The sequence below is a fragment of the Protomyctophum bolini genome (genome assembly GCF_963924005.1).
Source record: "Protomyctophum bolini genome assembly, chromosome: 1".
NCBI lineage: Eukaryota > Metazoa > Chordata > Actinopteri > Myctophiformes > Myctophidae > Protomyctophum > Protomyctophum bolini.
Genome location: NC_137862.1, coordinates 20,548,399 through 20,620,487, shown reverse-complemented (window position 1 = coordinate 20,620,487; position 72,089 = coordinate 20,548,399). Strand labels below are relative to the sequence as shown.

The window sequence follows — 72,089 nt, the reverse complement described above, 5'->3', positions numbered from 1 at the left end:
GCCAAACAGTGCAACACATCCAATTCAACTCAATTGTACAATATTTTCATTAATCACTGTTAGTGTCAAAGGGCTTTACAGACCCACATTAAATTGAAAAATTAAGCAACATACCTAATCTTCGACAATCAATCAGGCAAGGAGAAACTCCCAAGAACAAACTCTTGGTGTGGAAATAAAAAATAAAAGGAATATACATTGAGAAGGATCACAAAAGAGGGGCACCCACTTCCAAGGAAGCAAAGGAAGGGAAGCAATAGGTGCCAAGTGAAGTGGACAATAATCCAAATGCAAGAGAGACAAAAGAATAAAGGTACTACTGTACAGTGATGGGCCTCATCGACGGCGATGAGATGGTCTACAGCAGTGATACTCAACCTCAGGCCCGCGGGCCACATCAGGCCCGCGGGACCATTATGACTGGCCCACCAATGAAAATCTAAAAAAAAAGAAGAAAAAAAAATCTGGAAAATGAAATAAAAATAAATAAATCTGAATGAAGTTATCTTTAATTACATTATTATAAGTAATACTATTAGAGTTGTACTATTACTCGAACGAAAATAAAAGCTTGGGGGGGGGGGGGGGGGGAGATGCAATGCAAATGAAAGACATATACTGTGTATCCCTATTCCCTGACATAATTTTATAGCTAAACGGACAGAATTCTATTTTATTTGAATGATGAAACCCAGCTGCCATTAATAGTTGGAAATGGAAATGGAAATTGCGGAAATGGAAATTGCGGAAATTGCGGAAATTATGGAAATGGAAATTGCGGAAATGGAAATTGCGGAAATGGTAATTGCGGAAATGGTGGAAATGGAAATTGCGGGAAATGGAAATTGAGGAAATTGCGGAAATTGCGGAAATGGAAATTGCGGAAATGGTAATTGCGGAAATTGCGGAAATTGCTCTTCACTTATAGCTATCTATTTTCAGGTAGATTGTTTTATTTTACTCAGTCAGCCATATCACTACTCATTTTTTTTCATGAAAAAGGTCATAGCTGGGTAATCTATTTTCAGGCAAATTGTGTTTATTGTATTTTATTTTACTCAGCCATAACAATTTATTTTCTGTTAACCAACTTGCTGGCTGGCAGGCAGGCAGACAGCTACTCATAGGCAGGCAGACAGACAGACAGACAGCTACTCATGGAGAATTGGACAGGCAGGCAGTCAGACAGCTACTCATAGACAGGCAGACAGACAGCTACTCATGGAGAATTGGACAGGCAGGCAGACAGCTACTCATGGACAATTGGACAGGCAGGAAGGCAGACAGCTATACTCATAGACAGACAGACAGCTACTCATGGACAATTGGACAGGCAGGAAGGCAGACAGCTACTCATAGACAGACAGACAGCTACTCATAGACAATTGGGCAGGCAGGCAGACAGCTACTCATAGACAGACAGACAGCTACTCATGGACAATTGGACAGGCAGGAAGGCAGCTACTCATAGACAGGCAGACAGACAGCTACTCATGGACAATTAGGCAGGCAGGCAGACAGCTACTCAGACAGGCAGACAGACAGCTACTTATGGACAATTGGACAGGCAGGCAGGCAGACAGACAGCTACTCATAGACAGGCAGGCAGACAGCTACTCATAGACAGGCAGACAGTAAGACAGCTACTCATTGACAGACAGACAAATAACTACTCATGGACAGACAGACAGACAGGCAGGCAGGCAGGCAGGCAGGCAGGCAGGCAGGCAAAGAGCTACTCATGTTATGTTATTATGTTATTATAACAGCTACTCATGTTATGTGCAATAATTTGTGCAGTTATGGAAACGGCTCTTTGTGTTTATGCAAGAAAATGCATAAACACAAATACATATTGTGTGCATGCACATTGTACTTTGATACATTTTGCGAAAATAAAGTTATCAAGTATCATTAATGTCGTAATTTTATCTACTGGCCCCTGGCCCCTTGCCATTTTTGTAATGTGGCTCACAGGTAAATCTATTTGAGTATCCCTGGTCTACAGAGCTGGTTGGCACACTAACACAGTGGTGTCAGGAAAACAACCTCTCAACATCAGTAAGACCAAAGAGCTGATCTATCTACAGCGTTACAGTGGAACAGGTCTCCGACTGCAAATTCCTGGGGATAAAAAAGGCCCAACAAAGACTCTATTGCCTCTGCCGCCGGCCCGCCTGAAGAAGTTCAGAGTGAGCCCCCGCATCCTCAGAGCACTGCAGAGAGTGATGCGAAGTCTGCGAACAGTGCAGCGCATCGTGGGAGCGGAGATCCAGGAAATACTGTATGAGAGACGTTTGCGTGGCTATAAGGCGAAAAGTATCATCAGGGACATTCACCACCCCAGCCACAGCCTGTTCAAGCCACTGCCGCACCCACGGCCAGGCAAGCGTTACAGGAGCAGTGCCTACTACCAGACTTATCTGCAATTAGACTGCTGAAAAAGAGCTAAGTAGTCTGATGCACAGACTAAACTGAATCATTACATGTTTTAGTATAGGGACTTCTTTTTTATACTCTTTTTTATACTATTCATTCATGCCCTTTATTTATTATGCACACACAATTGTCATATTATGCTCTCTTCTCTCTCTTCCCTGGCATTGGTACATATCTTCATTACATCACTCTCAAATCATGCAGCCACGGCATACTCATAAAACAACCCAAGTAACCACAGTATACTACTCATCAACTTACAAATTACATATACTGTACATATATACAACTGTATGTATGTCAATTGTACTGTTTATATGAAGATATGTACCAATGCCAGGGTATAACTGGCTCTCGATGGTGACGTAATAAAGGTAGGTTTCAGATTACATACATGTATACATATAGGCATTACCTTTAATCCACCCGACACTGAAACATATCTTTATTACGTCACCATCAAGAGCCAGTTATACCCTGGCATTGGTACACGTCTTCATTACGTCACTCTCAAATCATACGGCATACGCATAAAACAACCCAAGTTACCACAGTATACTACTTATCAACTTACAAATTACATATACATATATACATAAGGTATGTATTAAAGGTAATGCCTGGAATTAAATACTAAATACTTTAGTATTTGATTCCAATGTTTTACAGAGAGGCTGAGATTTGAAAGTCTGAAGCAGCAATTAAGAGCGTGCAAGAATTGTGGTCTTGTTGGGACGTATATGCACGTGAGCTTGGGAGTATACTGGACCTTGATACCAACCAAGCATAAAAAAGCCAGTCCACCACATTATAGTAGTCTACTTTCAACTTACATACATGTATAGAATACATACGTTACCTAGCTGTTACCCAAACAATATTGTCACCATTGACAGCCAGTTGACAGTAGACAGTACTTGGCGCTCTGCTTGTGCACTATAGTAGCACATTTATGGCCTACTTGTGTGCAACGCAAAGGCACTCGACAGAGTACAGTTAGTTGTCACACTTTTTTATTATTCTTCTTCCGGAGTAACCTCAAGGACTGTCCTTGAGTAACCTACGGCTACCTACCTAACTTCTGCTGTGATTGGCCGAGCTTTGCATTTGTAGTAGCTAATTGGCTGTTGTTGGTTACGTAACCGATCTATGTTTTACAATCATTTATAAAGACATAAATCGTTTATAAAGACATATATGTGACTGCGGTAACCACAGTTTTCTAGTTATTATTATTATTATTATACTTGCCTACATATAAGAGGGTGCATTTTAATCGCAATCAAGGAATCAACATACCGTTTATCTGCAGGTGGAATAAAGAGAAGGGTCTCTTAAAGTTTAAGTTATATTATTATTTTAATAAAATAATAACAGTGATATAAGGTGATTGATTGGCCTATTATATTATAGATCTACCGTTGTATATGTATGCCTATAGGTAAGGCAGGCATTGCATGCGGTCAATAGCGTGAGAATCAGTAGGCTAGATACCGGTAGTTGTCAGGACCAGCTGAGCAGTTGTTCTTGTTATCTTTCAGCAACACGCAACTCCCCCCATTGACCAATGACCCGCCTCGCTCGTTCATCCCTTCAAGAGGCCGGGATGGAGAGAATGCGACACTCGCCATGGGAGAGTGCATGGCTTTGCAAACATTCTAACAAGCTACACACGCAGTCACTGTCACTCTCAATATATGAATTAATATGTCATGTTTAAACCATTACGGTGTTTAATGGCCTATACGGGTCGTGATGATGATGTACTTATAAATAGCTTTCGGACACGCATTGCAAACAAAAACAAACAAATAACACACAATGTGGAAAGACATGCAGGAGCCAGGAGGGGTGGTTCGAGGGATGGAGGCTCGGGGGCCAATTGTATCACCATCCTCTCATGACCAAGCCATGCGTGAATGCCAGATTAGTAATTGAGCTAACGTCCTACTCCCCGCCCGCCCCCAACACACACACACACACACACACACACACACACAGGCGCAGTCACGTACACAGAGCTAGACACGCAAACGCATTGCCCTCTCTGCATGCAATAACAATAGTTGCGTGCGGAAATACCCCGGCCCGGCCATATCCATCTTTCTGTCACCTCACCTCTCTTTCTCTCTCTCTCTCTGGGGTATGGAGGCTTGTGTGTCATATCATGGGACAGAAGCATGTTTGATTCCCACTGTGAGCAAGCAGGAGGGAGAGTCGGGATATATGTGAAGCGCGTGTTTAAGATAAGTTGAAATATGGAGAGACGGATAAGGTTGACACGCAAAACAAGGCATGCGTGAAACAAATTAACCTCGCCGCCCCCTCTTCCACTCGCTTTCATTCTCCAGTGTCAGTCAGTGTGTAAGCTACAGGCAGGCATGCCGTGGACAGGACACAGCCCATCTACGGGTTAATAATCATTGTGCCGCGGCCCCAGCGTTGCGTGCAGACTGTGTTTGCTCAGGCCTGTGCCAAGGGTCGGTAGCTTGTGTACAGAAGAGAGCCGAGGGAGGTATCGGTCACCCATTTTTATCAAAACAATCACTGCCCCCCTTTTTTAGGAAGCACGCTACGTTGTGTCAATACATTGCATTTTAAAGTATTTTATTGAATTTATACAAGTTTTTCAATCAGTTCACATTACAATACAATAAAACAGATTCAAGGCTTGGCATTATATCAGATAAAGGCTACATGTCATCAAAATGAATACATTCAGTTTACAAAACAAATTTTGGCACCGATTGCCCATATAGAAAAGACATTTCAAGTAGCCCCCTAGCATGGGCATGGTTTTCTGGTTCCACAGAATAGTTGACCAGTCATTTTCCCCAAAAAAATATTTATATCAATTATAGAATCAAGCCATCCAGGATAGATCATATATTATCTATCTATCATATATGGACTCTGATGAGTTTGGCACTGGAAATTTGGGGCACGAGCCCACTCTGCACACTTTCTATAATAAAAGATAAAATGCCATACAGTATAATAGATTATGTATGTACCAACATGTCACATATTTAATCAGTCAGTGTTAATAGTTAGTAGCCATAGTTTCTGAGTTAGAAACAGGTCCATGTTCTTTTGTAGAAGCCGCAGTGATCCACCAAATTGTGGGTCAACCATCAACAACATTCTGCAAGCAACACTAATGAGCTATTCTGTCAGGGAAAGTGAAGTTCCTCAACAGCCACTATTGACATGCCCTTGAGCAAGGCAATTAACTGCCAGGTTTCTGCAGCTACACAGTGACTAGCAGTTAAAGTCTGTGTGAACAAATGAATGTATCTGTTTTGTTTTGTTTATTTGTGCAATTAAGGACCCCCTCAAAAATGAGATGATGCATCTCAAGGGGTTTATCCTTCTAATAAAGGTACTATTAAAAAGATGCAGGAGGGGTTGCTGTATATACCTCACCTAAAACTCAAATGTTTTGCGATGTGAGACTGGGTGGTGTTGAAAAGGACGGAGCATGCATCTGCATAAATTAAGCTCAGTATTATGGGATAATAATTATGCTTTGACAGTTGTCAGTACATTGTGTTCCTCATCCGTCGTAGTGGCTCTGGAATCGCTCAACTCTGTAGTATGACGAAGAATAAGCCATGCTTCATGGGTTCCCTATAGAGTTTATATTGGCAGAGATAGAATTGGCAAAATAATCTATACCCAGTGGTTTTCAACTCCTGAGACCCCGACTATACAGAACAACCGAAATGTTGTGTTTCCATGCTTTCACTATGGAAATAATGCTTTGACTGCAACTTTACTTATTCTATCTTTCCATCCTGACTGCATGGGACTAATTCAGACCTGGCGCACGCAGCCGTGCAGGTGAATGAAGTCAACTGTTAGAATGGAAAGTTCAGAAGCAATGGACTATATTTTCTTGAGTAGTAGAAGAAAGTGGTGCACCGTGCATTTCCCCCATCATGCGTTAGTGGTGTGATTGCGATTTACTGCTTTCCTGTTATGGCCTATAAAATTTCACAAAGCCCTGCGTGCCTGGTTTGATATATACAGTACCTTGAACCTGATCCAAAACCTTTTCCCATAAACACTGTAGTTTATGGTCCAGTGCTTCCGCACTTTAGCTGAGCTACGAGTGAACAAAAACAAAAGCAGAGTTTAAAACTTTGACAGACACCGTTTGTAAACTTCTGTCTATTCAACACATAGGCCTACCCCTTTCCAATTTGTTTTTCCTTTCACCAACCCTAGTTTATGCGAGACAGGTAAGGGTGCGAGAGAATTCAAACAGAATGAAAGGCACACAAACATAAATAATTCCCTCGCGTGAGGAGGCAGTGTTGCTGCAGGTACACGTGTAGCACCGGGGCCATTGTGTACCAAGCTTTATCTCCTTAATCAGGTCTCTTTGCCACTGGTTAATCATTTCTGCATGCCAGGGCTCAGACACATTGGATGCATTACACGCAGACAGAGAAGACGCAGGCACTGGGTGACAACATGACAGGCGATAATGCTGCTGACTTAGCCACTGCACACAGTGGTGTTGGTTACACAGCATGCCCTCCCGTTTCCACACACATGCCCTCCCGTCTCCACACACACACGCACACGCACACACACACACACACACACACACACACACACACACACACACACACACACACACACACACACACACACACACACACACACACACACACACACACACACACACACACACACACACACACATCCCTATCTTATCTTCCATAGGGATTGGGTTTGTTCGTGTACATACTACACAGTGAAGTGCCTCAACTGATCTGATATGTGATACGTCCACGTTCTTTTCAAGCTGCCTTTATGCAACACATGCAGAGAGAGCGACACGCAGGCAAACAAAGAAGATAAAAGAAGAGTGAATAGAAAAAGATGTGTGTGTGTGTGAAGGATGGTCATAGATTGCTGAGTGCCGTGCTGGTATATGTGATAAGAGACACAGTAATCCAATGGCCTGTGAGCCTGCAAGGGCCCTGCACACACACACACACACACACCAGGAGATTAAAGATATGAGTCGTGATAAAGAGCTACTGAGGCAAAGATGGGAGCCCAGCACGAGGCGTATGGATGTCTGTGGACTCAGTATGGCTGCCTGCCGTGCCTATGCGTAACACAGTGACATCCAGTCTCTAGTCTAGATGTTGCTGCTTACGTGTCGCAAATGCCTTTCGACCCTTGTGTGCGAGTGTGTTTTTGTGTGGCACTGTGCCGTTGTGTGCAAGAGGCATGGATTTGTGTGAGAGAGAGTGATGAGCGTGTGTGTGTGTGTGTGTGTGTGCGCGTGTGTGTGTGTGTGTGTGTGTGTGCTTGTTGTGAGAGAGAGAGACTTGTGGCATGAGAATGGAGAGGCTTCGTTGTTAGATGTTAGTTGCCCATTGGGTGTAACCTGCCCTGCATAAATGTTGTTCCTCGCAGTGCAGTCCTGTTTCCCCCTCCATCCACTTCCTGCTGCAGAGAGCTCAAACAACACCTGCTCATCCTCAACCTCCTGCTCCAGCTCCCCTTAAATATTAAAGAGCCAATATTCATCATTTATTGCCATGTAAACGTTGCTAGGAATTTGACCTACAATGACAGGGCAGTAAAATCTTCTGCTAGTTTATCCATTCATAACTCCAATTCTACAAATGGACCCATTTGTACACTCTTAGCCCCATTCTGGACCCTTGGTTTACGAAAGGGGCTAGTACACTCTCTGTACATAACCCACACAACAAAGTATATATAGAGTCCTGTATAGTGCATGTTGCAACAAACACAAATCAAAAGCTTGTACATTCCATGCTGCAACCTCCCCCGCCCATCGTCGCTGTTTACAGAAACACAAGGAGGAAATGTTTGATTCTATAAACATTTGATTCATCCTGCTCGCTCCTCCTGTTCTGGCTCCGGCCCACATCTCCGACAGCCGGCAGGCCTCCTGCACCCATATCAAAGCACGCTATGCTCCTCACCGGCAGACAGAGAAGAGTGGCAGCCTACCAAGCAGGCCTACCAAATGACTGCTTTGAAAAGTGTTCGGGCGAGCCCTCCTGCGTCCGAAGCGGTCGAGAAATGATCGAGTTATGCATGGTGTTGCAGCTTTCCGTGCTCAGACACACATCCGTGCTGGGACGCGTACAGGGACGCGTACACATACATAGGGACACACATAGCTGTGTAATGGAGCGGCGGCACCGCTCAAAAATATTATGAGGATCCTTATGCTCATAAGGACATATTCATTGCTGCCGTAATTCCACAATGACAAAGGATCACACATGACACAAACGCACGCACACACGCACACGTGCTCTCTCTCTCTCACACACACGCACACACACACACGCACACACGCACACACGCACACAGCACATCAAAGCCAGTTACAAATAAATGTGCCAGCAGATAATTTAGCCTGGGTGTCAACAACTCATTCTCACTTGATCTCAAGCCAGTTCTCATCATCTAACTATCAATTAACATAAAGCCATAATTATAGCAAATGATCAAGTCGCTACCGTTAAGCCTCAGGTTATTTATGATGTTTTTGTTCCCTTATTTTCAGTATTTGTCTTTGATAGGCATTATGCACAATATTAGTAGAATTCCATTCAGATTATTCCAGTATTCTGATGAGATGAGCTCAATTCCAAATGATAGTGTTAAATGTTAGTGAAACAAACTGTCAATTTTTGTAGCATATGTGTTTTCTAGTTCTACAATCTCTATGTGCTGCAGCTGAGGCATTAAATGCCAATTGTATGATTAACCACATGGAAACTAACTCGCTATTCCTGATATGTCATAAGTGAACATTTTGATCTTGTAGATTCACTATTTTCAGGTCAGAGATTTGGTTTAAATGGCTAAACAGCTCATCATGTTGTAGAAAGGTACCCTGTTTGTGTACAGCACTTCATTCCTCAGGTGGAGGTTGACTAGTAATAATAGTCTAAACAACCATCAAAGCATTGTGCCGCTTAGTGAAAACCTTTCTCATGGATACTGGAATGAAGTTTGGCCAAATTAACTTGTTTGCTCCAGTACATTTAGGGCCAATTTTCACACACGCACGCACGCACACACAAACAGGCACGCACACGCACACGCACACGCACACACGCACACACACACACACACACACACACACACACACACACACACACACACACACACACACACACACACACACACACACACACACACACACAGGTACAATTCCTGGACGGGGTGCGTCTGGCTTGGCCAGACACCCCAACAAACACAGTTTACAAGACAATTAGAATGTTGCAAATGACAATATCACCCGCTAAATCGGTTTTCAGCAGTGATGAGGGCCAAGGCAGGCAGCCAAAGAAGACAGTGTGTAAGGTGTCTGGTAGACATCCAAGGACTGTGTTTTCTCTGTGGGTGAGTAAATGTACAGGTATGCTATTGCATACTACATACCTAGTCTATATGAGTCATATGTGCATTTCAACAATTACAATTAATGCCTAGTTCAGACTTGTAGATAACACTTTAAGTGTATAGTCTCACAACTAAACTGGACTCAATTAGCAAATCACACCCAATTATGTCTCACATTCACTGGGTTTGGAGGAAAATAGCTCGTATGGTTCAATCCCCATTGGTCAGCTGGCATCTGGCAAAATCCCAAACTTTGCCCTTCCTCTGGGACCCATGGTATCAACGGGGTGTAAAGATTTTGGGAAATCTATACCAAGAAAACAAATTACCACATAATTACTTCTGGCAGTACTTACAACTGAGACACCTATTGGTAAAAAACCTTTGGTTCTCTCACATCACCCCCCCCCCCCCCCCCCCATCCAAGTTACCATGGGAAAGGGATTTAGGACTTACAATATCAGATGGTGATTGGGTTAGAATTCTTAGGAATGGAAGGAAAATGTCAATTGAACTACGTACAAGGTTGATTCAATTCAAAATTATAAATATAATATATTGGACACCATCAAGATTGTTTAGGGTCGGCTTGACTGACGGTCCTGAATGCTGGAGGTGTCAGGATAGATGTACGGTACACTTTTACACATGCTTTGGGGCCGTCCCAAAATTCAGGAATATTGGACTGATATACATGAAAGACTGGAGAGAATAACAGGCCTACACATTCCTTTCTCACCCAGTCTGTTCATTCTGGGGGATCCTGCCACATTGAGGCATGTTGCTCCTCCTTTAGCTGAATGGATACAAACGGCCATTATGTCAGGTAGGAGGCTGTTGGTCAAGGACTGGAAGGCTCCATCTGCACCTGCACCGTCCCTCTGGGATGCCTTGATGGGACTATTGGTCGCTTACGAGCGACTGTCATACAGGCTGCTTAATAGGACGGACGACTATGACTTAAAATGGGGCTTTTACCATATGCACGTATCAGGACTCTGCTTACTTTCTGGCTCTGAGTGAGCTCTGAACGGGTTGCAACTTTAGAAAATACACTGAAGGAATATGTCTGGAATTGGGGTGGACTACGGGATATTTTTGTGCAACTCTGTTATATTGTTTTGTTATGCATTTCTTTGGTTGTGTTTTGTTTATGTCAATGTCTTATATACAAAAGAAAATTAATAAAGTACAAATGCACTATGCATCTATGTAAAGCGCCTTGGATAAAGGCGCTATATAAATGCACCATTTACCATTTACATTTACAAATCATAATTATTTTTATTACTGAATTAGCTGGGGAGCCACAGGCCCAAAAGCTCAACGGTTAAGGATTAACCTGTGATGTCATGCCGTACATTTGATTCGTGTTTTCTCTATTCACTTGGTTAAGGTCCACAGAATGAGAGGCCTGCTCTGCCGAAAACAGTTATGGCCACTTTTGTATAAGACACCATAGACAACCAATATAAGGCAAAGTCAAACTAGGGGGTTGTCGTGATTCCGAATCCATTCCAAGCATTTGTTTTGCACGAAAAACACTCCTTGGCTTAAAAACGTCCATAGCCGTCATCACAAATGTGATGAGGTCAGCACATTTGGGCAAGTGGCTATGGCTGTTTTTCGTGCAAAACTAATGCTTGGAATGGATTCAGAATCATGAAAACCCCCTAGTTTGACATGTCACAATTGTCACATGCTACTTAAAGGAGCATTCAGTGATTTGGGTGATTTGGAAAAACCCAGTCCAGTCCGGTAACAAAATGTGCACATGCACACGCTCTCCAGGGGGGGGACATGCAACAGGCCAACAGCATGTGCACCAAGGCCCGCCCCCACTCGATCATGATTGGAGGAAGGCCCCTCTCATCCTGCACACATCCTCCCCTCTCATCCAAAACTGAAACTAGGGTTTTTTGACCCCAGGGGCTCACTGGGGACAGGGAGGAACTCCTTATATGCTCAGAACACTCTATAGTAGGGAGGATTATCCAAATAAATAAGAAAAAAGTGATATTTGAATGAAGTGAAATCACTGAATATACCTTTAAAGCATGATGACATTTGGGAAATGTTGCCTTATATTGGATGGTGGTGTGGTATACAAAAATGCCCATAACTTTTTTTCGCAATGTTTTTGGCAGAGCAGGCCTCTCATTTTGTGGACCTTAATGACCAAGTGAATAGAGAAAACACAACTAAAAAGTCCTGTCCAATGTTGGGCATGTGGCTCCCCGGCTAAATAGGTTAATGATAGGAGTGACAGACAGTGATACAAACACAACCGCGTGTCTCTGGCAATGCCAATTTGGTTAGCAGAGATGTGAGAGATAGCAGGCAGTCAGCGCTTTGTGTGAGATAACATCTGCCTCGGATTTGAATGGAACAGCAGTGCGTGCAGTTATCTTGATTGTTTGGAAACACTCACGGGATGTGAGGATTGTTAAGTTATCTGTTGGTTTTATTGAATGATAACATATTCATTTTATCCAGATATTCATCTAACCAGATCCCATTGGTATTGTGCAGTGCAGTTCAAGAGAGACATGTACAAAGTGTTGGCAGTGCACCAAGAACAACAAGATAGATGTACAGCAAATTAAAGTGATTAAAAACAAACAATGCAGAATTGTCTGGTAAAATAAGGAATCAGTAATTTATCAATGCGGGCATTCTAGGATCATACTATAGTATACGATCATATGACATTAATACATAAATATCATTATCATAATTTTGCGACCATCTGGCACATCTTTTCAAATGGTGGATTGTGGCCAAATACATTTCAATGTGGCAGTCATGCCCCTTGACATGAAAATGTCAAACTGACAAACTGCTTTAGGCTTCCCAGCCCCAAATATATAGTATTACATCAACATCTATTATTGTCTCCACCAGGCCGAAGGCATGGGGAGAGAGTATGTTTTGCACTCCGTCCGTCCGTCCGTGTGTCCGTCCGTCCGTCCGTCCGTCTGTGAACAGCTAATCTCCTGCACCGTTAACCCGGTCAATGCCAAATTTTGCACACACACTCCCTGGATGCCAACGATGCCCCACATTTCCAGAACAGCCATGTTATAGCGCCACCAGGAGGCAGACTTTTGAAAAAGTCTGCCTCCTCCAGATTCTGTCCAAAAATCCCGCAAATCGTTACACACTATCTATATAGTCATGTGTTGAAGATGGATCTGTCCGATATTTCATATTCCATCCTGATTGGCTAACATTGGCTTTCAAAGTTTGCAGGATTGGCCCTTTTGAAACAAAAAGCCTCAAATCATGAACGCAGAGTGCAATTTACGTGAAATCTTTCCCAGACTTTCCTACTAGGCTGAGGAATATATCCCACCCTTTTCACATTGGCCTGTAGCTCCACCAACAGATGGATCTTTGCAAAACATTTTTTTTAAACAAAATGCCTCAAATCATCCAATTGCCATCAATGGTGTAAGAACAAATGGCACCCTTTTCACATTGGCCTGTTATAGCGCCACCAGGAGGCCACAACCTGACCTGGCCTGGTGGAGACCTGTGCCCCGAGGGGCACTTTTTCTAGTTATTACTACATCCTTACTGCTTTATCCTGTATTATTACTACAATAATATATTATTACTATATCATCATGTAAATGTACTGCTGTATCATGTATTATTACTACAACAATATATAATTACTGCACCATCTTATAGTTTTACTACATCATCATGCAACACCACTACAACAATGAAGGTTTCCTATTCCTTCCTGTGCATTTGTCTTGTGAATCAGCAATAACAACAACTATAGCTGTAGGCTACTTTTCTTAACAAGGTTAAAAGGGTGCTGTGATATCACATTACTGTGCAATTGAGTGGAGTTGTTGAGTGCACGTCTTACTTTACTATGAGGCCCTATACACACTGTGTGACATGTACTTTACAAGTAGCACAAAAACAGCCTCCTATGACACTCCCACACACACATGAATGAAAGGTTTTTGTGAATGACAACAGTTGCTAGACAAAGACATATCTCTCTCTCTCTCTCTCTCTCTCTCTCTCTCTCCTCTCTCTCTCTCTCTCTCTCTCTCATTCCCTCTAAAGACCCGGTTCAGTGAGGTGAAGCTGGGTGAAGAAGATGAGCTATCTGTGGCAGCAGCAGTCAGGTTAAAGTCATGTAGTGAGAAGGGACGTGAAGGTGCAGATGAGAGTTGTGGTAAATCACACATTTCATTGTGTTTGATGGTATTGCCATATTGTTTGTCTATATATTATTGTGCGCCGTGAGCTTGTTGTTCGGCTATTTTCAGCAAAAGCTTTCCCTGCAATAACAGAAAATAGTAAAGACACTATTGTACAGCCCTCAGGGACTAATAAATAGGGTCCGTGTTTTGCTGTATCACATTATCAATGTTTCCTGTGTCCAAAGCAAATTCTTTAAAAACAAAACAAAACAAAGGATAACATGTTGAATCTCAGGGTGCTTAGTTTAGGTTCAGGTGAGTCATCAAAACAGAGATACAACGATTGAAGAACACAGAGAGACAAATGATCTGTATGTGCAGATGAAAATGAAAATCCTGGGAGACTTGAAACAAACCGCCATCTCTTCATATTGAAAATCTGTGAGAGGTTGTGGCCAGTAGCTACAGTATGACAGAAAGACCGGATGCTCCACAGACCGAATCAAAATAAATGTCTATCTATTAAAAAAAAAAATAATGTGACCTTAAAACACCTGTCTTTCTCATGTGCTGTATATACGATCACACATCACACACGTGCATGTACACACGTTTGCACAACATTACCTGCTTTAGCTTGCCTCCAGTACACAAACCAGCTGTCATGAACAAGAATCCTAGAGAATCCTGGAGCAGCTTCTCACGCCAACCAGAGTTCCTGTCTATCACACACATAAACCTCAAAGGGTTGGAGAGCGCACGCAACAGAGGGAGAGACACATAGAATGCAGAGAGGGGGGGTGGGCTGAGAGAAAGAGTGATAGGGAAAGCGATGGGTTTACAGAGAATCAAAGAGAAGAAAAATAAGAAACTTTGTGTTGTGTACAGTGTGTGTATATATATGTGTGTGTGTGTGTGTGTGTGTGTGTGTGTGTGTGTGTGTGTGTCTCATTTGTGGGCATGCACCGGTGCACGTCCTATATATTATGCGTTTGACATTACCTCACGATCTTGTACTCTGCTGCAGTGTGTGGAGTTGGTCTCGCTGAAATGTGTGTGAGGAGCTGAGGACACACAATAAAACATCATGATGTTGACTGAGTGTGCATCACGACTTCACACGGCATGATCTCTGAAGCACTCGTTGCATGACAGTGGGGGCTTTTCATCGAGTCAGTGTCACACAAAATGAAACTTTTCAGTCTTTGTAGTATTTGAAATGAGAAGTGGTCATGATCTATAGGCATTGCCGCATTACTGAAGTACACACAGACTCTCGCACACACACACGAACACACACACACACACACACACACACACACACACACACACACACACACACACAATGTATGCGCCACAGAAGTAATGTTTGACTTGTGGGAAGTGTTGTGGTTTCGCTGGCCCTAAAATGTGTTGACCTAGATCGTCTGTGATGTTTGCAAGTACTTGCAAAAGTCACAGTCAATTGAATTCCAGGTGAGTGTGTGTGTGTGTGTGTGTGTGTCTGCATGCGTGCGTGCGTAAGTGAGAATATGCATGTGTGTTTCTATTCAATTGTGTGTTTGCTGCTGCATGTAAGTAGTGTGTGTGCGTGTGTGTAGTGTGTGATTGAGGGGGGTGTTTGCATGTCTGACTCATACTTATGCAACAGGGAAATGTGCACACAGAGGAATGTAGCCTATATGAACTGAGAGACGATGACAACAGTGTAAAAAGGACATTAGAGAGTGATAGATTTCATTCCAAGCCCTTTGTATCAACAAAGGTGTTTTACCATGTTTATATGAACACCCATCCTTTCATGAGCAGGGCAGGTGTTTGCATCAACTCCCATCCTTTCATGAGCAGGACAGGTGTTTGTATCAACACACATCCTTTCATGAGCAGGGCAGGTGTTTGTATCAACACACATCCTTTCATGAGCAGGGCAGGTGTTTTCATCAACTCCCATCCTTTCATGAGCAGGGCAGGTGTTTGCATCAACTCCCATCCTTTCATGAGCAGGGCAGGTGTTTGTATCAACATATCCTTTTATGAGCAGGGCAGGTGTTTGTTGTCACTTTTGCCACAGTATCGGAGTGGTAGCTGTATACTCCTTCTGCATGGCTGTCACATATATGTGTGTGCAACTGTGCATACTGTACATGAGACAGAGAAAGTGAATTAAAGAGTATATTTGTATTTGCATGTCTTGTTTTAAGACCCATTCCTTATGGTATTATAAGACACAAAAACCTAATTGCAACCGTAGGTCCAAACACATTCCCTGTGTTTGTACATGTGTGCCTGTGTGTATGTGTGTGTGCATGCTTGTGTGTCACACCTTGTCGTACAACAAATACCGAAAATAGACGATATACAAGCCCACAGCACGTCGCACCGTGGTACGTTGTGATCTGAAAGATCTCCTATTTTTGTTATTTTCCAAAAATAGGGGGGGAAAAAGATATCACGGTGCAACATCTTGAAACAACATTTCTTCTGTTGTTGCAAAACCATTAAGAAGTGAGAACACAGTGGCAGTTTGATTATGATGAGTGTATATTTACTCAGCAATTTGTTGTCCCGGAAGTTTGGAGGATCAAAATATACAGAGGAAGTGTCCCTGTGGCCCCCGGGGCGCAACGTAATCAAAGGCAGGCATGATGCAACACCACCACAGGGCCTTTCATGCTGCCAGATTTCCATGATGGATTATAAATCAAAACTCCTTTTAACTGTCTTGAAAATATTTTTATAATGGGAAAGCCGGCCCAACCTCCGGCAAGCCTCTACTGCCTCCAGCATGTCCACCTGGCCCCACAGAACACAAACACGCGCACGCACGCACGCACGCGCACACACACGCTATTGCGTGCTGAAGCATGAATTATACTTCAGTTATTGCTTCCTCTGGTCTACTGCCGCTATAATGTTTATATTATATTTATGTATAAAAGTGTATTTTTTCACTTCTGTATCAGGGATAGGAAGGTATTGACACAAGGAAATTACTGTGCTTTATAAGCTCACAATGCTTGTAGATCGGCAATTCTCAGCAAGACGCTCTGTTGTACAACAAAGTTGTAGTATGCATAGACTGTAACAAATATGGATGAAGGGAATCCATTGGTTTCTAAAGATCTGATTTGAAGCAACTTTTTCAGAAAATTCAAATCCACCATCTTGGAAGGATTCCAAAAAGCAACCGGAAAATACCTAGAAACATACCCTTCTTCATGATCATCAAATTTCTAATTAATGGGACCATAATTTACAAAAAACGCATATCATGGTAATTGAAAGAAGACTATAGCAACTCAAAGCATAAAGTAGTTATGACAACGATTACTAAACTATAGGTAATTAAAATGTGGTGTAATTGTTCTGTAGTCAGCAGGGGCGAAATAGCGGCACCTGCTGGGCCATTAATGAGAAGTTGGCACTGACACATGGACATCTGTCAGTGCTAGTCTGGCTGTACTCATGTATTGTATGAAGTGAAGTTGTCAGTACATTATGTACTGTAACAATGTGGTCATCATCCATTTATTTCTTCATCATGTGATTCATCATCGGTGTGATCCTGTTGTTTCCGATTATCCATGGAATGATGCTTAATGTTGGCAGCTCAGTGCGTCTCAAGCAGGCTGTTCTCCCCACAACAAGCCCATGGTTTACCTGGTGGTGGTGGTTCTCAAACATGCTCGGTTGCTCATGTTGTCATCCAGTTGTGGTTTGGCCCTGGAATATCAACAGTCCTTCAGTTTCACTCGACAGGTAATTGGACAGCAGGTATGAGATTTTGACTTGTCACTTTGATGCCTGCTGCACAAAGTGTGAACACATATTGACAGGACACGTTACAACGTGTGTTTGTTTTGAAGAATGTCAAGACTGCAAGAGCTCATGCACGCATCACAAAAGCCCTTTTTATATCGTGGAACTATTCAAGAGTATAAATGTTCCTATTGTTGTGGCTGGCAGGAAAGGAACTGAAGTGGCTGTCATTGTGCAATTGAATACTTTGCACAAGAAAGGTGCTGTAGGCCTACTCTTATAAAAAAAAAAAGCTCTATCCTGATAGTTTTCATGGCAGGGGTTTCCAAACAACAACATTCTTGGGTCACACAACCATTTTCATGGGTCACGAGTAAATTTCCTATATTCAAAATATACCATATATTATATCAAACGATTAGAATGTTCTTTTTATTTCTCCAGGAATTAGAAAATAATTCAAACATGTTTGAAATGTTCTAAAAAGTGGGGGGGAAATCCATGAATGAAAAAACCTTTAAGAAATGGTGAGAATAACGAATCTACACGCTAACATGTTGCATTGAAACACGTTGTGAGCTTGTAGATCGGCTATTTTCACAGTCTTTGTAAAAGGTCTTCAAGTTGAGGTCCCCAGGAGACACCAAATGTCCCTTTTGCGTCTCGAGCTGAAAGGTTAGTTCAGTAACAGGGGAGTCTCCGTCTATCCACACCTTACTAAACACCAATTTCATCCAGTCAGAAGAGAGAACCAATTTATCAGCCTTCAATGTTTTTGTTCCAATTTTGGCTGTTCTTTTCATTTTATTCACTTCCAATTTCACTTCCTATTATCCTGTGTACTGTATGGGTTTTATCAGCAGTGTTTAGGTGCAGGCAGAAGTCTGCATGCTAATCAGCTAGAGCAGTGGGCACATTTTAGGGTCTCAGTGGTTCTCAAACATCTTCATGTCAAGGACCACAAAAACAATATTGATTATCGGCTATTTTTGAATAGCTGAAAAATAAAATAGATAAAGGTGAAACTACTTCAAAAATCACACCCGTGTGAAGTGAGGGGCACTAATATATAAAAGTCTAACTCATGTTGATTAGGTGATGTAATGGTGATGTGAAACAAACGGTTCCAACACAAACATTAAACGCAATTAAAGAGACAATATGACGTAAACGACACATGACGTAAAATTTCCCTTCATTGTCAATGCGTTTACTAAACAAACTTTTAACTAAAGAAAATATTAAACCTGTGTATAGGAGGGGCTAGCGCCCCTCAAAAATAATGGGCCTAGCTATCATATACTGCATAGAAACTGTATATAGATATATCTTATCATCTTGTCTTACAGCAGTTTTACCGCAGAGCAGTAGAGGAGCTGGTGAGATGGTGTGAGAGTTACAACTTCTAAACATCTCTAAAACCAAAGAGAAAAATATATCGAGTCCCCTCCCTCCCCTCTTCATCAATGGGGAAGAGGTAGAAAGAGTTTCCTCCTTCCGGTTCCTCGGGACCACCATTCATGAATCCTTATCATGGGATCTTAACACCATTCTCATAATAGGTAAATCACACCAGCGTCTCTATTTCTTGTGGCAGCTTAAGAAGTTTAAAGTCAGCCAAGCAGCCATGACTCACTTCTACAGGGCCACTATTGAAAGTGTTCTAACCTTCTCCATGCTTGTCTGGTTTGGTCACACAACCTCTCAAGACAAATCAAAGCTGGAAAGAGTAGTACGTCGCGCATCAAAGAACATAGGATGTAGCCTCCCTACACTTTCCTCACTCTATACCAGAATAATTAGGCAAATAAAATCATTGCAGACAACTCCCATCCTGCACATCACCTCTTCAATCTCCTCCCATCAGGCAGGAGATATAGAAGTATCCAGAGCTCAACATGTCGCTTCAGAGATAGCACTTACCCCGTAGCCATTAGACATCTGAAGTCATACGGTAGATACAGTATATGCATATAGCACTTTAAAAAAAAAACTGAATGTAATTGCCTATGCTGCTGGTTTTTGTATTGTATTGTCCATCTATGGTTGTCTGTATATGTTGAGTACGAACCAAGACAAATTCCTATCAACTTGTTGACATGGCAAGATAAATTATTATCTCAGAAACTCACGTAATGTTCCATTCATAAAGTTACTCTTTGCTTGTGACCCAGTGGTTGCGATGCTGTGGGAGTGGATTGTATGTGGACATGCATTTATTTATTGCTTAGATTCTAAGCAGGATTATAGTGGCCCACGGTAGGCCAGATGACATGGGGCTGCTGGTGCCTGGGTAGTTAAGGAGGGTTTAGGGATTATATGGGGCTTTTTGACTCCTACTGTGGCCATCCGTGCAATAAACACATGCACTCATGTTATATAGAGTATGAAAGGTTTTGGATGAAAGCGACCTCCCCGACGGTAGGTTTACGTTTTTACCTGTCACGGGGCGTTTGCATTAGCGGAGAAGAAGAAAAAAGGTAAAGAAAAGAAAAAAGCAAGTCATAAAGACGCCGCTGCCAGAGGCCAAGTCAGGAGGTCAGCAAGAGTGAAAAGATGAAGCATTTGTCCTCACGCAAGGCAACACGAGAGAGAGAGAGAGAGAGAGAGAATAGACAGACCGATATTTCGGTTTGGCCGATATCTCGGTTCTACAAAATTGTACAAGTTTAACATGTACATTCATCAAATTTAATCTAATAAATGTTTCATATTGATTATTGGCATCGGACCCAAAAACCCTGGCATCGGTCGGGCTCTAAGTGAGAGAGAGACGGCGACCTGCCTGTCCGGTTTTTCACACTCTTGGCTCCGCCGTGCATGCGAACAACTTGTAAATGACAGAGGAAGCCGAGGTGTGGAGACAAAGTGCCCCGGGCCTGGGTAGTTTACACAGAGCCGCAGCATTAATCCACCATCAACCCTGCCATGCCAATAAAGCACAACCGCCCTGTGAAAATAGGTAATGGTGCTTTGGCAGCAAAGTAGGTCTACATTTTGGATGACAGGATAAAGATGTAGGCTACTGTATTGCAACAATGTTGTGCCTGCCAGCAAGAGCTTATGTTGCGGGAAAGACTAAGACACTAATACTGTAGTGTAATGCATAATTTCGTCATTAAAACAAAAAAATTATGCTTTTAACCACATTAACACCTGTGTCCCTATTTTGGGCATGTCCCACTCCATCTCTATTGCAAAAACCAAAACCAAAATGTAAACTTTGCAAACTGCTTACATGCGCTTGCCTTGTAGGCTACCACCAATGGGTTAGAAATGTTATGGAAGAATTTTGTTCAAAAATTAGCCATCCAATCCATCAGGGCCAAGGCAGATACCACGCTTCTCGGCTACTCTTGCTACAACGACTGTAGCGGACCCAGCTGGCCATGAAAGGTTGAAGACTGAACTGATGATTTATTCGTAATCAACGTAGAACTGACAAGAAACACAGGCATGAGAATGCATCCTAAATCAGATACAATACACATCCATTATCCAACATCTCAATATCAGCTGCATAACAAACAAGTTCCAATAAACCATAATTACATATCCCATACCAGCTCAGTGGCCTTGTGGTTAGAATGTCTGCCCTGAGGTCGGGGTTCAATCCCCGGCCGGGTCATACAAAAGACTCTAAAAATGGGACCCAATGCCTCCCTGCTTGACACTCAGCAATCAGCATCAAGGGTTGGATTGGGGGTAAGTCCCTGCGACATACTAGCGTCATGTCCAGGGGGTGTACTTGTACATCAAGCTGAATCACGCTACAGAAACAGGAGATAGGCTCTCCTATGGGCCTCATGGCTCAGCAAGGCTTACTTACATATCCCATACAATCCATACAATACATTGCTTAAAACTACCATATCAAAATGCAATATGAACACCAAAACAATAAACCTCAGACATTAAATCACAAGAATAAGACCCTCAGACCAAATAATTTTAAAAAGAGATTCACCTTGGCTTGTCCCCTTTCCAGCTGGGTGCTAAAGTGGCATGTGCTTCACATGGCGTCCATTTGTTCCATAAAGTTTGGCTTTTGACCGTCAGTCCTTTCCATTTGCCTATCTTTCCATAAGCCTTGACCAAACTTTCTATATTAAGCACAATTTGTGTACTGGTCCCATAGTGATGCCCTTCTCACTCCTCTACCACTGAGGCTGTTTTATACTGCTATCTGCAGCACCATGCTGGGCGTCAGCAGCAACACAGGTGAACTTGATCAACCATCAGTGCCACTGCCCATTGATGTGCTTCTGAAGTTTGGACAGGAAACTAGTCAAATACCCAACATGGCAGGAAGCCCTTCACAATAAAAGTTTCACCATCCCGGGGTCCGTTACAACGACTCTTTTACAACCCCTACCCCATAAGGTTATTCATTCACACTGACAGACCAGCCCAGAACACCATGTCCATGCGGTTTTGTGTAAGTTCACAAAGAAGATACAACTTTTAGACCATAAGATACACACTTTTAGACCATATCCGTGGTAATCATATGGCCATACCTAACAACGATTCCAAAGAAATTGGCAAATTCTCATTTCTGTGTGTTTTTATATCAAAAGTCCATTAAAAATATTTTTTTAATTACTTCCTGAAAATGAAAACGTGCTGCTGAATGACGTGTAGAGATACACATCGAAAAGCCAATAAAAATGAAGCTCACCAGTTTCATTCCCATGCTTCTTGATTCCTCGACCTCCACAGCTGGTTTTGATTAAAGAACTACTCCGTTTTGAATCCAATTCAAGATGACATCCAGACAGTGTATTACTTGTTTTAAACTTAATCATCTGGATAAAATATGTATATATTAGAAATAGAAATAATCCGCTGACTTGTCCTATGTCTCTCTGACACTTTGTTTACAAACTAAATTCACATGCAGGAAGTCAGACTTTGACACCCCATAGCCTGGAGGGATGCGACGCTCTGTTCAGAAACTTCAGAGCCAGCATTTCCGTTGCCCTGGCCTACACCTTTAACCAGATTAACCATGGCATCCCTAGTAGCCTATGTTTGGCAAAGTTGCAGGTTTCAATGCACAAAGAAATCCCCCCCCAAAATGAGTGAAAATAGAAACTCACAACTTGTCACAATGATGAAACGCAATATGTGTTAAGTGTTTGTAAATTATCGCTAGTTGCATGACAAAGTATAGGGCTTAAGCTGTTAAAATATTAAACCAATATTAAGACATCCCCAATGTAAGGGATCAGCAGCATCTGTGGAGCCATGCACATCTTGTAATCTGGCGAGGTTGCTGCTGCTACCCAGACACCTGCAGGAGAACATATAATAATGGTACCAGGGATCGGTGGCATGCTTTTGACACAGCTAATAAGGCCATTACTCACCAGCCGGGCTCAGATTCTCAGGCCTCTTAGCAGTTCTATTATCAACAGAGTGACAGAAGTTGGTCCACAGTCGGAAGAGGGTGTGGCTGTGAGACAGGGAGGCTGTGAAGGGGAACAGGCTTCAGAGAGTGAACTAGGGTGCTTCACTCGCGGCCTCAGGCACGTAGCTCAGATTTAAGAATGAGTTAGCGTGTCAAGATAGCGTGTCTCGCTACAGACCACGCCCGCACCTGTCAGGTGTTGTGTGGCATGCTTGTGTGTTCCGTGCAGGAGCCTCCAGTCAGTGTGCATGTCCCGTGCACTTGTGTGCACACACAAACGCACGCATGTGGGTGTTCGCATGTTAGCGAGATACTAGGGGAGCGTGCCTCTGTTGTATCCTCTCTTCTCTCTTGTTGCACGCAGCTGCATAACCCAGTGATGATGGACACGTGATTAACTGAATACCTGCCTCGGCCTCAGTGCAGAGCCCTAGAAACAACTAAATATTTACAGAGTCATGCAGGGGCTGAGCACATACATTCTGCAGAGCTGTCTCTCTTTGCTCTGCACTCAGGTCGAGGCTGTTTATGTAAACTGCACAGGGGTGGGTGTGGGGACATCTGTGTCACCTCCAAGGCATTTCTGCTTTCTATAGAAAGTTGACAGCGTAAAGAAACGGCTACCATGACACCGACTTATTAGACCCACTCCAGTCCACACAAAGCACGCTCCACACTGCCCACTCGCTGACGTTGACTACATTTAACACCATTGTGCCATCCACGCACGCCACCAACATCACAGATCTAGGACTCAACGCCATCTGGTGCAACTCGATCCTGGAATTCCTGACAAACAGACCTCAGGTGGTGCAGATTGGCACCGGCACCTCCTCCTCCACACTGCTTCATACAGTAGCACTGCCCCCAGCCCCACTGCATTCCCTGTTCACTCACTGACTGTGTGGCCACACTGCTGATGACACCACCGTCATTGGCCTGATTTACAGACAATGATGGCCTCCAGAGAGGAAGTGAGAGAAAGTGAGAGCCCTGACATTGTGGTGTCAGGATAACAGCCTCCTCCATCTTAAACGTCAGTTTAACAAAGGACACGATTGTGGACCACAGCAGGCTGCAGGGAGCACATGCCCCCATTCACATCAATGAGACCGCAAAAAACATGATCTATTCCTAACGTGATGTGCTTTTTTTCTTTCTTTTGTGTAAGATATTTTTGGGCTTTTTCTGCCTTTATTGATAGGTTGAAAGTAATCTGACAGGAAATGGGGAGATAGATGGAGGGGAAGACACACGGAAAAGGCCGTCAGAATCAGGAGTCAAACCCGCGGCACGTGGTCAGGCTGGCTCAGCAGCCTATAGGTGCCCAGACGGTTGAGCTAACCATCTGATGCCAACATGATGTGCTTTTCCTTTTCTTTTACATATCTGTAACATTTCCCGCACAGAAAATAACACCTATTCATTCATCGGTGTAAGATGAGGTGTAACCGAGTATAAGACAGGCTTGAGCTTTGGGCCATGGTTTTGGGGCGGTCCCACAAACCAACATTTCTGAAGTGACAATTTAAGGACTGTTAAGATCTTTTAATACCTCTAAAATAAATACAAGATCAGTCCATAGGACCTGGTGAACGGGACGTATGGACTGGTAGCTGGAGAGGTGTCATTGAGTGAGGCTCCATACTGCTGCCGGGTGCTGCTCAGTGGCAGCCCATCTCTCCACATTGCATGCCTAATACAGTAGATCCTGCATGTGTATTTCATGAACGTGTGTGTGTGTGTGTGTGTGTGTGTGTGTGTGTGTGTGTGTGTGTGTGTGTGTGTGTGTGTGCGCGTAATCTCAATATGGAACTAGAAATGCTATCTCTGCCAACTTGCGCCTTGCACACAAATAGGCCTACATGTGTGCAAGCAGAGCGTGCCATGAAGTGCGCTCACCACTGCTGGTACGACTGCTGCTCTGAGTTCCTATAGAGCTCTCTGTCTGGGTACGAATGCTGCTCTGAGTCCTAGAGTTCTCTGCTGTCTGGGTAAGACTGTTGCTCTAGGACTGAGTCCTAGAGCTCTCTGCTCTCTGTCTGGGTAAGACTGCTTCTCTGAGTCCTAGAGCTCTCTGCTGTCTGTCTGGGTAAGACTGCTTCTCTGAGTCCTAGAGCTCTCTGCTGTCTGTCTGGGTAAGACTGCTTCTCTGAGTCCTAGAGCTCTCTGCTGTCTGGGTACGACTGCTGCTCTGAGTCCTAGAGCTCTCTGCTATTCTAAATCCTTTAGACCCGTTATTGACCTTTCACCAACCTTAGTTACGTCACCAAGAATGGTGGAACCTTATTAGCTGTTGGAAGACACCGACATACATACCCTGCATATACATACACGCACGCACGCATGCATGTGGTGAATCACATCTTGATGACATCATCAAGATGTGATTCACCATGTTAATGATTTTTTTCAGACCTCCAGTTCTAGGACACACAGAATGGGGGGACTGTTTTATTATTTCCACACAAAACCTTTAAGTTATATTAATGACATAGTAAAATGTTGAATGTTAGCTACCTTGATAATCACCTCAGGTGTGTTGCTCGCTGACAACAGACGATATGTGAGCTCACACCACGTCATAATACTCATAAACATGAGATGGATTGAGCCGATTACTTTGTAGCTATCTACAAACTGCAGCTATCATTGCAACTAAGATTTTGTATATAAGTGCAATAACATGTAAAGTTTGATACGTGTTGTTTTATGCTAGAAAAAGCCATTTTGTAGCACAAGCAAGTTGATCATCCCATGCAAGCCCCACAGCTGCATTTTGGCATTAAGCCGAAGTTTACAGACTTGTCGCCAACTTCCAGGTTGGCCAGCCTCGCCAATACAGATTTAGCATGCGCCATCAATCCAGCATTTCTCTCACTCGATGTAAAGGACTGGGCTACCAGTGCAGCATTCCAGACAGGTGTGGTGAATGTACATTTTGGTCTTTTGAAAAACATGTTTTGCATTCTTTAGAAATAGTCATAGCATGTTATCAAGAAGTTGGAGTTCTGAAAGCACCAGCAAAGAGCAAGCTATGCTTCTGTGATGGTAATGACCTTGAAAAAAGCATCATAATATCAAAACTATGATGGGACCATCAAAGCTATGTGTCGTGTACATACTGTAGATTTACAGTTCTAATAACTTCTAGATACAATTCTTAAAATCCAGACCCAGATTAAGATTATAATTATAATGTCAAGGTGTGCTGTGGCTGTTTGAAGGTTTATGGAATGCATCGTGCATGTTCCTGATTTACTGGCTGCTAAGTCATGAGTCAAGATTGACTATATTGCTTTGGAAAAGTATTGCACGTCATCCAATAATACAAACAAATCCAAATACCTGTAGGAGGGTACACAATGCAACAATGTCAGTAGGCTAACAGTCAGTTGTTATCTGAGACAACGTCTATCTAATGCCACAGGTGGCCCGGTTATTGATATCACTTCTACTATCAGCCAGTTAACAGTTCCATCTGAGCCATAGAGGGGTTGAGTTACCTCTGCTCAGGGGCATCACTTCTACTATCAGCCAGTTAACAGTTCCATCTGAGCCATAGAGGGGTTGATTTACCTCCGCTCAGGGGCATCACTTCTACTATCAGCCAGTTAACAGTTCCATCTGAGCCATAGAGGGGTTGAGTTACCTCTGCTTAGGGGCATCACTTCTACTATCAGCCAGTTAACAGTTCCATCGGAGCCTCGGAGGGGTTGAGTTACCTCTGCTCAGGGGCATGGTTGGTTAGTTGACGTAAAGGCCAGTCACTAGCAGTGATTATCACAGGCCAACCTGTTAAATGTCCTTAGTGCCTTGTTGGCTCGGGTTCGGGTTTAACATTGAGCACTTCCGCATTTTGGACACCACATTTTGGTGTCCAAATCGAAAAAATAAGTAGAGCGTTCTTCCGGGTGCTTCAAAACACCACTGAGCAACTTCCATCGAAATGAATAGCAGGTCCGCCCTCAATCCTTTGCCACATGGGTTCCAATCTTCCTGTTTCCTGTGTCTCCATCTCTCAACTGAACTGGTATGCAACTAATGCAAGTGAAGCACACATGCCTTAATAAATAAGGATAATTGTGGAAATGGCCTGTCCTGAGATGAGCATAACAAGTTATCTCTAAGTGAATACAATACATGTATGTACTAGGCTGCAGGCATTCTGTTTAATAAACGTCAATCTGTTAAAACGCTCAAAAAGCACACAAGACAGACTATGGCAGTGATATCTGACTATAGGCTACAGTGATGCAAATAGCCTGCATCCTGCATGCTTATAGACTCACTAAACTGAGAAACGACACATTCCTGGGATGCAATACTGTACTCGGTAACGTACTTTAACGTTGTTGAAGTAGGACTTGTGCCTGGGACCCAACTAAAAGACCACCGTTGGATTCCAGGACCCATTACATTGAAAACCGATTTACATCACTGCATGTATACATCTGCATTCACGCACGCACGCACGCACGCACGCACGCACGCACGCACGCACGCACACACACACACACACACACACACACGTCACTATTATTGGAAGTGACATCCTCTCAGAGTATCGTGCGGGAGATGTATTTTTGGACGACCATGGTTGTGTCAGTGAGGAAATTCCTTTCATATCTGCTTACTAGAAAACATCTGGCACCGTTCTATCTGTTACATCTCCATTCTCATCTAGAGATGCAGCGAATACTTGAGCCTGTGTGGTGCCAACACCAATCCTCACATCGTGATGGAAGAAATACTCTGATGGTGTATTTATTTATTATTATTTTTACTTTAAAGGAATACTTGTTCAACCTATCTTTATAGAGTAGGCCTATATAATTGGTCCTCACTAATGCTCATGATAAAACGTGGTCTGTGTCTCAGAGGAGGGCTGTGGACACTTCATAAACTCGCCTACATCATCATTCTGCAGTCATCATTCGGTCTGTCTCCTATATTGGTTGGGAAACGATCTGCTCTAGTCTAGACTAGAGCACACCTCCAAAAGTATGTTCTAGTCTGGCCTTAGGGAGTGCACCCTAGTTTTGAAACTGTATACATACATACATACATACATACATACAGTACATACATGTATATATATATATATAATTATATATACACACACACACACACACACACACACACACACACACACACACACACACACACACACACAGGCTGCAGGCTTTCTAGTCCTGAAAAGTTGCAATGCAAAAATGGAAGCCATCGTTCTCACGATAATGAAAATCTAAACATTTTTGTAAAAAAATCTTGTTTACAAACAAATCTGCCTAATGATGATGTCACTGGAAGACGGTTTCTAAACTGCCCACAGCCCTCCTATGAGACACAGACTTTTTTCATGATTATTAGTGAGGACCTATTATAAAGATATGTTGAAAAGTGGTGAAGTGGTCCTTTAACAGTTAAGCATTTGACTTGTTTACAACAGGGTCCACCTTGTTCAATTCATCAAAGAAGTGTCCACCCACACACACACAAACACACACACACACACACACACACACACACACACACACACACACACACACACACACACACACACACACACACGTGTGCGTGTGTGTGACAATAAAATAAAATAAAATAAATCATTGGTTATACAGTGCAAAGCAGTGGTTCTCAAATGTTTTCATTTCAAGTGTTTCAAATGTACAAATGTTACCAAATGGACCCACATATAGGTTACAGACCAGTAAGGGTCCTTCTGGTTTCTAACTAATTGTTTAGTTGGGGCCTGGACCTTCGAGAACCACCGGAGTCAAGAAAGAAGCATAGCATTCCAAACAGTTATATTAAATCAAGACAGATTGTGATGGCAGGTAGCCTACTGACTGTAGAATGGAATGGCGTGGTATGTAAACATCATACTAATCTGATCTCTACCGCCCCCTACAGGCTACAGAGGACAGACACCGACCGGTTGCATGAGAAGCAGTGAAGGAAATGAGATAATCCCCCCCCCCCCTCTCTTCTCTTTCACTAACATGCTTCTTAAATTGTTTCATGTTGTCTTTCCTGATCTCGGTTGCCTGGCAACGTCTGTACTATGTCAGCGGTGGCCGCACGGCAGGGGGCGGAGCTGTTAGGTGAGAAGCCCTGTCAAGCACGCGCGCACACACACGCACGGCACGCACGCACACACACACACACACACACACACACACACACACACACACACACACACGCTAAATCTTGTATGCGCAATGCACATGAACAAAACATAATGCATGGTGGACATGCTGAACACTGACATGTGACTTCCTGTGATCAGCACCACCACAGCAGCAGACTGTTAGCCTAATTAGGCTAGAGGACTGTAGTAAGCTGGACCAGTTAGGAGTCCTTCTAACGCTATGGACGAGAGCTATAGTAAAGCAAAAATGCTTGCACGAATATAAGTGCCTCGGCTCGCTGCCTCACCTCCAGTCCAGACAGAAGTTGTGTACATCTGTGGATCCATCCACGTAAAGCCTCCTGGGCACTGGGCTGGGCTGCGAGTCCGGACAGGCCACCTGAGAGAGCCCCGTCTATAATTATGATGATCCCTACAGCTGTTTATTAACAGGCATTTGACCTCCGACCCATGATACTTACACTCATAATCACACACAGCCACGCTATGGTTTACTACTTCTTTACAGAGACAGGCTGTGACTGCTCGGGCTTTTTTGTTTTCTTTGAACGTAAATGTCCCCATAAATTTAATACTTTTACTAACTGGAATGTTAAGAGTGTGAGTGAATAACTATATGGATGTGAAGACAGAAGGAAAAAAAAGCTTTTTATTTTATACTTGTCTCATCGGAGTCGATGAGCTTAAGTTATGTAGAGTTGACTGCCCTCTGGTGGTAAGGAGATGTAACATCCAGAGACAGGAGCACCTGTTTATGATATTTATGTTTCTTATCTATTTGGTTCTCAGGTTCAAACAATGGACCCACCCATACTATTGATAAATGTATATTTGTACCAGTTGAGTTAATTGCAATCAGCTGTTGTTGACCCATGCAGCTCTGAATTAGCCATTATGAAGAATCCATGCAGGGCAAGCTGGTTGATAAAGTCTAGCCAAGAGAAGTCTTTTTCATTAACTAATTTTAATGTGTCCATGGCATGTACAAGGCACAGAACCCCCAAGTAATAAATAATGAAGTGATAAAGAAAATCTACATAATTAAGTGGCTGCAATCATACCCTGAAAAGCCTTTATCCCAAAATGGCTTAAGCAACTGACCCCTCACATGTCATTTGCATGTACCATACATTTTCATACCATAAGGAAGTTTAGATTTTTTAGTTTTGCATTTAAGGATCTTTATTGTTTCTGGTCTGCAGACATTGTTGTTCTTATTTGAGGGCTGCTGTGATAAGCTTGTTTCTGCATATATACAATACCCGTTGTGCACATAGGCAGCCCTGTGTGCATTTTACTCCCTGTTTACACTTGTCTTTCAATGCAACGTTTGTCATCTGATCTGATCATAGTCTGTAGACTTAGATCTTACTGATAGTGGTATACCATACCCCTTCACTAGATTGCCCAGCTCACATGAGTTCAGATTAACTCACTTTGTTGATCAGTGTCCCTCAGGAGTCTATACTTGGTCCATATCCCTGTTCCCTCTACGCAAATTTACATGAATGTAGGTATTTAGAAGAAGCTATTTTGAGAACGACACCAAATGTCTTTGCCGAAAATAGCCCATCTACAAGCTCACAGTGTATCTTGTTACGACTGATATGTTGAAAGAAAAGAAAGAAAAGCTATCTTACTTTATATTTATGCCAGAAGCACTGTGGGAATATCCCAACACAAATCTGAACAGAAATGTCACATTATAGTTGAATGCCGACACAAATTTGCAAACACAGCATAGTTCCAATCAGACACCATCCAATCACAAATGTTGTATTGAAAAGACAAGTGCACAATAATTAAACAGATTTATCCAACATAAAAATAGAAACTTTTTAAAAGTGTTAATTATTCAGAACAGAAAAATAATGCTTCCTCTGTCGCTGGCTGTTTGTCAGCCACTGTTGTGAAACTGTACAGAAGAGATATGACATTGATGCTATTTAAGAATGGATGATTGAAAATGCCTCAGAGTTGGCATGGCTCAAGGTGCTCAGGCTTTGGGGTTGTATTATAGACAGGTGCGGTGGGAAGCCTGGAGCCCACGGGCCCCCTTGTTCTTTTGTCTGTTCCAGTGGGGCCCTGGAGGCACATTGTCAGCCGCAGCAGCAGAGCTTTCATGGACAGACGCAGGAACAGGAAGAGATGTAGACGATAAAGACATCCGTTTGAAGTGGTCGAGCACAGAGACGCACGTGTGTGATGCGCTGCATCATCCCCCACACCCACTGTCTCACGTCCCTGCACGCACATCCCTCATCCAGACTCTGGGCACATCAGGAAACGAGGTGGCGGGACCAGCGCTCGCTCGTATAGTAGTTGAGAATCTATGCCTCTTGGTCTAATTCCCTGCCCTCTTCCTCTCACTTTCTTTCCTCTCTTTGTTTTCCTGACAATGGCAGCCTAGAGAGTTCAACAGGGTCTCCTCCTCGTCACACCCCCCTCGTTCCAGTCAGAATGAAATTTGGCATTTTTTGGCAAACTGATCACTGAGGACAAAAAGAGTGTTGTCTTTGCTCTGAACATGTGGATTGCTTCTGTCTGGATCGAGTGACAGCTGCCACAGTTTGATTGACATTTGAGGGGGATAGTAAGGGTCAGGTATTGAGCTCGACATCCCCTTGTCCAGACCCCCAGTCCCCAAAGTCTGTCTCCCCGCTGGAGTAGGGCGGGTTATCCAGCGAGATGCCACGCCTCTCCCCAAACACCTTCTCCTGCAGCTCGATGATGTCGTTACGGATGTCAGCCATCATGAGCAAGAGGAAGTCAAAGGAGCCAGGCGGTCCCTGGGGAGAGATGGGAAATGGAGTCATTATTAAGAATGATCGCAGGGCGTGTCTGCCTCATTGTGCCAGACAATCGGTAAAGCATGTTTCCTTTAGGGCAGTATGCGTTTATTTAAAGCTGCATTCTATTGTTGGACCATGATGTCAGGGGACCAGCTTCTGGTGAATCCAGGTGAAAGTATTTTAAATTGACTTCTATTGTTTGGACCATGTCAGTGTAGGGTGCAACAGGGTGAATCCAAGGGAAAGCTAATGATGCCTAATTTAGCCCTTTTTTTTTTTTTAATATATTTTTTATCCCACGATTTTGTAACCCATTTTTCACCCCTGTGTCAATCATCTAATGTGATCCTGGGCTCTACACACCCTCCACCAACCTGGGGAGAGCAACGGACTTAACTCATGCTTCCTTCATGCTTGAGTGTCCAAGTTGCTCCTTTACACCTAATAGGGGGGAGTTTCCCTGGTTGGACGTAGCGCGTGGAAGGAACACGTTATTCCAACCAGTTCCTTTCCCCTCCATCAGGCGCCCCGGCTGGCCAGGGGGAGGCAGTTTAGAGACCAGGATTACTGCATGTTTTTGTGAAGGTATCTACCCTAGGGGACACGGGGAGAACATGCAAACTCCACACAGAAAGGCCCTTTCGCCAACCCCACCTTCGGGTATGGGTACTGATGACGCGGAGGAGGAAACACGCCGCCAGCACCCACAGCGCCCCGAGCGGGAATCGAACCCAGGACCTTCTAGCTGTGAGGCGACAGCACTACCAACTGTGCCACCGTGCCCCTAATTTAGCCCATTTTGACCTGAGAGTTCTAAAAACACCTTCTAAATCCTAACCTACGTTTTCTGAAAAACTTTAAATCTTTATTCCAAAAATAGCAAAACTAGCAGATATACAATCCCACAACGCATTGCTTTGCACCACATTTCACACATTTTCACATATTTATTTTGATGCTTTTGTGTGACGCTGTAGTATGATCAACTATATGGCATTCATTTACGAAAAAAGCACAAAAAGGTTAGAATATGGAGAAGAAGTTTCTGTCCTACAGCAATGATATATAGTAACAACGAAAATAAAGCTTTCCAGAATGGAAAGGAATGACAACGTCCCAGGTGCATCCATGCAATTTAGTTTGAGTTCTTTAAAGATTTGATTTCAATATTGGCACTGCCATTAAATGTGTAGGGGTATCTGAATAATTGTTGTATAATACTTTTGTAAAATAAGGAAATTAATAAACATATGTTTAAAAAGAAGGAAAAAAAGTCATATGGGCACAAAACCTGTTACATTAGTATCCATTAATACAAATAAAAGGACGTCTTTTTTCATATCAGTCGTGGCTTTGCACCAGAAATGAACGTGTTTCATAGACAGAATACCTGCAAATACAGGTTATCTCTCTCTCTGTCTCTCTCCCCAACACACACACACACACACACACACACACACACACACACACACACACACACACACACACACACACACACACACACACACACACACACACACACACACACACACACACACACACACACACACACACACACACACACACACACACACACACACACACACACACACACACACACAATAAGATGATAAGAAAATGTTGGTTATTAGGAGAGTCTACATAGCTTGATAGCTTGCCTTGGAGGGACTATTTCAGACTATTTCAAGACTTACAGGGTCACCTCTGGGACCAGGCGCTCCTCTGTCACCCTGTAAATAAAACAGTGTCCAGTTAGTGACATACATCACAAATATCACTTTTAAATGAGTAGAAACGGCTATGTACATATTAGAATCAAAACGGAACTTTCTGTACCTAAACCACAAAAGACAACAGTAGATCTATAATTTCTCATTATTATTTTATAATGTGTTTTTCTATAATTCTGTAGTAAAGAAATCCAGACCCATTCTATGCAGAGTTCTGACCATACGGCCAGACACAGAACGGAACCGCTTCAAACCATGTTACCATGTTCAAAGATACTTCAGGCAGTGTTAGATTGGGTACTTGGAGTTGGCACATGCACGCATCCATGCTCTCTCATTCAGTATCTGAAAATATAAACTGTTATAATGACCTTGAGTCCGTCTTTTCCTGGTGACCCTTGTGGACCCTGAACAAACGACAGCATACAGAGTTTCATTAAGAATGCCACTCTGTTCAATAAAACAAAAAAAGTTTTAATGATAGATCAGTTTTATGGTCATTTGAAATAGTAGTAATTTGAAATAGAGAGCAACAGCTCAATACGTAAATAAAGTGTGTGGGTAGAGTGGGTAGTGGTTTAGTGTTGTATTTCACAAAAAGTCACGTTGTGACCTCATATGACATTACATACAATACGTATGTTAGTTATGTTAGTCTTTCAAATATTTTGGTCCCACTGGGGTTTGAACCCCAGGACTGTCTGTTTGTGTGTATAAAGCAACATGTGTGCGTGATGAACCACAACCATAGAACCATAAGGCACTCACCACTGGTCCCCTTCGGCCCCTCTTGATGTGTGACAGGTCAGGCTCGGGGCCCATTGGTCCCATATTCCCCCTCGGCCCCTGAGGTCCTGGCAGACCCCTCTCTCCTGGCTCCCCCCTGTCACCAGGTTCACCTGGATGGCCTTGAGGAGACAGGGGTGGGTGGTTGGTTGGGTGGATGGATGGATGGATGGATGGATGGATGGATGGATGGATGGATGGATGGATGGATTAAATAAAAACATTACCTGGGACTCCAGGTGCTCCTGGTGGGCCAGCTGGAGCGGACAGTAAGGGGCTATCGGGACCTTTTCCTGCACGTCCTTGTGATGGTTTATCACTGCTGTTGGCCAGCCCAGGAATCTATGAGCACAATCATAAACATAATACCAAGTACCAACCATTACAAAGTAATGGCATAATAAATCTGTATATACACATACACTGAGGTGAAACCACGACCTAGGTAGTCATGTTCATGTCCTCAAGACAAGTACTAGCAGTGTACCTGGTTAGGAGTGTGTGTGCTTCCCAGTCTCAGTTTGAGCTGCAGCAGGCTGTTCTTCATGTCGACAAAGTCCTGACAGGTGAAGGAACAGGAACCGGCACTCATTAGCGGGTCGGACTTCCCCGATGTACTCACTACGAGACAAAACAAAAACACTGTCTAAAACTGGCTTGTGATGCCTGTAATACCCTGTAATAGATACACAGAACGATGAGGACTTGAACATGGAGCTGTACATCACTCCAGGACTCGACCTACAGTAGACTCTCCTCTCGCCTGGCCCCCGAGCTGTGAGATGACTGCCCTCGCTTGGCCTGTTGCTTGAAAATCTGTTATTTTCAGCAAGCCACAAAGCATATTGGCGCCTAACTGCGGTGAAAAGTTAGCGAGAATGCAACCGGACACTCGGTTCTACAGACTGTGAAGTTTAATCACATGAACCCTAGGCCTAGAGTCTTAAGTCTTATTTTAGGTAAAGATATTTGGTGTAGAGAGAATAAAAAGGAGGTGGCCTAGTATAGACCCCCGGGGGACTCCAGTCAATCAACAATGAAGTGAACAACACCAGGTATTGTACTGTTTCATTTCCGTTACGGTCCGTCAGCAATTGCATCTTTTGCATTATTTATTTAATATTTAAGGATTCATTGAATTCATTTGATAATTTTGAAACTAAAACTGCAAAGCATAGTACCTTTGAAAAACATCAAGGGTTCAAACACAATAAAGTTGAGTGTTTAGGGTGAAGTTGGCAGGCAGCACACCTACCTGCAGCGCTAAACAGGAAGCAACTTGAACAAAACATGGGCAGTTATGCAAAAATTGTTTTGTGTTTGGGACTGTAAAGTGAAATGTAATGAATTAGGCCTAAACTTTGAAAACGCACACAAGCACGCACGCACGCACGCACACGCACGCACACACAAAAAACCTTACTTCATACCAGGAACTGAATGAAAATTTGTTGCCTTTATATGCACCCAGAGGTGCTTGTTATCTAGATTATACTGTCCCAGATGCACTGTCCCAGATACACCGTTAAACAGTACATCTGCTGTACAAGTGATTATACTGTCTCAGAGTTACAGACCTGTAAAGGTCCATTTGGTTATTAACTATCAAACATTTAGCTGGGGACCCCCCTGGAAGCCCCTCAATGACGTCTGGTTTGAGAACCAGTGATGTAATTGAAGTATGTTGTGTGTGAAGTGTGTACGATGACATATTTGTTTATGTCACCCGTGTGAAGTGAGGGGCGCTCTTATCATCATACGTTATCATCATACATGTGCTCATTCTGGCCAATCACCATTTTTGTCCTCACTTTTGTCTTCAATGTTTGTGTTTACACAAACCCTCAAAGCTGGACTCAAAAAATAAATAAAAACGATTCTACTGTACTCAACTACTGTAACTTACAGTTATGTCTGAGGATGCAGGAGCGTTGGTCCGGGGCCAGTATGTAGCCGCTGTGACAGCGACACTGGAAGCTGCCAAGGGTGTTCACACACTCCTGGTCACACACACTGCTGCTGGACTGCTGCTCACACTCATCAATATCTGACCATTTACAAGAGAAACAGATAGACAGAGAGAGAGAGAGAGAGGGCGAGAGAGAGAGAGAGAGAGAGAAAGAGAGAGCGAGAGACGCACACACAGAGAAATGGTTACTTAACCACTTTCAATCTGGCGTCTGTTTTAGGCATGTCATTCTGATCCAGGTGAACATTTCCGAAGATTGGCTATTTTCGCTTTTCGTTGCATGACTAAGTATATATGGCATAACCACTTATAGGCCTACATCATTGCTATTAGAGAGCTATTTAACACTATTTTTTAACAAAAGACATTAAATAGTCAGTCACTCATACTTGGGCCGAACGGCCCTATACTATACCTCTACCCCAGCATCCACTACTGGCTCTATTTTACTTTAGGGTTTGGTAATGGTTGGATCATTCCCTATTTTCATGATAGCCACTGGCTATGGACTATATGGACTATGGAATAAACCTCTAATCTCCATATTAAATATGATCTGGTTTGTTAGTTCTGGATATGAGCTGACCACCCAAGTTTCTTCGATCAGAGAGAGGTTTTGTGACACCAAGGTACAGTACTTTTTTTATTTCTTCCTTTCACCATGGTTTATAGTTCAGGTACTGTACGCATGGCTGCCTGGGTTGAAGCTGTAATACTGTAGACTCAGTGAGAGCTGCATGTGGTCTGAGTGAAGTTTGAAATGTGGAGCGAAGCCGTGCATTTTGAGTTTAGCGATCTGCTGCTTTTGCTATTTTAGAATTTGAATCGTGAAAAGTACAGTTTTGGACACACGAAAGAGACGATATGCATAAATGCATCTCTATATCATCAATAAAAACCTATTTCCATAATTATGGAGCTGTCTGATGGAAATTGTCGTGGATTCAAATTTTACTTGAATCCAACATTGAAAATGTTATAGGACCCAGAATTTGGGTCGAGACCCACTAGTTGAGAAACGTGCCAAAAGAAAAAATGGGCACACACACAAAGGATAAAGATAATAAACGATGGAAATGGATAGCAAGGAAAAACAAATTGTGCAGATTAGATAAGGCTCGTAAAACATATTGCACGCACGCACGCACGCACGCACGCACGCACGCACGCACGCACGCACGCACGCACGCACGCACGCACGCACGCACGCACGCACGCACGCACGCACGCACGCACACACACACACACACACACACACACACACACACACACACACACACACACACACACACACACACACACACACACACACACACACACACACACACACACACACACACACACACAGTGTAAAGATTAGTCTACTGGTACAGTAGTGGCCGTACAGTATCGGCAGACAGTATGTCCGGGACGGGAGACAAGCAGGAAGTGGACTGACCCAGACAGTAAGGAGACTTATGGCTGCGGTGTCTCTCACGGTCGAAGCGGTAACCTGGGTAACAGGTGCACACAACCCTTCCAAAGTTGTCAGTACACTGCTGCTCACAGGGCGAGCCAGCACACACATCTACACCTAGAGAGAGAGAGAGAGAGAGAGAGAGAGAGAGAGAGAGAGAGAGAGATGAGCTTCTAGCTAAATCTGGCATGTTAAAAAGACATCATGTTCAATTTATTATAGTAATAATAATAACTATATATGTATATGGCAATTTGTATAACATGAGTTGCAACCTGCTGAAAAACAAATGGGACAATGGGACGGTTGGGACCGAATGCACAATACATTTTAACTTGTAGAATGCTAAAAGAATATAGTCAAAATAAATAAGTTAATACAATTTGAATCATGGATAACCATAGAAGGATGATACATCAAAAGACAATATTATTTACATGAACACTTTTTGAAACATATGTTTTTAGAAGTGATTTAAAAGATAAGGGTGAGTGAATCAGTGCAGCACGTTATGAAGGTGAGTATTTGAATATTCTGTGTAGATTTGCAGTGACAGACTACAAAGTCATGCAAGTAATAGCTCCCTCTAGTGGACATTGTGACCCACTGTCTAACCTTTCCACAGACTGAAGAATCAAACCACTTCAGTCTCACCTTCACAACGCAGACAAATGGATGGAAATGGTTTTGTCAGATGTACTATCACTGGTGGTATACACTACTCCCAAAGTCAAAGTGATCACAGTCTAATGATAGCATAATATATATCATATAGGCTATAGGAAGTAATAAACCACGTTGGCACTCATATCTGACCCTGATTGTACAGTAGGATGTATTCTTCAACCACTGTTTTTATTTTTGAAAGACTTAATATTGTTTTAAATTAATTAGTTACACTCCTGCAGATAAAGATGAAGAACCAAACGAAGGGAGATGTCATATATTATATCATGACAGCATGATGCAATAAAAACAATAGAAGATTAATATTCTGTGTGAGATAGGTTGAGGATAAAGGATCCATTCAGCCGTTTTGAAAACAAGAAGTAACTGTGTCTTTAAATAAAGGCTGAATAGCCAGTACAGTTTGTACTGTTTTCATTAGTAGGTTTATATGTTTTTAGTATCACTTCCCAATTCATTTCTGGTGATACAACAATACGCAGTACTACTCACAAAGGTATTTGTTATCTATGCTGTTTATCTTTAACCAGAATACATGATTTTCAAAGGAAATAGAATAAGAAGTACAAAGAGAGTTTTATTTTTATTTATTTTAAAACATTTTAATGGCTTTAATATGAAATGCTATTTTTCAGTGTTTTCCAATTTAAATAATTTTATTTGTCTTTGCTTGTGTCGTGACAAAGTCTTATGATCACTGCGCAATATGCCAAAGCATTTTCATTGTGTCTAATCTGTTCGAAGTTTGACATTTTACTTTTTTTACTTTATTGTGGTTATCGTGTTCTTGGTCATCTACCTCCATTGGAAAGAACTATGGGTCAACTCCTAGCAGTTTTGAAATTAGCTATATACTGAAATAAAGGTGACTTGACTTGCAACTAAGGGTTTCTGATTTGGATATAAATATTAGAAACGCACCAAAATTGTGACTCAATTGAAATATTAAGTTGCTACTGTATTGGGCAACTCCAGGCACTTTTTATGGTATTCTTTATTGATATTTCCTGTTAATGTTCATTTTCCAAAATACGCATGTAAAGGTGTTTCCAGTTCCACCCTACTGCCGAGTCAATCTACTGTAACAAAGTTATGGAAACATTAACTGGAACAGGAAACGACGATTAAACTGTAAATTAATTTCCAAACTATAACACTAACAAAGTTTTCTGTGCAGAAGATGCAGTCTATCAGAGTTGACATTGGATCAAAGCATATCATTCATCTGACCCCATCATGTGTCCAAGCCGCCCCCCTCCGCTGAGGGACGGTGAACATTACCATGTCTTCATCAGCTACAGCAGCGCCGATGTGTGTTGGACCCACAACCTCATCGACGAGTTGGAGTCCTGCAGCTTGCAGGTCTGCTATCACGAACGCGACTTTGTTCCCGGTCGCACTGTGCTGGAGAACATGTCCGACTGCGTTCAGGAGAGCCAGAAAGTTCTGCTGGTCCTGAGCTCAGAGTTTGTGCGGAGTCGCTGGTGTCTCCTGGAGGCCAACATGTCTCTGTTCAGAAACCTCCTGGAGCGCAAGCCCATAGTTCCCGTGTTGCTTGAGCCGGGAATCAGCATTCCTCTTCACCTCTGCCACCTCACCTACCTGGAGGCCAGGGACCCAGACTTTCTCATTAAGCTGCTCAAGGTGCTCTGCACATCCAACCATCAGCTGCAGGGCAACACGGTTGCACCCTTCCAGCCTCCATCCATCTACAACGGGAAGGTCCTGCAGCCTCTGACTGCTGTCAACCAAGAGGTGCTCCACAAATGGGACACCGGCCGGTTCAGTGACATGGAGGTCCCGGATCAGCTGCGGTTGTTCATTGAAGACCCAGACATGTATCTAAGAGCTGTGAGGATAGTCAATAATGTTTCTGAGAGCAAAGTGTGGTTTCGTTCTCTTTGGTTAAGAGTGTTGATGTACATTGCAGCTGTAATAGTTGGTGTTGGATTGACGCTACTAATAATAGTAACAGTTCAGGTTGAAGTTAACTTTCAACAAAATTTTACAATTTACTATTGTTATATTTCCCTGTTCGTGCCTTTGAGTATCCTTGTTCGTCTTTGTATCTGGAAGGTGGAAGATGAAAATTATATTATGGGGCAAATGCAGAAAGCAGTCGGACAAGCAAACACACTGCTTTGTCAAGATAAGGTTTTAATGGGCTGTTGTTCCAATTCCAAAATCACTCTGGTCTATGTTTCTCTGGATGGGTGCAGGCGTGAATTTGCAGAAACATTTTCTGAGTATGCCTGCACAGAGGAAATGTTTCACAGAGCTCTGGTCTTCTTCTCATCGGGTTATGCCTGCTGCCTGGGCAAAAGGCACTTCCCCTTTCTCCAGCCTAGCGCCCCATGCCACCTCGAGGGAGGAGTATGTTTCTGCCAGTATGTTTCACAACAGCTGAGCAGGGGGAAGTGGAAGTAGTGGTAATAGTATAAATATAGTATAAATGAAAAGTTCATAATTTTTCATATGCACATGGCTCTGTTTCCTTGGCCACTTACCAATGATTATATCTTGAAATGGTGAAATAAACATGATTTTTTTTACTAAGAGAGTAAAGCTGTAGTAAGGAACCAGCTGAGACAAACTGTGTCATCTTTTACAGTACCACAATACCAATAAGACGCCCTGAGGGAGAGAAGCGACCTCGCCATTAGGTCACGTGCACGCATCCACCTGGGTGACAGCAGACTGCTGGGCGAGCGCTGGCGCTTTGGCATGGGGGGTCAGATCAGAGTGTACAAAAAACGAACTGAGAGACACATCAAAATGTCTCTTCTTTCTAAACATGCTATACACAGGAAGATTCTTTGCAAATGAGACAGAGCCTTGATTTATGACAGACAGACAGAAATGGACAAAAACATAACCTTGGAGGTGATGAGTACTGTAGGTGTATCAAATATATATGAATTATTCAGGCTCATGTAGAGAATAGTTGTATTGTTTACCTACCTTCAGGTATGCACTGGCCCATCACAAATCTGAAGCCCTCACAGCACTTCCTCCTGGAAAACACAGACAGACAGACAGACAGACAGACAAGTTCACAACACGTTGCAGATGCGACTCATTGTGAGCTTCTAGATCGGTGATTTTCGGCGAGCAAAATTGCGAAAAAGTACAAATCGGCTTAAGAATTATAGAATGAAGACTTTCATTATATGGAAGATAATATTGCCCAAAATTGCAGAGCCGCCATGGTGTCTTTGAGTCAGCTCATTATTAGTATTGTTTTTTTTTTATACAGGACTTACATTAGGGCATTGCAGAACATAAAGTATATACTGTATATAAATATATTCAGACAGTAGACTAAACTAGACAGCAGGGTCAAGGATCACAGCTTAATATTTAGATAGTAGGAGACATTAACAGAATATATTACAATCACAATTTGTAGGTGAGGAGCCAGTATTGGATTCCAGCCAGGGGTGCAATGTACCATAAGAAGTCATGATAAATTATATTACATACTACAGTATATGATTGCCAAGGCATTGCAATCACGAGAACACTGAGAGCCTTGTAGGCTACACAGAGTTGTAAAGGTATAGTCAGTAAAGTGTACATGCAGCAGGAAGAACAGAGTTGGGTAGAGTAGCCAAAAACTGTATTGTACTCACCTAAAACTATTGTTATGTTAATATAATAAGGACTTCAGTGGAAGTAAAAGTAGTAGTCATCCAAAGACTTGAGGAAGAGGAAGAAAGTATCTACTTTATGCGAACGTAACTGTTGTGTTTGAAAATGTATACATTGTCCAATATAAATAGAGAATAAAACAAACAGAATGTGCATTTAATAACAAATGGGTAAAAATAAAAGTAACAAGCAGAATGCCATATTATTTATCCTCAAGGAGGACGATGCATGAGGACTGAGGTTGTAACAGGAGGGTGATGGAGACATTGGAGAGGGGGAGAGAACGGCTTTGAAGCCCAAGTTATACTTGGTTGTGCATCATGCCGTGCACCGGAATGAGCCCATCCAGTGCATAAATAAAGCATTGCACTGTGATGCGTTGTGAACTCGTAAATCGAGTAAAAAAGTACAAAATAAAAAATAAGGCATGAGCATGTGCAGGGTTGAGTCATGTATGCAATACGGGCCTCACACAACTGTCGTACACACAGCCCACGTTGCATCAACATTCGTTGATGACAATCAAAACAAGGTTCTTGGCAGTCTGTGCGAGAATCACATTGGTCTGTCGGTACAGCACTGATGGAGATGTATTATAAAGTGTAGGATTTGCCAGGGGAAAAAAGAGAAGCTTTAAAATCTTGACACTGAACTTGAAGCAGTGGTAAGAAATCCAACTGAAGTAAGAACCACACAGCATGGAGCCATGTGTTTTATTTTCTCTCTTTTTATAGTTCATATTGTTGAATATACAGCATATTGTGCTATGTTCTCATGGAGTCCAGTAGAAGTTCACCTGTTTGTCTCCCTCTACTTGTAAATGCAGGGCTGAGCTGATTGTTTTTTATTTCACTCCTAAATCAGATATCTAACATCTGGGAAATTCAACATTTACGTGGACAAATTCAATGAGCATTTAACTGAGCATGAACTATGAACCAACCTAACTTCCAACAAAAAAAAAACTTTGCTTGCTAAGCAGTCTGCTAATAATTTCCCATAAGCAGTCATCTGAATTTTTGCCATATTGTGCAACGAATATCATTTAACTTTTTTTAAAATCCGGAATGGATTTATAGTGTTTTGCAGTAAAACGCTTTGGATCCTCACACAACAATCCACCACATGCTACAGAGATTAGGGCAGGAGGACCGGAGAGGAAACTGGAACTACTACAGAGCCTTACAGCGTAAAAATAACAAGCAGACATACATACAAGTGCTATGTACACACAAGCAAGCACAAACAAACGCATGCGTGGATGGATGCATGCATGCTTACCACACAAAACATAAAGACCAGACACATACACAGGAAGAGGAAGATTGTGCCTAATTCATGCTCTGTTGGACAAGGTCGTCACGCGCCGAAAATAGCAGAACTACAAGCTCAAACGTGTTATGTCTGTGATGCGGTGTGAGCTTGCAGGTCAGCTATTTTCGGCTTGCCATGCCGTCATGCGACAAAGTATAAGTCAGGATTTACGTAGGAAGACTCCTGTCCGGAACACAGCATGCTCTTGGCGGAGGGAATTTAGCATGCTACCTCATTCATGGCCCCTCTAGATGACAATTTGCTTTTATTCTCCTCCAAAACTCCATGCAAAATAACTCTAAATCACTCCGAGACCCCCCCACACACACTCCACCCCTCCTCTCTCTCCTCCGAATGAAAAATAACCTATAAAACGGCGACGCTAGCTAGAGCTTGATGAAATCCAGATGAGAGCAGCCTCAGTCTGCATGCTGGGGATGGAGGAGATGGAGGCTGCAGGAGATAGGCGCTGCTGAGGTGGAAATGGGATAGGGAATTACAATGGGGTGCTGCAGGGGTCCTGCAGGGGTCCTTGGGTCAATAAAGACTTTTATATTCATCACAACGTCAGAGCATTGATGCCTCCATGTGCTGTCAGAACGATGATCCGTTTTGTCATGCAAAACTTCTTGCCTGAGTTTCTAAAGAGGAAAACAGGAGGTGCTGTTATTACTGCGTTGCTATAGTTACAGTACAAGCAAGTTTACTGTATTATGACATGTTCCGGCTCATTCCGACTGATGTGGAATTAATGAGAATGTTTCGGCATCCCTCGTCTCTCTCCACAACAGATTTTCCCAACGTCTTTTGGGCACAGGCAAGATTATTTCTTTTGGACTGGGGCTGTAAAATAGACAAGCTGAAGCCTCCCTACTCCCCCTACAAACATCAACAGACAGCCTGTCTGTCAGTCATTCTGTTGATGGGAAACGGGGGTTAAGGGTGATTTGAGGGATGAGACAATAATACTCAGGGGTCTTGGGCATCTGGCTGAGCAGATGGGGCCAGTGGGAGATGTAAACCATGTGCTTTTCTAATGTCAATGGAGGTGCAAGAGCAGTGCTGAATGCTGATCATCATTTGTAAACTCTTACGAGTTACAAATGGATAAATGGAGCCCGTGTGTGTGTGTGTGTGTGTGTGTGTGTGTGTGTGTGTGTGTGTGTGTGTGTGTGTGTGCGCGCGTGCGAGTGTGTGTGGCTTCAATACACTCCTTTACGTTGTCACTCCCTCTGTGGACTTTATGTACTTTATGTACTTTTAAACGACTGTGATTTGAAACCTATTGATGTATATTCATGTTGCTCTCTCTCTCTCTCTCTCTCTCTCTCTCTCTCTAATGTACTGCTTCACTGACAGATTGTTGGCCTTTTATTGCTGGTCTTCAGTGATAAGGTGTCCATCTTCTCCATATCAGTTTCATTCTGGAGAAGATGATCCTGTCCTCAGGGGACTACCTGAGAACAGGGAATTTATCTACAGGCTGTCAATCCCCAAGGCCAGCTCAAAGCCTTAAAAAAACTGCTTCAAATATTCATTTTGTGGCATTTTCTGTTGTCATTGGAACGGCAGATAATACCACTATACTTTCTATGTTAGTACAGCCAAGAGATGGGGTAAGAAGAAAACAGGATAGAGAGGAGAGATTACATGCAACTCTTGATAGGAGCCAGATATATGCAACTGTAGGATGATGTTTGGTTTGTGTTTATGTTTATGAGCCAACCCACTAAATGTGGGTAAAATGGCACTTTAACCCATTTAGGCCTGACGTCGAAAATAGCAGACCTATAAGCTCGTAGCGCCAGTGGCGCGCTATGAGCTTGTAGATCTGCTATTTTTCAATAGCTACAGTATAACATAATGCTTAGTTAAAACACCAAAACGGGTTCCCGCCCAAAATGGGTTTTAATGTCTCTATATTGACCACATGAACTCTAGCGTCCATATCCTAGTCATTATAGGCGGACATTCTGTGAAAATAGCAGATCGCACTGCATGCAGCCCGTTGTGAGCTTGTACATCAGCTATTTTCAATTAAGAATTTTGGTGGGAAGGAGGAGGGGACCAAGCATAAACCCCTGGGAGGGAGCCTCCGGTCAATGAAGCATATAGGGTTTAAGTGGTTAAAAATGTACAAAGTACCTTACTTTTATATAAGGCTGTTAAAAATAAGCACACTCTTGACAGGCTCTGTTTGACCATGTTGTTACCCACCATGAAATCTGACTGATTGACTGACCACCCCACGGTGCCAATTCAGAAACACAGAGTTGTGATTGGCCCACGGTCAGGGCGATTCTGGACCGTGTTTGTGTAAGAAAATCTCTTTTGGACAACTTGTAGTTGAATGTTATTTCACACCTCTAATATTCCATGCATGGGGCACCCTTTCCACAAAAAAACTGTCTCTGGTGCCCCAGCTTGGCCAGCCCTTTCAAAGCTGCTGTGGTCTCACCACTGCTTTGACCTGCTAATCTGGGCCTGAACAACAGTCCTCTCCCTCTGGTGTTTGGCACTGGTGCTGGTGGCTGGTGTTGGACGCACGCGCGCACGCGCGCACGCACGCACGCACGCACGCACGGCCCCGGGGCTGCTTCCCTTTGCTGCCAAGATCAGCATGACATTGACTGGGAGAAACAGCAAGACAGGATCCAGAGGTAGACCCTCCTCGTCTGGATCACTTTACACTGCAGATTATGTACTTTAGTATGACCCCCCGTCCGGGGGGGGGGGGTCGCTGTTATTGTTTCCCCATCTAAGGTTGGCGTGATTTATTTGTGCATTCACGTCGGGAACGCACTACAAAGGCGGCATAGACGTTACGACCACCCCCCAATGCGCGCACACACAGGCATGCACTGTACTACGTATGTACATACAGCACAAACACACACACACACACACACACACACACACACACACACACACACACACACACCCTTCCTCCTCTTCCAGCCCCCCCCCCCCCCCCCCCCCAGCAGACTGTGACCTCCAGACAGTGGAGGGGTCACAAGGCCTGGGTAAGGGATGATGCTGTCCACAGACATGCCTGTAAGTCACTTGGCATTATGCATCCCATCCACATGGTGTGAGCGCTTGTTCTCCTGGAGATAAGGAGTCTAGGACAGCAGGCCAGTCGGATCAGCCTGGTCTTATGTTGCTGTCAGTGACTCATGCAGCTCTCACCTCCGCAACCCTCCCCCTGACTCCTTCGACCCCCAAAACCTCCCCCTGACTCCTTCGACCCCCAAAACCTCCCCCTGACTCCTTCGACCCCCAAAACCTACCCCTGACTCCTTCGACCCCAAAACCTCCCCCTGACTCCTCAGCCCCCAAAACCTCCCCCTGACTCCTTCGACCCCAAAACCTCCCCCTGACTCCTTCGACCCCAAAACCTCCCCCTGACTCCTCAGCCCCCAAAACCTCCCCCTGACTCCTTCGACCCCAAAACCTCCCCCTGACTCCTCAGCCCCCAAAACCTCCCCCTGACTCCTTCGACCCCCAAAACCTCCCCCTAACTCCTTCGACCCCCAAAACCTCCCCCTGACTCCTCAGCCCCCAAAACCTCCCCCTGACTCCTTCGACCCCCAAAACCTCCCCCTGACTCCCCGTGTGCGTGTACGTGTGTGTGTGTGTGTGTGTGTGTGTGTGTGTGTGTGTGTGTGTGTGTGTGTGTGTGTGCATGCGTGCGTCTGTGCGTGCGTGTGTACAGTGCGTAATGTGCGTCTGAATGTGTATGTGTGTTTGGGCAGAACAAGGACGAGGGAAGGTTGAGGTAGAGGATGGTGAGCTATGGAGATGAAGGCAGCTGAGGGTTGTTGCTCTACTATATGAGCAACACAGGAAGTGAACCTCATCGTGGGTCAACGGCCTCTTGACACCCCGTAGGACAGGAGATTGACGGTGTTTGCAGTGTGCACGCGTGCGTGCATTTGCGCCCGTGTCACAAGTGAACGCATGCGTATGCATGCGTGTTTTAGGCTTTGTCGACACGTACACGGGTGTTTTTTGCAAAAATCTCTCTGCCCACACGACAACGTAGCTAAACTGACGTGCGCACCCAAAAACTGTTTGTCTTGTCCACACTATATAGGGACGCATAAACTGAGTTTTTCGACACTATGGCCAGAGTTTGTTTTTTTGGGGGGCCAAAATGCGTTTGCATAAAAAGCTCATATAATAAGCAATTTAAAAAGAATAACCATAGGGCCTTAACTTAAGTCAGACAATAATAGTTGTCTCAGGATTATTAACTTTTCTCCATAAGCAACACAATCATTACAGCTGAGTGTTAACTGAGAGGGCAAGGCTCCATTTCTAGTTAAATGAACAGGGATTATTCCAAGTGATATTTCTTCCTTCATGTGCCAGAGAGTTTACTTTGCCTTTATTGTTATTTTACTATCTCTATTTAATTTACAAGTTATTGTTTAAGCCTTTTACATACAGTATGTGCCTTATGTCTCACTATACATGTTTACAATAATTATCCCCAATGGTTTGGCACCTGCCACTCAATCTGAAATAGTATGGACTAGTTTATTATAATATATACTGATACAGTTCCTGGAAAAAAGTACCTCAGATACAGTGCAAAAAGGAAGTGGGTCGTAGACTATACCACAGTACATAAATTATACAACATTGTACATGTTTACTTTAATGTAGGTTTCCAATTCTACATGTGTCCACTTTCTCTTAGCAAGGTGCAAGTTCCTCTGCCTTGATCTTTATACGCAAAAGTGTGAAGGTGTTGAACAAAGCTGCACATGTGTGTGTGAGTGTGTGTGTGCGTGTGTGTGTACTGTGCGCGCTTGTGTGCAGTGCATGTGTGCATGTTTTCACATACGTGTTTGTGTGCGCGTGCGTGTGTGTGTGTGTGTGTGTGTGAGTGTGTTTACCTATGTGTGTGTTCCTCTTGGCTTCATATGAGCACACACATGTGGAGGTGTTAGTGTGGGGAGCGTGAGCGTCTCCTCTCTGTGTTTATTTACACTGCCAGTCTACTTCCAGGGCCCGAGCCCCCGGGGGACACATCACAGCCCTGGCTAACAGTGAAGCCTTTAACCGGCAGCTCTGGAGGAGGTCTGCTTCACTTCCAGCAGCCCATGTAGCCGTTATATCCTTCACCTCCCTATTCTCCTGTCCTCCCTCCAATTCCTGTCACTGTCTTACCCTCTTGTGTCTCCTGAGACTCTCCCCCCTCATCGGTCTGTCATCTCCTCTTCTTCTCTTAAAATAACTACTTTTGCATGAAGCTACAACTTAAAATAACTAAATATCCTTCAACCATCTCTCCCTGGCTCATAGTATCACCATGTGTGGACTACTTTCTGCCTATAGGACGGTGATATGGCTTTGACCTTGGCACTCCTTACTGTTGGGTTTAAAAAGGGATAGTGATTTAAAGGGTACATAAGAAGATTCTAACTCGTCAACATTCATCAACAGAATCTGAGCCCCGAAACAACGAGCTGATGCGATTAACTCAGTCTGATGCAAATTACAACTATTACTAACAATTTCAGGTTATTCTGCTGAAATACTGAGTAACAGAAAAACAAATACAAGGAGAATGAGCATCAACTGCCCTGTGCATTGTTTTTAATCACACAGCAGGAAATAAGTGAGATGTGAGAAAGAGTCCTACAGTAGGTAGGTCCTACAGTAGTTCCTAGTCACTAGGATACACACGAAGGAAGGAGAAAGGCCCCAAGTGTGAGTTCCTCATTGGCCAGCAGGGGTAGATGTCTTTCCAGAGGGGAATATTGAATAACTATGATATTGAAATTGAACTATGCGGCACAAGCAGCTTATACATTGTGGCATAGAAGGCAGCACCTTTCTCTTTATTTCACCATCTCTTTCTCAGAACCTCTTCACACAACGTTTCCCAAAACAAGCGCCAATATCTGTAAGTTATGCAGATTGTTCAGCTTGTTCAAGATAATATCACTCAATTCCAAAAAATGTTGTAACAGCTTCCCTCGCATTGGAAAGAAGTGATATGATCTCACTTCAATGGCAGTTTTGTTTCTCCCGTTCCAAGTTTTAAGCTGGAATACAAGCCTTGAAATTCAACATAGCTAGACATTTAGTTGCTATCCGCAGGTCTCTGGCCAAGGGGGTGGGAGTTGGTGGGATCGTCTCCTGGGGGGGCTGTGACCCTGTGAGCCCTGCCAGACTCAGTGTCACTGGCGGAATGTGGAATCGCTGACCCCTCTGAGCTCACAGTGACAGACACACATGTGACCTAGTCTGCCAGAGACTGTCAGAGTCTACTGGAGTGGCCTAAATATGGGTTTTCCTGGGCCTGAAGTGTATCAGAATCTGAATACCTCCAAGTACACTGTGGACTGTGTGGAGTCTAAAGGGGTCAACTAGATGCTGATACTAGAGTGTGTTGGATACTACTGTTTACAAACCTAACTATGCTGCACATAACTGGAGCCAATCCATGTGGACTAGTTGTTCTCAAAGTGGGGTCTCGTCAGGACCCCCTGTGGTCCTTGGGGGGGGTTCCAGGGGTCCCTACTCCCCAGTAAAATGTTCAACCCCACAGTTAAACCACTTAAACGCTTTTTTATACTTTGGCTATTCAAAAATAGAGGATTAATAAGCGTACAGTGTGTCACGATGAAGAATTGTGAAAACATTTGAATACCAAATGTGAAAACATTTGAATAAACAATTATGAAAATTATTAACAATACTATTACTAATACTACTCAGGTAGAATTAGTCTATATTGAACTGAAGGCTCCTCCTGAGGTCTATTCAAATCTATCTCCAGACTCCAGAAGTCTACTTCATTCTTGTGGAGTCTGCTGGAGTTTACGTGAGTCTTATTATAGTGTGCAGAAGTCTACTGGGATGTACAGTACCTCGAATTTCAGTCAATGGAGGTTCATCTGTGAGTAAGGGGCGAGAGAGGTGGGCAGCCGGGGGGAAGGGGGGAAAAGGATGACAAGACACAGAAACTCACAGAGAGAATGAAGGAATAAATGGGAGGGGGGTCAAACAGAGGCCACAGAGGCATATACTGTAGGTAAGGGCCAGATAAGGTTGAGTGAGAGAAGCTCAGCAGTGAGACAGCCAGGGCGAGCTAATGACTGTACCCCCATAATGATGTGACTCTGAGAGGACTCATGTGGGGAGACGCACTCAATCTGACAGCCATTCAGACAGGAAACCAGAGCAGAAACCCACAGGTTTAGGGAGGCTTTACAGTAAGGAGCATGGCTCAAGGTAATGGGCTGATAAGACCTGAAGGTCTCCCAAACCTCCAGAGTGGCCTTGTAACGGCCTTGATGCACCACAGCTCCCCAAGGCGTCGATAGATTTACAAACATTGTTTGCAGATGTTATTCCTCATCGGGAATGCCCCCCCCCCCCCCCCAAACCTTTCTTTGTTCTCAAGTTTCAATTCTGTTAAATAAAAAGTAATAAATGTACAATCGTGTCTAAACACAGCTGGGGTATCATGGACGTGAAGCAATGCTGCTGACAATAATGTCCAGGGTGCAACTGGCAGCTGATCTGGAGGTGGTCTTAATACGTAACGACAGCATCGTCATCAAAGAGCAAGAGACCAGCTAACCTGGAGCAGATTTAACATGGACCAGGAGTGAAAAACAGGCGCTGTGTTTTTCTAAAGGGTCGTTCAAGTGGTTCCTAATAGAAAAAAGATGGTTAAAAATGTATATAATGATTACATGAGTTTCTGGGGAGGTCCACAAAAAAAAGAAAACAGCACGGCTCTACGAAAACTATTATACCTCCATTAAATACAGGAAGCGTAACTCGAAAGGCCCTCGTAAAATGAGCTTACTCCGAGAAAATGAAGAGAACAGAGAGCTGACAGCGGTGGGTAGCTCCTCGAGGTAATTAGACAACATTACAGCGCAACTCAAAGCAGTGTTACTTCATGGAGGGAGTCTTGTGTCTTGTGTCAACTCCAAGTGTGAGAAAAACGAACAGGTTCCCTTTTCCCACGGCTTACGACATCGGTTCATAAATGGAGTGTCGAGGAAAACTGGTCATGTAACTTGGGATTTTGTGACAACCACAAATTATAATTGCAATACACAAAAACATACTACATGAATGATCTTTTAGTACTTTGTGCAAACCCATTTCCCAACACAGAGGCAAATTCTATATCCTTTCAGCCTGTCATTATAGGCGAAAACATTTCAGATTAAATTGTGCATTTTTATTTGTAAATGTTTTCACAAATGTGAAAATAGACAAGCTACAAGCTCACAGCATACTGTATCATGAGATGTTACTTGTGAGGCCTTATATCAGCTATGTTTTGCTATTTTTGAAAACTACGCGATACCGCTAAGGAACAATGGCCGATGAATTGAAAAAGAGAAAGGCGAGCACTCGTCAGTTGAATAGTTCACACTCACAGTTCACGAGTGTCGGGTGCACAGTTCTGGCAGGAAGTATCTTTGAAAAGATCACCAAAAACTCACTCTTATTCATAGTGTAGCCACAGCAGATCACTCGCGCACTATTCAGCCAACGGCCTTCCTTGTGAATCTCCATTTGGAACGCATGTCAGATGCCCATTGGGACCGCAGTTATGCAATACCGTTGTACCCGATTGTCAGAGTACTCGTCTGTACTATGACATCATATTGATGATATGTCTGTCTGTCTGTGAAAAGGATGCGCACACACACACACACACACACACACACACACACACACACACACACACACACACACACACACACACACACACACACACACACACACACACACACACACACACACACACGTATGGAAGTATGAAATAGGGTTTAAATGTTTCAACTTCTGGTGTTAGGAAATTAGAAGATTTAACAGATCAATAAGAGTGATAACACATGTTCTAGAGGCTATTTTAGGTGGATCTGAAAACAGGTGTGCCATGCGATTTTGACCTGACCTTTGGGTGTGCCTCGGGCACAAAAAGTTTCCAAACCACTCAATTAGACAATATTACAGCGCAACTCAAAGCAGTGTTACTTCGTGGAGGGATTCTTATGTCAACTCCAAGTGTGAGAAAAATGGTACAGGTTCCCTTTTCCCACGGCTTAGGATGTGTTGATTGCCTTCCAAAACACACTGAGAGATGATGCCAAAGGGGTGAAAGAAACGAGCAATAGCTTGAAAAGGACACCCCAATGGACGTCTGGATGCAATGCAAACAATCTGTGAAGGATCGCTTGGTCCAGGGTGGTGAATGAGCCACAGGCTTGCAGGGAAAGGCGATGATTTGCGTTTGTTTTGGGCGGAAAAGAGATGTCCCCGAGTCTTTAAAAAAATATTTTAACCCGAGTTTACAAAGCGGTTGAGAAACAAAGCGAGATGTAATTTGCTCCGCCGTCACACGGATCCTGTGAGGATGAGGGTGTCGGCGATGATGAACATTTAGATTTGGCTGCAAACGGCCCCGTCAGAGCCTTGGCTGAAATGTCCACTGGGTAATTACAGCAGACTAGACTTGAGTGGAAACTCACTCAACGCAACTTGTAGACGCGTGTGAGCGATTACACCCATGCACACTATAACAGTCAAATGCATTCAGGAACATTGTACATACTGCCACACAGCTATAGATGATCACATGCACAGTTGCACACGCATACATGCATGCTCTGTGCACACACACACAGAGATGCAAGGCACACACACACACACACACAGAGATGCAAGGCACACACACACACACACACACACACACACACACACACACACACACACACAGAGATGCAAGGCACACACACACACACACACACACACACACGACATCTGCTTCTCGTTACCTCCGTACGGCTTGCTGTTTGAGTCCTATATCAAACCAACCCTGTCTGTTTTTCACCGGGGGTTTCCTGCTGCCCGACATGATCGGTTTTAGCACCTAATTTCTCCCTTTATTGTTTATCGATTTGCTTTATTCCACTCCTTCCTATAGCCTACGATGACAGGCAGGCAGATGGGGCTTTACCAAAGACATACTGTATGATGTGCATTATATCATAACATACATTATAGCACTGAAAAGCATGTGTCCACGTAAAGAATGTTTTTTTCTTTTTTAATATAGAGCTTTATGGGGCCAAGACATCACTCAACAACACACAGCAGCACATATAATACCAGGTGAATGAATAATCACAATGAAAAAGTCTGACAACAATGGGAAAGAGAGCTTTGGCGGTTGGGTGTGCATGGTTTGTCAGTCACAGCAGTGGTCTAGTCTAGGTCTAGTGGCTGGTTTTATGGCATGTAAGCAGGGGACCTCTCTGTGGCCCATGCAGGCTGCAGATCATGGGACGTGGGTAGAGTTCAGACGTATACACAAGCACCCAGACACACACTATGCTCCTATAGAACCGCAAACCGGTGCACACCGCTGTCAGGGGGAAAACCTTTTAGATATGCAAAACCAAAACAGTTACTTTTCAGGAAATGGGTAAAAAGACAGAAATAAGGGCCTGTGTTGAAATGGATCCAATGTAGTTATTATGTAGTCCCAAGCTCTTTTTAGTACTTTTCATTAGTTAAAATGTATAAAATCCACAGACATAACATTCCTATTTTGGTAAATGTCATTAAAGACAAAGAAAATGTCAGAAACAGAGAAAACTATAGCTCGGCTATTTTCGTTACTTTTGTGCAACAGTTTCATATAACCAAGTATACACAACAATATGATAACGAATACGATATGATACTGTACAAGCTTTCTGCCCGACAGCGATGGAATGCACACAATGCCGTGCATATACATGCCCACACATACAGTATTGTCAGTACACACACGCACACGCATGCTTGCACATTATTCCTCCATCCATACACAAACACAAATTCATTCACCCGCGCTCGTGCACACACACACACACACACACACACACACACACACACACACACACACACACACACACACACACACACACACACACACACACACACACACACACACACACACACACACACACACACACACACACACACACACACACACACACACACACACACACACACACACACACACACACACACACACACAGGCAGAGGCCTGCTTCTTCTCACCTGCCACATAAATCATTTCATATTACAAATACAGATTTTTCTTTTTTCCCACACTTTTTATTATCTGTGTCCCCGTCTCACTCTCTCTGCAGTCTCTGGAGAGAGTCTACACCTCTCTGCATTTTTTTCTTCTCTCTTTTTGAAGGTGAATTGTATGTGTAGTGGTTAGAGCACTACGTAGTTCACAGTGTATGTGTAGTGGTTAGAGCACTACGTAGTTCACAGTGAAAATACCAGATCAGACAAGATCACAAGTAGATGAGCTTGTTGATTCATGGCTATTTTTTAGCCATGAATCAAAGTGAAATTTGTTTTGAGAATTTGTTTTCTAATTTATGGAATTCCTTCATTGATTTCTTCATGAAATTATTGAAAACCATTTAATTTAGTTTTTAATTCATGAAATGTTTGCTTTTTTGGAATGTTTTTTTTTTTTAATGTTTTGAAATAATCATAATTAAAAAACTAAATGTAGGAAACAAAAAATAAAGGGACCCATAACAATTTGTCTGTGACCCACAAATGGGTCCCGACTCCCGAGCCACTGCTTGGGAACTAGTGTGACAGTTTGAGCACACGCCTTTGGTGGGTTGGAACCCTGCCTGGGGTTGATGTCAGCAAGACATGCAACGGGTCACAACGGGTTCCTAACGCCAAATCAAATGGGATGCAATACCACCTGAGGAGTCTGTCCTGGACAGTCTGTCTGTCTGTCTGTCTACGGTAGGGGGCCATGGAAGAGGAAGAGTGAACTTCCTGTCTGTGTTAGTTTTCCAGACGTACACAAGGCAGCCAGGTGGACCGAATACCACTACAGATGGGGAAAGATTCTGTGAGTGTGCACGAGCGTGCGTGTGTATGTGCTTGCATGGGGTGTGAGAAAGGGGGTGGGGGGGGGGGGGCAGTGGAAAGGGCTGTATTTTATCCCAGACTCCGTGGACTCATCTTATCCATGGACTCACCAGGACAAATTCCCATTGCATAAGAAGGCTCTTGGAAAAGTAAAATGACTGATAAACTGAAGAAACATGGGTGCAGTACTTTCTGTAGTTTAGACAGTTTTTGGTTTAGACTAGTCATTGGTTAGACCAGTCATTAGTCCTACAACTACAACCCATCTCAAACCCTCACCCTAAACCCACGGGGCAGCACACCTAAACCTAACCTTAACCCATGTCTAACCAATGACTAGTCTACCCAAGAAACATGTCTGAGACAGACAGACAGACAACTCGATGGGGGGGTAGTGAAAGAGAGATCGAGGAAACTGCAACACACAAGGACGAGTCCACAAACATCTGCAGATGAGTAAAATTCCAATGATAAATCTACCCACTTTACATAATGGTTGGAAAAGGATGAAGACTGAAGAGATGATAACGGGAGAGGGTGAGAAGAGCATTTCGCTGCTCGTACAGTACAGTACAGTACAGTACAGTACAGTACAGTACAGAGTACAGTACAGTACAGTACAGTACAGTACAGTACAGTACAGTACAGTACAGTACAGTACATATGGTAGAGTAAAACTGTACTGTAGAGAGAGAGAGAGATAGATGGTTGTATAAGGTGAAAGTGGTGATAGCTGTATGTTATGAGCCATAATTATTCAGTGGTGCCCACTACACTTCCCCACATTCACACATGGTCATGGGAATGCCAATGACAACAGAGAACACACAATAAAAAGCTAATCTGACCTGTCCTGTACAACTTCCCTCCCATGTTCTATAACTTCCTCTTCCTATAGGTTTTAAATAAAATTGTACATCTTTTTTTTCCAGGAAGACTTTAAGTTGACCTTTAAAAGAGCCAATAAAAGTCCTATAATAAAACAAGACTTCACTTGCCACCTATATTGCATCCTTTTCCACTCCTAGACCAACTGGATTGTAATAATGTCCGTCCGTCCGTCCATCCATCCATCCATCCATCCAGCTGTGTGTGTGTGTGTGTGTGTGTGTGTGTGTGTGTGTGTGTGTGTGTGTGTGTGTGTGTGTGTCATCATCGGCCACGATGGACAACCTTAAGCAAGTCCTCAATGGTACGTGTGTACCATTGAGGACCCCGAGGTGAGCTGAGAGCCATGAAGGCTAATGCAGTTAAATCCATAAGAAGATAACAAATAAAGCCTCATGACCCTGGGTTGTGCCACTATACTGTACATCTCTGGGCACACACACACACACACACACACACACACACACACACACACACACACACACACACACACACACACACACACTTGTGTTTGTGTAGTTCCCCCTGCAGCCGCACACTGTGTGTCTCTCTACTACAGTGTGTTATTTCAGAACTTACAGAACTGGATCTCGACACATCCTCCTCTCTCAGAGAAACAACAATGACACCCGAGATGCACTCCGTCAGTGGCCTCACGTTACCCAACCCCTTAGGGAGGACCCCAGTCCCGGGAGGAGAATTAAGGACCTGTTCAGGCTTTCCGCAAATTGTCCTGATCTGGAGATTTGGTCCACTGATTCCAAACTACCCGGGGACATGAATTAGTTACAGTATGTAACCGTGGTGCCGTGTGTGCGTGTGTGCTGTTTGTAAACACTGTCTGGGAAAACTATCAGGGAAGGTTTGCACAAGGAACACACATAGAGATGAAAGAAGTGAGGTGAGAAAGTTGCAAAATACACTGTATGGCCTTCATCAACAAGTTGATGTGGCTTGTGTGCTTGATTTCAGAGAAGATAAATAGAATGGAGGATGTAGTCTGTGGGGGATTAAACCACATAAACACTAGTGTAACTTTTCTGGGTATGTCATAATAGGCGAACATTAGGTATTTGTCGCATCGCGATGCATTGTGAGCTTGTAGATCAGCTATGTTCGCCAAAGAAGGTGTTGAGGTTAACAAGCAAGGGGAAAGTATGGACACCTGGGGGAACCAGGACGTATTGGGCTTAAGTGGTTGAACCGAGGATGTTATGGGTCTGTGCCTAAGCCTGTGTGGGATGCACACTCTCCAGTTTAGCCACCATGGACCATGTCAGTAACCTGAGATTGATGCTGACAGAGACTGGAGGAAACTAAAGGTTTATTGTGAATGCTGAATAAACATGCAGCTCATGCATGTTTTGAGAGTGCTTATATAGTTGGGAAAGTGGGATTCAGAACCAGGTTCAGGGGGATAGATTTACATCTATGTTTTAAGCATTTTTCTGATGTTCTTATCCAAAGCAACCACCATGGAGTGGGCTGGCTGGATCTTTGTTTTGATGAGAGATATAGCCGTGTGGGGTTTACGTCTACCCTGTGCCCAACACCACAAACGCCCTGTGTGGTGGCTCCCCCACGGGAGACAGACTTTACATACCGGTATACATTTATATCTAAGGCATTGTTCAGCTCTCATCCAGAACTGCTTATATTCAGAGTGTTACAGTCAGAGCAAGAGTATGCTGAAAGCTGTATAGTCCTATATTTGTAGGTTGGAAGACCAACATTCACCCATTCGGTACGTCACTCATACAAGTACATCGAAATGTTGGGAGGGACAAGTTCCGCAAAGTCTGGGCACTTATCATTTCACATAGGAGAGTGATAAGGACCTGAAAAGGTAGAGGCAAACGCAAAACCTGGATGGGAGCGGAACCCAGATGGATCCGATACTGTAGGTATTGTTGACTGGCAAACAGAACGGTGGATGGGTCAAAGCAAAGGAATTTCGTGATTTGGCAAAGCAATAGATTATTCAGCTACTAGACAACTGTTAATGCTTGAATCACAATGTAAGCCAAGCTATGAAAACAGTGAGGATAATAATAAACACTAACAAACGAGCAGTGCAAAACAGTCAGCCAAAGACTTAAACTGAGGTGAATATTGCATCATTCTTCTTTTTTTTTTTTTTTCACTGAAAGATATCCCAGGATCAGGTAGACACAGTAATAGTCATGATCACACATCATATTCCTTGGGTAATCTGTACGGATCATCAATGCAATGTTGCATCATTCTTATCAGGAGAGTAAAGAGACATGAAGAGCAGAGAGAGGAGATACATGATGCAAGACAAGACAATCATATTCGAACCCACTCACAAGGAACAAATTGTCGCTGTCAGGCAGAAACCTTGGGCTGTATTTTGCGTGTCTTAAAGTACCAGGTCTTATTACCTAACTTGAGTAAACTAAAGACCTGGAGGCGTGGTCAATGCTCTTTGGCCACTCAGAATAGAGCGCCGCAGTCCCTCCCCCTTTCAGAAAAACGAGTGGCCCAGGAAATGAAAACCCAATGCATTCTCCCATCGGCACTTCTTATTTAATTTATTTAAAGACGGTTACGCCGCGGACAAAGCCAACTCGGATCGTGACAAATCATGACAACGAACACAATGTTTTGGGCCAATCAAATAATTGATATGACGAAAAACAAAACAAATAGTGTTTGACTGACTTTCTTTTCTTCTTTCTAATGATTTGATCGGCCCAAAACATTGTGTTCATTGTCATGATTTGTCACGACCGAGTTGGCATTGATCACGCCTCCAGGTCTTTAGTTTACTCAAGTTAGGGAATAAGACCTGGTACTTAAGACACGCAAAATACAGCCCAAGTGTTTTTGACTAAAAGTAGCGTAAGCAGCTAATCACAATGTGTTGTACATCATAGGTTTCTATTAATATGCAACCAATTGCAACACAGATTTTTTTTTTTTACATTTCCTAAAAAGTTGCGATTGTGGACATAGTGTAAAGTTCCTGCCACGTCAGTGACAAAATGGGTCTGTGCACTAACTGGATAAGCAAAGCAGGCACTCCTCTCAGCAGCACATAACATTGACAAGCACTCCAGCTTCCCAAGCAGCGTGCACACCACCATCCTCTTCTTCCAATAACACATCAAGTGTGGAAGACCTGTGCAGCGGTAAATTGTATTTGAACTGACCTCAAATCCTGCTGTGCAAACCCAGGCTACTAGACTGGCCTGGATTCTATCTCTTTAGAGAGGAAAGAGATAGAGTGAGACAGAACAAACAGAGAGAGAGAGAGAGAGAGAGAGAGAGAGAGAGAGAGAGAGAGAGAGAGAGAGAGAGAGAGAGAGACACAGTGGAGAATGAGGTGGAGAATAAAGATGTTATGCAGGCCTGGGGTTGAGTCAGTCTCTGTGAGGACCAGAGAGCACTTTAAACACTTTTGTTGAACACACATGGGTAAAGTCTCCACAGTATGACGACAGCTTAGGAAGAGAAGGAGGAATTGCTGTATTCCACCACTCCTTTCATCCCAAAGCCAGTGCACACTTTCAGCCGCAGTGTAAGTGTAACAAGTATATAATCACCTTCTCATGGATGGAGAAAATGCCAACTACAATTTTCCTATCACCGCTAAATCCTTACGTAGTCCATTTTATAATGCTCTCTCCCTCTCTGGGTACAACAATCATCCATCCACATAACTCCAGACCTGATTGGCTATATAATGGGAGTAGAGCCATCTACTGTACACCGCCAACTACAATGCAATATCATTGCAATACATGATTTTCATCTTGACCAGAGTCTGAATGATGTGTGTGTGTGTGTGTGTGTGTGTGTGTGTGTGTGTGTGTGTGTCCCCGTGCATGCATGCGTGGTGCAGTGTGAGTATTATTTAAAAATGTTCTGGTTCTCACAAAATAAATGGTTGTTTTTATAGTAAATCACACTTTTAGTGAAGTTATTTATTATGGCCCACATGACGTCACACAAAGACGTCACGTGACGTCATTTGCCATAGACTTGGCCTGAAAGTTCTCACGTAAAACTAAATTTGTCATAAAAAGTCTATAGACTTGGCCACACACATGATGTCACGGCCGGAACACACGAAGCTAGACGTTGGGGGATCTTTGGATTTAGGCTTACAATTAGATTCAGGTTGGAGTTACGTTTAGGATTATGTATTTAGAGGATCGTTTCAGTGGTTGGGGTTAAGGTATGGCTGGTATTTATACTTAGTTGTTGATTTGTGTAGCGTGTGTGCATGCATGTATGGCTGGGTGTGCGTTTGTGCTTCCTTTCGCACATGCAGAGTTCAGGCCAGGCCAGGCCAAATCAGGCCAGAGCCCAATACCCCCCCCCCCCCCCCCCCCACACACACACACACACACAAAGTTTTTGGAAGGCAGCTACGATGAATAGTCAAAATCTAAAAGCGAAAAACGTCTTTGGGGGCGCCAGCATAGTGATGGTATCGCTGACCCCAGAAGAGAGAAAGTTCAGAGATGTCTGAGTCAAGACAAGCACAGTGCCTTGACTCAGCCCACAGAGATTCCTGTTGGCTACATTGAGAAACACTGCCGGTAAAATCCCCTCACAGACACAGGCTCACATACAACCTGGCTTGTACCAACGACTGCAGTATTTGGGGGAATGTGTATACGCTTATGCAGGCTACTTGTGTTACTATTATTACAATGGAATTTTCCTGGTTCTCACAAAATAAATGGTTGTTTTTATAGTAAAAAAAAGGGGATTTAGGCTTTACAATGAGGAGAACATTCAGGTTGGAGTTACGGTTTTAGGATTACGTATTTAGAGGTTAGTTTTAGTGGTGAATTAAGCGTACTGATGTTTCCAGAAGTTTGTATTTATCCTCAGCCATAACTTGTTTGAACATAAAGTTGTTTTCCTTTCCTTCAGTTGTGTTAAACACCCTTTTGCTAGACAGATACAAGTGATAAAATGAGTTCTTACAACATACAAAACATGGGCATTTAAAACACACCAAGTTAGCCTATCTATCATACATGTGAATTAATCAAAATGTTTACAGACATAGCCTTTGACATCCCAATATGAAACCCAGAAATCCATCATTACCATCACATTGCAGCCATTCATTCAAATATTACTGCAAACCCATTCTATTGCTGTCAGCAATAGATTGAAACACCTTCTCTCTATATGTGGTTGGAGTTAATGGTTTGGGGGGTCCTTTACAGTGGTTGGAGCACGTTTGCGTGCGTGTGTACATTAGGGGGAGAAGAAAGAAAGAAAGAATAATAAATAATAATAATAGCTCAAATGTATATATCGCTTTTCCCAAAAACAAGGCAAACAAGGGAAGGGGGCATCTTAACCAGACCTCAGCTGGGGAACGCTATCTTGAAGAGGTAGGTTTTGAAGGAGAGGGGGGGGGGGGCAACTCTGAGATGTTTGATGGGGAGCCAGTGTAGGTCATGGAGGACAGGTGTAATGTGGTCTTTGGAACGTGTAATGGTGAGCAGACGGGCAGCCGAGTTTTGCATGTGTTGGAGTTTGTTGAGGACTTTGGAGGTGGTGCCGTTAAGGATACTGTTGCAGTAGTCAATCCGGGATGTAATGAATGCGTGGATGAGGGTTTCGGCAGCTGGGAAAGTCAGAGAGGGCCGGAGGCGGGCGATATACCTGAGGTGAAAGAAGGCGGTTTATGTGGGGGAGAAATGAGAGGGTGGAGTCAAATGTGACATCAAGGTTACGGATGTGGGGGGAGGTTGTTACAGTGAAGCCGTCAATGTTGAGGGTGAAGTTCTGGGTGGAGCTGGAGTTAAGGCCGATGAGAAGGATTTCTGATGTGTTGCAGTTGAGTTTTAAAAAGTTCTTTCCATCCATATTGGATATCATATATGGTATGTGGTGAGGGTGGAGGCGGTGAATGGTGAAGAAAGAAAGAAAGAAAGAAAGAAAGAAAGAAAGAAAGAAAGAAAGACAGACAGAAGAGTTGTGTGTTGAGTCTCTTGTTCTTATCTGTAGATAGCAGCCTGGCCAGTGAACACAGCATTGAAGTGAAACCAGACTAAGAGACCAAGGCTGAGCGTCAACCTCTTCTTCTAGTCCACACAGTATCTGTGCAGCATCTCTCCATACACTCAGCCACAGCACTCTCCTTTTTTTCCTACATCTGTTTTGTTGATGTACCATAGTACCGTATGTATATGGTTTATATGGCCGCTGGCTATTCTAGTGAAACCTCCGCTCACAAACACCACGTAACCGCGATACTTTGAATGAACACTCGTATCCAGTCCAACAGCTGCAAAAGATCAGTGGCAGTATTTCAATTACACGTTTTCACCAAGGGGCTCAACTGCCCAATATCAAACATGCACACAAAACATAACCAAGGACAAGGTCATATTTACGACAACTGCCTGTTGGATTGTATCAGATAAAGTCTATTTGCCACAGGAGGCTGGTACACAAACAGTGCATACACTAGATGCTCACTACTGTACATGCTAAGGGCCCAGGGGCACTTGAGAAGTATTGCGCTCAGTTCTGGGATTTCAGCCAGCCACCTTTCAGCTATGGGGCAACACCCCAAACAATGATTCTCATGATTCTCAAAGACAACTCACAACGTTTCTGATCACGGTCAGATCTAGTCACAAAGGCTGGACAAAGCAAAGACACAAAGTCCAGCCTCGGTGACTCTCGCTGTGCTTTCACATTTTGGCTCAGCACCACAAACGACGCTCTTACTCCAGAGCGATTTTCATGATTAATACATTTTACATTTTTCATATTTATTACAGTATTTCTACTTGATGTGTTGTAGTGGAAAGAGACAAGAACGACATGCAACTCAGGTTCCAGGATGGATTTCAATAAAGGATTTAGTGTTTATGAGGATGTACCTGCATCAACTGGTCTACAGTATAGTCTATACTCTACTCAGGATCACATTGAAACTTATTTCTCTAAAGTTACAAACAAAAACTTCAAACGTATATGACATATTGCCATTAAATGTCAATAATTTAATCATGTTTCCAGAACATTTCTCATCTGTCACCACTTTATTTCATTTACAGAGCAGGTTGAGTGCCGTGCTCAAGCTTCAAATACCGTGGTGCACTGTTTATGTTTGCCCTCCGCCTGCATGGCAATGAGCCATGTGGCGTATTTAAACCAGAAAAATATGCTAATGTAGATTGAAGGCATTTATTGGCGTATCGAGCTCATCAGGTCCAGATGATAGTTATTAACGTAGTAGGTAGAGTTTGGAGGAGGGAGGCAAAAGATCCCTCATCATCACCACAAACCTGCAGTCTCTGCCAGCAAAGACAAGCCTGGTCATATCTAAGATAGACATTAATTTTATGATCTGTATACAGACACACACATTGCTCTTACCTTATCATCTGTACTTATTTTGGGGTTTTTGTGCCGTGTTTTCACTTGTTAATAGTTATGATTATCATCTTTCCAGCTGTGACTGTTAATGAACCTTGTAAACCGCTCTATTAAAGTGTCTATTATTATATTGTTACTCAGACTCAGGCATGCATGTGTAAACACACATGCACGCGCATACACACATGCACTGTACACACCACACATCAGTTAGAATCTGGGTAAAACGTGTATGTTTGCCTTGGCATCGATCAAACATGACCTCCGGCGAAGACACAGAAAGAGAGTTAGACACAGATTGAGAGAGAGAGAGAGAGAGAGAGAGAGAGAGAGAGAGATTTGTGAACAATAGAAATTGGTCTGATTCAACCTCAGTGTCGTGCAAACCACCACAGACGCAGAGTAGGGAGAAGGCGTACGGCTGGCTGGGGTTTTGTTTTTATGTAGAGAGCTGTGGGGGTTTATTTATGCCCAACACCACAAAACCCTGCAAAGGTTACTTTTTACATTTACATTTGAAGCTTTATTCGGCTGACACTGCTATCCAGGGCAGTTTATCATGTACTGTATGCAACAATGGCTGATTGGCTACAGACAGAGCCTTAGCAATGTGATGTACGTAATCGATAATCAATAAAACGTCTTGCCTGAAACATTGTTCTATCAAATTTTGTTAATTTTCTCAAGGGAACTGTGGTTTGTGAAAAGCTAATTTGCTGACGGGCTGTTAAGGGTTTCCAATGAGCTAACATGTTGGATTGAGGTAAACCAGTTTAGCGTACCGGTGGTACTGTTTTGGGGGTTTTATAGTTTTGGACTGCATTTTTCCAAAGGAACCAAATATTTTTCTGTTATTATGTAAACGGTGTCAATACTGTAGCAGTATTGTCACTTGTAGAAATAAAGTATATCTTATTATAGAATAGCCATATCTCACTCTGGGGTGTTTGTGTGCAACAGAGATGTTTTGGGTAATAAAAAATAAATGAGAGCGAGGAAAGATGGGACCGTTACCGTTACACAGCCTGCTGCTGCTCTGCAGAGCTGGGTGTCAACCAACAGTTAAGACCAAACATCCAAGCCAAGTCATTCTCATGCACAGACTTCTCTATGACTTTTTTTAAAACAACTGAAAGCATTTTCAGTAGCCTGAGGCATTCTGTACACCGAACCAGATTTGGGTGGTTGGGTGGAAACAATTCTTAGCATTTGTTTTAACCTGTTCAGATTACCAGATGGGTGATTATTTTTCTTTCTTTCTTTCTTTCTTTCTTTCTAACCGTTTCTATCAGTAGAATTGCAGGCATCAGGTACAGTGCATTGATGTACGGTATGTGTACCACAATGTGTTTCAATTACTCCCTGGTTATTCTACTGGCTTTCAACTGGTTTCACACTGAACATTGCATTCAACCAGGACGCTTTATATTAAAACCACAATATGTCTATACTAAAGTAGCTTGGGAACCCCCGGATGTCTTGCCATCCTCTTTTGGGTCCCAGCCCTCTGGCTGAAAAACACTGGCCTGAATTCACAGTGCATTGTCTTGTGTGCCAAACCACAGCCATCTGAGAAACCATAAAAAGCATTTGCAAATATTATGTGAATCTTTGACACAAAAAAAGGTTTTTGCTGAACTAGAAACAGGGAAAACACACTTGAACCCTCACAGCACCCCCCCTCCCCAAACCCCAACGCACCACCACCCCACCGCCCCATACTACTCCAACTCCATACATCTAATGTAAAGCCAGGAATCACACGAGCCATAAAGCATAGTTCTGCAGTAACTTTGAGAGTTAACAGAGCAGACTCTCTGGCCTCCAACCAGACCCCCATTTATAAAAGGTTCTTACACACAGATTTTGTGCCAAAAGCCAAATCCGAGCCAAAGTTGTGATTCATAAAACCGTCCCGGATGTCAAATCATCGGGTTTACATGCATTTTTATCTTCCTCGGTTGTCTGTGATATACTGTATCAAACATTATGAACAAATATCAAGATAAATGTGTATCATTACTATAGGTTGATGACTACTGCAACTACAGTACATACATATTCCTTATCACATCTTTAGTCATGCTTGTGTGATGGAATGTTAGATAAAGTCAAAGAGAGTGGTTACAAATTAGCCCCAAAACATTGCGTGCACTGCTGAGGTCATGTGCACACACAGAAGAACGAGAAGCCAAATGTTTAGTCCAGAAATGGGACCCAAGTGTTTAAGAAGTGGTTAAGGATTTTTGCTACAGTGCTTACCCAGAGCTTCAATAATTCAGTGCCTTGCTCAAGGGCACTCTACCAAGACTTGTTCTCACTCTTTGCTCAAGGACACATTGGCTTCACTCTCAACTTCACTCTCAACTTGTCAATCATCTTGTTTTCCAATGAGCACCTGCTTATGGCATTAGCAAAATGTACAGTGTTGCTGTTGTACGCTAGTGGTTCACCTGCCAGTGAAAGGCCCCCACCGCGAGAGCACATAGTGCCTCTGTCCTACTTGTCCCATCCAACACCCCCCACTGATAGCCATAGAAATAAGTAGGAGCCGGGGCGGAGCTACCGGGGGGGGGGGGGGTGGTTTCCCCCTGGCCCGTGACTCCAGGGGGCTGTCGGATGATCGATCGACGAACACACAGCATTACACAGACACTTGACAGATACCCAGTCAAAGCATTATCTCTCAGGGCGCTACAAATATATCTACACATCAAGTATAGCTTGATGTGTAGACAGACAGACAGTTGTTTTTCCTCCCGGGAGGGAGAGACTGACAGACTGGCTAAAAGCACCACCACCATCACTTCAATGTTTACTGTGAAGTTGAATGTAAGAATGTTTACTGTACTGTGGTGCTTTTAGCCAAAGTTTATATTACCATATGAAAGCCACGATGCTGCGCATCTTTGACTTAAACAATGTGTACACTGCTTTGGGAGACAGGTTCGGCGAGGCCCGGTCGTGCAGTCACACCCCCGGCCCGGTACCGGGTTGTTCCGCCCGTGTGATTATGCGCAGCAACAAATATCACCCACCCAAATTCCCTCCTGTAACCCATGGAGCAATTGTGTTCGTATATAAACGAAAGGGGCACTTGGGTGGCGCAGTGGTAAAGGTCGTCGGTTCAAATCCACCGCGGTGCATTCGGCTTTGTCGAGCGTCTAGTCTATACAAACACAATTGGTGTTCGGTGGAGGGAAGCCGGGCGGGGAGCGTGATAATTGTCACTGCACGTAATGCTACAGGCTGGGGGCGGCACCAAGCCCCCAGAGTGGCTGACCAACGTTGAAGCCGTTCCACTCTACTGGCTAAAGCTGGAACTGCAGGCGGGCGTTTTTTGCCTGTAGCATGAGTAAACCCCATGCAGCTGGGGTTTAACACGGAGCGCTCGTTAGCACTTCCACATTTGGACACCAAATGTTGGTGTCCAAATGCGGAAGTGCATCGAGAAAATGTGGAAGTAGCGTTCTTCCGGCCCGGGTCCTTCAAACGCCACTGAGCAACTTCCATTGAAATTAATAGTGGGGGCGGGGCAGTCCGCCCTTTAATTTATATATCTCTATAATTATACTACTATACTCTATAGTCGGCAGACTCTGCACCTGTCAGTAAGGAGTGTTGGGTGGGAGGAGTAGGCTGTGTGTTATACGTCCTCCCAATGGGGGGTCCTCACTGGTAGGTGATAGGATACAACTGCAGTGACAACAAAGAAATGTGTGTGGGGAGGAATCAATTGGCTTAACAACTAAATTGGGTGGATTTGACCCCTAGACAGCCTATACAGGTACTTTACACCGGCACCACCCAAGTGCCCTGTGGAGCACAGGTTGTTGTGCTACTGTTTGTTAGTGATGGAAGTGTCTTCTTACCTCAAACAGGTGCTGTTCTTCCCTCCTGCTCTGAGGCACGGATACTCCAAGGTAAGAATCTTATTCTCTGGACACTCCTTCCTGTACAACCAAAGATATCACATACAGGGAGATTTGTTCAGTGTATACCTCTCTTTATGTCTCTCATAATTTGTATAGGAAAGTTGAATATAGAGCATTCCACTTTTGTTTTAGAAAGTTGTAATAATGGTTTTAATTTACTGGCACTGGAACTGAACACTTACTATGACATTTCAACAAAGATCTCACAAGGTACTGAAAAGAGTATAAATACACACAGGGATAACAGGGCTAAGGTGAACATAACTCAAAATCAAGACAGGGATTGGCTAAGAGACTAACAGAACACAGGTGGAGCAAACTAATGATCACAGGTGGTGAGACAAGGCAGGAAAACAGTAACAAGGCATACAGGAAACAATACTACAAAATAAAAGCACACAATAACAGAAAACATTAACCAAAACTAGGGACAACTAGAAGCCTCATACACACGTATCAAACACCATCAAACTAAATGTTTTGTCAGGTTTATTTACGGGGCCATTTGGAACCTACTCAAGGACACAATGAGACCCACTAGTGTAGCAGAGTGTTTCCAGTGAGTCAACATGCACAATAGCAGCAGCATCCTGACTGCCTTCATTAGTATTGCCGCCATGTACTTCATGGTGGTGGCAGTGGCTCAGGGGTAGAGTGGCTGGATAATAACCGATAAGGTTGCTAGTTCAAACCCAGGCTCCCCCAGAGTTAGTGTCGAAGTGTCCTTGAGCAAGACACTGAAGCCCTAATTGCTCCTGATGTGCTGGTTGGTGCCTTGCATGTTTTCTGCCGCCATCAGTGTATGAATGTGTGGGTGAATGTAATGCACAATCTATGTAAAGCGCCTTGGATAAAGGTGCTATATAAATGCACCATTTAACATTTTAGTATCAGCGGTAACAGTGACCGGTAAAGGAAGTATAGGGTCCAGGGAAGGGGCCCAAGTTCTTTCCAAAATGGCATGTGTGCATAGAATCAGAAATTCCCATTGATCAAAGGCAGAAAGCACCATCAGTCAGATCTTGTCCTGGATGTACGTTGTTAACATAATCATGTGTTAGGGGAATATTTAACAGTAATGACCTGCTCAGCCACTTCACCAAACACCCACGCACACAAGCAATGACAGTGATCAGTGTGCAAATCCATTATCTTGCCGTTGTACAATACCTTTGTCGCACCAAATTAAAGTTATATTTTAGGCAATTATTAAGACTTTTAGAAAAATTCAGTTGTCCGGAGTTTTCAATGAACTGGTTTTAACACATATTGCAGTCCTTGCATGTAATAGTGTGTGTGTGTGTGTGTGTGTGTGTGTGTGTGTGTGTGTGTGTGTGTGTGTGTGTGTGTGTGTGTGTGTATGTGTGTGTGTGTGTGTGTGTGTGTGTGTGTGTGTGTGTGTGTGTGTGTGTGTGTGTGTGTGTGTGTGTGTGTGTGTGTGTGTGTGCGTGCGTGCGTGCGTGCGTGCGTGCATAGGGCACGGTCTACCCCGTGACAGTGACCTTGACTTTTGACCTTTTTGACCCAAATCTCTTCAGGGAGCCTAGTGACCATTCCACATTTCCCACCACGTTTCAATCAATACCATCCGCTCTCGATCTATTCACCTATTTTGTGAAAAAGACAGCCTATTGATCATGCCCTCTAAGTTTACAAATCATCCCCACAGTTCTCAGGTTCTCTTGCTAACAAACAAGCAAACGAAACAAACAAACAGTCCGACAGGAATGATTATAGTACACTGCCATGCATTCATGAATTAGCCACAAGCCTGGCCTCCCGATTCTGAGGCAAACATTTGGCGAACATTGCAGATCTTTGTAGATCTTGCAATGTGTTGTAAGCTTGTAGAATGGTATGTTTTCTGCGATGATGAAGTGACTTGGTGTTTAGTTAGTGTCAACTAAGTATATTGTTTATAAGTGGATAATTGGTTTCAGGTCCAAGTCTTGCATCCCTCACTGATTGTCAGGCCTATTAAAACTTTAAACATTTGGTAGCAGGAACATGAGACAAGACTGCTCCCGCCCTGTTAACAATTTATCTTCAGCATGAAGCAAAACCTGGGACAGTTACATTCATCCGGGTCATCCCATATCTCTGTAAGGCACAGCTTTGATTGGGGATATCCCAGACTCCTGGTCGCTCTGTTTTCCAAGCTGCCAGCCATGTGCTCCACAATGTCATAATGTTAAAATGATCTTTTGACACATGTCATGATCCATTCCCTCTCTTCCCTTCACCACTCTTCCCATTTTTCTGTCAATCTCCAGTGTGTGTAGTCCCATGAAAGAGAAATCTCACGTAAATATATTTTAAACAAATGTCTTTGATTTTCAAGACTGGAAGTGGTTAGTTGACAATTGACATCAGTCAAAGTTAAAAATGGAAAAGGAATGCACAGACAGAGCCCACTAGCCTGATTCCATCAATGTTAATACCACAGGGAGTCCTGCAGTGTTTTTAGCCATGCATGCGAAATCAGGATTTGCCTATGCTTTGTCTTACAATAATATAGATTGAAAGCATAAGGAATTGAACTTTGTCATCTGTACTAATGCTGGCATGCTTAGACTTGTCAGAAAGTACAATATGGATCCCTTATTGACTAGGAATAGTCTATGTAGCAACACCCACCCCTCCCACACACACACACACACACACACACACACACACACACACACACACACACACACACACACACAATAATTAAATTGGTGATACTTTCTTTTTTGTATCACAGCAATTATTACTTTTTGAATTCAAATTATTATTGTTGTGACTTATTTTCTTCCTTTGGACTGGGATACATTGCCTCAGGCTCTAGGGGGAAATCTTTCATGGGGTACCCTCCCTGGTCACCCAATTCTAGTTAGTAAAGGAAACTGAAACCTGCACTAGGATTGCATGGTTGCACTTGTTCTATATACAATATACATTTCACATTATGCGAGCATGTGCTCCTGCATCACCGTACACCTTAATAATATCTGTCATGTTTTGTCTGTTTGCACCGCGACCAATTACAATTTACAAATCGTTTCCCCTTTTCATGTGTTGGCTATTACCTTGAAACCCACGTTAGATTACCCACAAAGACAACATATCACATACTAATTCATTCAAAAATAGCTCTTAAGTATTAGCGTCACACTGTCACTCCTTACCCAGAAGAAGTGTCCACTCCAACAGTCGTCCTAGTAGAGCTGCCACTGCCACCCCAGAGGAAAACCACGCACAGAGCGCAAAGCGATAAGAGCGCGCGGCGGAGCTGACCCATGTCCCCCTGGCTCTGAGTGACAGATGAGATGACCCTGCTTGTTTGCTTGATGTCTCCACTCTCCAGAAGACACTGACAAAACGTCAATAAAACACAGCCCCGTTGTCTTATGTCAGTGCATGTGTGCAGGCAGTGCAGCTGTGTGAAGTCAGCATCAGATAGCAATGCATAGCAGCCCACGGCTCAGAGGTTAATCAATGGAGAGCTAATTCTTGCTGCGCAGTCCAGTGGCGCACCGCCGCGCGTCTTGTTGGAGAGCTGCTGCTGCGTCCTGACTGTTGCGCACTGAACAAGACCCCCTGGAGCAGCCGTTACGCCGACATTGGTAACGTATTGAATGTTGTGTCTCCAGAGGTCGCTGCTATACTGAGCCCTATGGTTGTTGCGTTTATTGCTTTACCACAATCTTGAATTTTGTTTCATGATGAACATCAAATCCAAAAATGCATTATGAACGGGAAAAAGGAGATAGTTGGTAGGCTAGTTGGTATTTGGTATGTTGGTAGTCTATTAAGTCCCATTAAATAGGATATAGGCCTATCTAATTCAGAATTTCAGAAACTGCAGACAAGCCTTTAATGTTATCATAGTCGAAATTAAATTACATTGATGTTATGACCTGGCTCTTGATCCATAACAAAAGAGGAAGACACAAACGCTGTTTAAAAGTGCACAAACCAATATGTATTTACCATATAGGCCTAAACAAACATATGAATCAAACAATACTACAGTACTAAGGTGGAGTGTGTTAATCAGTAGAGTAAGTGAGTGGATGTGTGGTGAGTGTAGTGTAGTCAAGTGTAGTGTAGTGTAGTGTAGTGTAGTGTAGTGTGTAGTGGGGTGGGAGGTGTTGAATGGTGCAAACATTATGGCAAGCCGTTTTAACATTTAATCAAACCACCCTCCTATC

General features: G+C 43.4%; 2 protein-coding genes across 3 annotated transcripts; one reads left to right on the top strand and one right to left on the bottom strand.

Moving 5' to 3' along the window:
* Positions 1–30,406: 30,406 nt before the first annotated feature.
* Positions 30,407–71,403, bottom strand: LOC308315510 (collagen and calcium-binding EGF domain-containing protein 1-like). 2 transcript variants are annotated; one of them, XM_080763531.1, is made up of 11 exons: positions 71,064–71,403; positions 67,834–67,914; positions 41,735–41,787; positions 38,069–38,203; positions 36,568–36,708; positions 35,149–35,282; positions 34,889–35,003; positions 34,644–34,783; positions 34,247–34,282; positions 33,840–33,875; positions 30,407–32,142 (listed from the first exon to the last, which is right to left on the bottom strand). In XM_080763531.1, the coding sequence occupies exons 1-11, from the start codon at positions 71,174–71,176 to the stop codon at positions 31,954–31,956; spliced, it is 1,173 nt and encodes a 390-aa protein (XP_080619657.1). In that variant the 5' UTR covers positions 71,177–71,403; the 3' UTR covers positions 30,407–31,953. The 2 variants fall into 2 exon arrangements, with proteins under 2 accessions (XP_080619657.1, XP_080619658.1); XM_080763532.1 differs by lacking the exons at positions 67,834–67,914; positions 71,064–71,403 and adding an exon at positions 52,225–52,314.
* On the top strand, positions 39,110–41,290 carry LOC308315500 (uncharacterized protein). Its single transcript, XM_080763517.1, has 2 exons — positions 39,110–39,269; positions 39,951–41,290. The coding sequence occupies exon 2, from the start codon at positions 40,010–40,012 to the stop codon at positions 41,198–41,200; it is 1,191 nt and encodes a 396-aa protein (XP_080619643.1). The 5' UTR covers positions 39,110–39,269; positions 39,951–40,009; the 3' UTR covers positions 41,201–41,290.
* Positions 71,404–72,089: the final 686 nt, after the last annotated feature.

What these genes read in the sequence shown, in the direction of transcription:
- LOC308315500 (XM_080763517.1), top strand. Translation starts at nt 40,010, where the DNA reads ATGTGTCCAAGCCGCCCCCCTCCGCTGAGGGACGGTGAACATTACCAT.
- LOC308315510 (XM_080763531.1), bottom strand. Translation starts at nt 71,176, where the DNA reads ATGGGTCAGCTCCGCCGCGCGCTCTTATCGCTTTGCGCTCTGTGCGTG. An exon ending in GGAGTGGACACTTCTTCTGG is followed by an intron (nt 67,915 to 71,063) that starts GTAAGGAGTGAC and finishes TTGGTTGTACAG; the next exon opens with GAAGGAGTGTCCAGAGAATA. An exon ending in GGGGCCGAAGGGGACCAGTG is followed by an intron (nt 34,283 to 34,643) that starts GTGAGTGCCTTA and finishes TCGTTTGTTCAG; the next exon opens with GGTCCACAAGGGTCACCAGG.